Source organism: Triticum aestivum, chromosome 1B, assembly GCF_018294505.1.
Source record: "Triticum aestivum cultivar Chinese Spring chromosome 1B, IWGSC CS RefSeq v2.1, whole genome shotgun sequence".
Taxonomy (NCBI): domain Eukaryota; kingdom Viridiplantae; phylum Streptophyta; class Magnoliopsida; order Poales; family Poaceae; genus Triticum; species Triticum aestivum.
This window is the reverse complement of record NC_057795.1, coordinates 608729613-608801701: the sequence shown is the minus strand read 5'-3', so window position 1 is coordinate 608801701 and position 72089 is coordinate 608729613.

Sequence of the window (72089 nt, the reverse complement as noted above, 5' to 3'; positions counted from 1 at the left end):
TAGAGGGATGGCTATGCCAGTGATGGGAGTACAGTGGGGCGGTGAGGCCTACTCGACAGCATAGCCGGCTGTTGGAGGAGGGAGCAGGCAGTCCTGCCTGCGCTTGTTTGAGTGGCTGGAGCAGGAAGAGCAGAGATTGAAGAAGCACGACGGCCGTTGGATGGACATCCAACAACACTGCTCTCATGTGTTGACTAAGTTGACACGACATTGCATGTGTGTCAACCTTTTTTTAGGAAAGCATATGCGTCAACCTCTAGTAGGCACACAAGTCAGCCTCAAATCTGTGGAAAACACAAACAACCCATATGCCACAACCCATTTGCTAATTCTTAAGAATTTTTCTGGAGCCATCTTCTTTTTGTTAGCATTACACTCCATATTGAGGCCATGGTTACAAATTATATGAAATTTTGCATATTTCGGTGCGATTAACTGTTTTTAATCCCGAAGTATCGATTCACATTCAAACTATTTTGAAAAAATAATTTATATTAATATAAAATCCAAATAATTTTCCACGCATAAAAATCAATGGAATCTAAAATCTTGTAATGAAAAAATTGAAACGAATTCCCAGTTTGATGTGTTTAAAAAATGTACAGCCCATTTCTGGGCAAACCGAATGAAACTCTCATCATCTTGAAAGATTTGCAGCCTAACAGGGCTGATAAAGCAAGTAGGCCTCGTCTGGGTATTTCTTTTTAAAAAATAGAACTGGGCTAGCCATTTTCAGCAAGAAAAAAACACAACTGGGCTCATGATGTGGTAAACGTAAATAAAACCCTGGCTAGACAGGCCACAGCCCCTGCACAGCCCCGTTGTTACCCTGATCCATCGCTAAAACTAGTATAAATAACAGCAGCTTGTTCCTAAAAAAACTGCGTGACCTGTTGGGTCCCTGTTGTCAGCCGCTCGTAGTATAATTCTCTCATTTATTGACTATGTTGACAATGGCGTGAGCTCCAGATGTCCAACCATTAGGAGGAACCATTTTTAGGCTTGTAATAATAAGGCACTTGCTTGCGTACTACCATGATGCTGGTGGGTCCCTACTGTCATCCTCTCCAAATACAGTCATCTCCCTGTTCCTCTCGGTTGTTGACGACATTGACAATGCAAGAGGGTGGCACACCACGCACGACAAGCGAACCAAGGTGGAAGGATGACGACGCCGCCTCGGATGGAACGAACAGAAGGTGTGGAAGATGCGTCGGTCCTGTCGCAGGCGGAGGGGAGTACGAGGGTTGACTGGTTCGGGTGTGGGTGCATGTTGGAGCTGACATTGCCGAAGAATAACATGACATGTGGGGGAATAGAGGGAGGGACTGGCCAATGTTGGAGGGTATGGTAGGGCGGCAGAGGCGTAGCCAGCCATGGGAGTCGGGAGCAGGCGGAGCCGACGGGGTGTGTCGGTTGAAACGACACATATGTGATCACAGGAATCCCTACTACGGTTGTGGGGCGCGGGGTCGTGAGAAGTGCAAGACCAGCAATCAGCACAAGCACACGGGTCGTTTACCCAGATACGGGCCGCGAGGAAGCGTAATACCCTAGTCTTGCTTTAGTGTATATTTGAGTGTTCTTGGAGTTCTTGAGCTAGCTACGATGAGTGTAGCTTGTCCAAGGGTCTGAATCCTTCTCCTGGATGCCTCGGGCCACCTTTTATAGTCAAGGGGATCGCCACAGTGGCACACCGGAGGTGGCATCGGGGTACTATGGCTAAGCTTATCGCTAGCCATTACGGGACAAGACGCATTTAATGCACCGCTTAGGTGTCCCCCTTACTTTACTTCCGCCTTACCCTGCTTCGACACGCGCCCGGGCTAGCGAGGCGGTTAGTGCCATGTAGGCTGTCAGGCTGCTGAGGTGGTGCGGTGGTAGGGCCTTCATGAAGACTTGCATGCCACCACGTAGGCATGTGCTGAGTCGGCTTGGAAGCCTCACGTCGACACGCAGGTGCCTGCCTAGCTGGTGAGCTGGCAGCTGCATGGGAGCGGCGGTGGAAACTTGGCGTGCGTGGGCCTGGCTGTGGCCCCGCATATGTCCTTGTCAAGGGCCTTGTCGGGGCCCCGGCAAGGGACTTGCCGTGGTGTCGTGGTCGTCCCCGGCAAGGATCTTGCCGGAGGTCTTGCGGATTTCATCGGCAGGGATTCTGTCGAGGCTTTGTTGTCTTCTAAATCACATCTGGCTCTGTGTGATTCTTGTCTTCACAAAGATCTGCATGCCATCACGGGGGCGCCTCCCGAGCCTTGGTCCCAACGTGGTGTTGGAAAACTTGGGGCTCAAGGGTGGTGCACCCTGCTGGCGTCGGATAGGTTGCCCCGGCAAGGTCCTTGCCATGGCTGCGGAGGCCGCCTCGGCAAGGGTTCTGTCGGGGGCGCCTACCCTGTCCTCTGGCTCTTTGTCCTCGTGTCTTGGCGTTGCTTTGACTATGTTGCAGCCCTGGCTTCTCCCTCTGCCCTGCTAAGTGTGACCGTGGGCGCGGCTCCGACTGTCCGTGCACAAGTAAGGGGTACAAAGGAGTGCCCCTACTTTAGTACACGAACAGGAGCCCCCGGGCCTGGGCCACACATAAGTGCAACGCGTTGTTGGGCTAGGCCCAAAACGGTGCGTGGGCAAGCGGGGCGGTTTTTACCGCAACAACTTTTCGGTCCGCTGCGCTTCCCCACAACCCGCGTTGGACGCATGACATGGGGGTCGTGCGTGACGTGGGGGGCACGTGTGGGGCGGTGGCTGCAGGCATGCGTCACATTTGCAATAAATGGTAAAGAGGCGCCCCGCGTCTTCCCCATAAAAAGTAATAATCGCGGGAGCACAACTCATTTACCCTCTGCGCTTTCCCCAATCTTGGCATCGCCGTCCCCATCTTCTTCTTCCTCAAGCTCCTGCTTGCCGTTGCTGCTTCCCCCAACTGTCCTCGACCCCTTGACCTCTCCCCAGCCGCCATGGCGCCTAAATCTGGCAAGGGCAAGGGCGTAACCAAGGACATGAAGGAGAAGGAGACACCGGAGAGCGAGGCGATGGCGTGGCGGGCACAGTTTGCCTATTTCATCCCATCGTCGGTCGATGTCTTCGAGCTCAAGGACTACTTCAAGCCTTTGTGGGGGGTGGAGACGACGACGCATCCTACCATGCGCGCCCTCCCCACGGATTGCAATAAGGGTGGCCCCAAATGGTACCCATTCTTCGTCGACTTCTTCTTCGGCGGGCTTTGCCCCCTTTTTCCGATTTCTTCAACGATGTCATGCGCACTTTTGGCTTCCACCTGTTGAACCTCACGCCGAACGCTGTGGCGTGCTATGCCCACCTCTGCGAGGGCTTCACTGGGGTGGTTTCCAGCACGGCGCTTTTTCGCCACTTCTTCTCTCCCGCGTCCAACCTGGGGGTGCCCTTTCTGGGAGTGTTGCCTGGATCCAGAGGACCCAGGAGAGAGGCCATACCCAGAGGGCGCCGTGAAGGAGAGGTGGGATGAGTGGCGGGGCTAGTGGTGCTGGATCATGGAGAAGGACCCACCAGAGTTCTACTGGGGTGTTCGTCAGGAGCCGCTGCGCCGTGGCGTGGACTGGAGCAACCTTGACCCCGACAACAAGAAGTTTTCGATTGCCACCACCAGGATTCGCTACCTCACCAAGGCCGGGCTCACCCTTGAGATGATTGCGGCGGATTTCATCCGCCACCGAATTGCCCTGCTGCACAACAAGGGGAGGCCGGCCTGGGATTTCAGGAATGCGGCCAACATCAAGAGGCTCTGCGCCGGCCTGAAGCACAACCTCACAGTGATGGGGCCCTCCTGGTATTGCCGGAGGCTCTTTCACCTCGACGTGTTCGCCGACGGAAAGGTGGAGAGGACCGGCAAGGCTTCAAAGTATGACAAGCCAATCAAGGGGCCCTTGTTTGGGCTACCGCCGGGAGTGGTCCCACTGAGCAATAACACCCGGCGGGCCGACATCCTCGCCATGATGCCGGTCTTCAATGCGCACGGTCTTGACCCAACCAGGGTCGAGCCCCCGGCACACAAGGTGGAGGAATTCTTCGAGAACCCAGTCTAAGAATTTGCTCATGATGAGCCGATGCTCATCCAGGACACCACCCAGGAGGAGCTGAACTACATCGCTGCCAGGGCGGTGGAGGCGGAGCTCGCCAGGGCGGCCCGCGATGCTGCAGCCTGGAGAACGAGGCCGCCGTGGCCGTAGAAGAGAAGGAACTCGCCCAGTTGTTGAAGGCCGCCAGGGACGCGGGTGGCGGCAGCAATGAGGCCGCCCTTGTCGAGGACGTGGTTGAGGAATCGTTCGAGGAGGAGGTCGAGGCCGGCGACCCCTCGGCCATGAAGAAAGGACGCACCCTGCGTCGGGCCAGCTCTAGCGAGCCGGTCCGACGTGGCAGGGGCGAGCCATGGCAAGTGGTACTGGTGGAAATCGCGCGTGTGATGAGGGCCGCGGTGGCGAAGAAGAAGGCCGCGGTGGCGAAGAAGAAGGCGACTACCTCTTCTTCATTCAAGCGCTACCGGACTCCATCGCCTTCCCCTCCTCCCGCAGACGCCGGCATGGAGGTCGCCTTTGATTTTTCGTCCCTCAGCCCGAGGAGGAAGAGAAAGGCAGCCAAAGAGGAGGCGGAGGACGAGTAAGCATTTTTCCCTCGTCATTTCTGTCCTTTTCAATCGTGCCGTCTTTGTTGATTTGTTTTGATCCTTGGAGGATGTGGAGACGTTGGCCCAGCGGGTGGCGAAGAGGGCAAAGGCCTCGGCGGGCAGCCAGCCCCCAGCGGGCACTTCAAATGCACCACTGGTGGTGGTGAGTAGCCCGGACAACAGCCTGCGGCACAGCCCTCGGCTCAGCCCCCAGCATAAGTTCCTCACCCATTCCTCGTCAACGTGTGCCGGGGTTCGATTTCCTTGGCACTAACCTTGCCGGGGTTTGCAGGAGATGGGAGGCAGCAGGAGGAGCCACCAAGGGCCACCCTCACCACACCGCCCCCATCGACCACACTGCCCCAAGGGGCCTCCCCTGCAAGGGTTCCAGACACCGAGCCCATGCGCACGGACGAGGAGGAGGTAGACTTGGATGCTGGCGGCTCCGTCTAGGCAACAAATGTTGGCGGGGAGTGAGGGAGTCCTGGATTAGGGGGTCATCGGATGGCCGGACTATATGCTTATGCCGGACTATTGGACTATGAAGATACAAGATTGAAGACTTCGTCCCGTGTCTGGGTGGAACTCTCCTTTGCGTGGAAGGCAAGCTTGGCAATTCGGATATGTAGATTCCTTTCTCTGTAACCAACTCTATGTAACCCTAGCCCCCTCTGGTGTCTATATACACCAGAGGGTTTACTCCGTAGGACAAGAACAATCATAACCATAGGCTAGCTTCTAGGGTTTAGCCTCTATGATCTCGTGGTAGATCAAATCTTGTAATACACATATCATCAAGATCAATCAAGCCGGAAGTAGGGCATTACCTCCATAGAGAGGGCACGAACTTGGGTAAACATCATGTCCCCCGCTTCTTGTTACCATTAGCCTTAGACACACAGTTCGGGACCCCGTAGCCGAGATCCGCCAGTTTTGACACTGACATTGGTTCTTTCATTGAGAGTTCCACTATGACATCACCATAAGGCTTGATGGCTCCTTCAATCATCTACAACGATGCGGTCCAGGGCAAGGTTTTCCTCCCCGGACAGATCTTCCTATTCGGCGGCTTCGCACTGCAGGCCAACTCGTCTGGCAATCTGGAGTAGATCGATAGCTACGCCCCTAGCCATCAGGTCAGGTTTGGAAGCCTAAACTACACTGCCGACATCCGCGGAGACTTGATCATCGACGGATTCGAGCCCATGACAGGTGCATGCAACACCCACGATGAGCATGACTTGGATCTTCCATCAGGCGGTGTTCTGGAGATCGCACCCGAAGCTGCCCTGGCTTTAGATCCGGAGCAAATCGTGCAGTCCCAGGACGGGAGGATGGACTGAGGGAGTCCTGGATTAGGGTTACCCGGACAGCCGGACTATATACATTGTCCGGACTATTGAAGCGTGAAGATACAAGATTCAAGACTCCGGCCCGTGTCCGGATGGGACTCTCCTTTGCGTGGAAGACAAACTTGGCAATCCGAATATTATATTTCTTTCCTTGTAACCGACTCCATGTAAACCCTAGCCCTCTCCGGTGTCTATATAAACCGAAGAGGATGGTCCTCAGAAGGCCGATCACATTTACAATCATACCATCATAGGCTAGCTCTTAGGGTTTTGCCTCTATGATCTCGTGGTAGATCTACTCTTGTACTACTCATATCTTCAATATTAATCAAACAGGAAGTAGGGTTTTACCTCCATCGAGAGGGCCCGAACCTGGGTAAGCATTGTGTCCCTTGCTTCCTGTTACCATCAGCCTAAGATGCACAGATCGGGACCCCCTACCCGAGATCCGCCGGTTTTGATACCGACATTGGTGCTTTCATTGAGAGTTCCTCTGTGTCATCGCTTTGAGGCTTGATGGTGTATTCAATCGCCAACAACACGGTCCAGGGGGAGACTTTTCTCCCCGGACAGATGTTCATGTACGGCGGCTTCACACTGTGAGCTAATTCGCTTGGTCATCTGGAGCAGATCGATAGCCACCCCCTGGCCACCATGTCAGGTTCGGAAACTTGATCTTCGACGGATTCGGGCCTGTGCCAGGAGCACCGAACAGTCACGACGAGCATGGCCTAGACCTTCTGTCAGACAATGCTCGGGATATCACTCCTGAAGTAGCCCCGGATCTAAATCCGGAGCAGGTTGTGCTGCCTAAGGACAGAGGGGTGGACCCCGCCCCGCAGGTCGCATACTCATCGGCGGTGGAGCCGAACACAGGTCTCACCTTTGTGGAGGCCTGTAACCCTGGGCCCCCGAACTCGTATCCGGTTGTTGGTCCCGGTCCGCATACCCTCGAGCCAGCCGAGCCAGGTTGGGCTCCGGTGAGCTTACCACTGCGGATATCTTCCAGCACTTGCCCTTCGGCGACATGCTGAGCTCATTAAAGTCTCTCTCTTTCTCAGGAGGCTCTGGGCCGAACTATGTCCGGTCTGAGTGGGAAGCAGGCGACGAAGGAATTTGTTGCCCACCCACCACCCACTTCATTCCCACGATCGATGATTTAACCTACGTTCTTGACTTCGACTCCGAAGACATCAACGGTATGGACGACGATCCTGGAGAAGTTTTAGAGTCCCAGAAGCACAGGGCCACTATCTCGTCACACGACATATACATGGTGGATACGCCCAAAAAAGACGACGGCGATAATCCGGAAGATAAAACACCTGGGCAAAAGCCAAAACGGCGGCGCAGACGCCGCTCAAAGTCCAGCAACAGTAAAAATAGCGACAAGAGCGCGAGAAGGATTGACATCCTAGTAAACCCTGAAGGCAATAACGACCACATGGACCCAGCGATGGAGCAGGACGAGCCAGGTCACGCCAAACCGAGTTCGGAGCAGATACCCAATTGCAATGATCCGGAGGGACGAGCTCATGAAACCGCCCCAGAACAGGAACACAGTCCGGACGATGATGCATTCATAATTCCAGACGAATGCGTGGAACGAGACAACCTCCACCGAAAGCTTATGGCCACAACAAGAAGTCTAAAGAAGCAGAAGCAACGGCTCAAAGCCGCATAGGAAACGCTCAGTCGCAGATGGAATAAAGTGCTAGACACTGAAGAAAGATACGGCGACGATCGCCATACAAAAAGCTATCCAAAATGCAAGCTACTGCCAGAATTCGACGACGAGGCCGTTCCGCCAAAGAATAATACAACCAGGAGACCAGACGTACTGCTTCATAACCACAACAGAACGGCTACTGACGTCGCACACGATCTGCGTGAGCATCTGGATAAGAAAGTCGGTGCAGCCAGGTCCATCTATGGATCTAAAGGACACACCCCAGTGAGGGACTATGGTCACTGAAACGCACATACAAGCCAAATACCAGTTCGGAATAAACTCCGGACACAACAATAGCTGACCGCATGCCACAGCGTGCCCAGATACAGAGGGGCTGCTCACCCCCTGTGCTTCACCGAAGAAGTACTAAACCATGAATTCCCACAAGGCTTTAAACCTGTGAACATAGAGGCATACGACGGAACGACAGACCCAGGGGTCTGGATCAAGGATTTTATCCTGCATATTCACATGGCTCGTGGGGATGACCTTCATGCCATCAAATACCTTCCCCCCAAACTGAAGGGACCATCTCAACACTGGTTGAAAAGCCTTCCCGAAAATTCAATCGGGAGTTGGGAGGAACTCGAGGACGCTTTCAGGGCCAACTTGCAAGGGACTTATGTTCGGCCTCCAGATGTAGACGATCTAAGTCACATAATCCAACATCCTGGAGAGTCCGCCCACAAGCTTTGGAACAGATTCCTCACTAAGAAGAATCAAATTGTCGATTGTTCGGACGCCAAAGCCTTAGCAGCATTCAAACACAGCATCCGCGATGAGTGGCTCGCCCGGCACCTCAGCCAAGAAAAGCCAAGGACAATGGCAGCCTTAACAGGCCTTATGACCCGCTTTTGCGCGGGTGAAGGTAGCTGGTTAGCCCGTAAAGGCACCAGCGACCCCAACACATCCGAAATAAGGGATGGCAATGGGAAGCCACAGTTTAACAAACACAAACGCCAAAACAAGGAAGAGAGCCCGGATAACACAACGGTCAATGCCGGATTCAGGGGCTCTCGACCTGATCAGCAAAAGAAGCCATTTAAAGCCAGTAAAGAGGGACCGTCTGGTCTGAACAAAGTCCTGGACAGACAATGCCAAATTCATGGCACCCCGGAGAAACCTACGAACCACACGCATAGAGAATGCTGGGTCTTCAAGCAGGCTGGCAAATTAAATGCCGAACACGAGGGGAGGGAAACACCAAGTGAAGACGAGGACAAACCTCGCCAGCCGAACACTGGGGGACAGAAAAAATTCCCGCCAGAGGGAAAAACAGTAAACATGATCCATGCGACTCACACATTCACAAGAAGGCACGAACGCGCGCTCAGAGACGCGCACGATGTAGAGCCCATCATACCCACATCTAACTTCTGGATATCTCATCCGATCACTTTCGGTCACATGGACGGCCGAACTAGTATTCGGCGTGGAGGATCAGAGGCCTTGGTGCTTGACCCATTAATCGATGGATACCGTCTCACCTGCGTCCTCATGGACGGCGGCCGTAGTCTCAATTTAATATACGAGGACACTGTCCGCAGAATGGGGATAAACCCATCCAGAATTAGCCAAAGCAACACCACCTTTCAAGGGGTGATACCAGGCGTGGAAGCCTGCAGCAGGGGCTCCGTCATGCTGGAAGTAACATTCGGCTCCCTAGGCAATTCCAGAAGCGAAGAACTACACTTCACCATCGCACCCTTCCAAAGCGGCTATCACGCATTGCTTGGAAGAACGGCCTTCGCCCGCTTCAACGCATTGCCACACTATGGCTACCTTACACTCAAGATGCCCGGTCCTCGTGGCGTCATCACCGCTATCGGAATCACAGAGCGCTCCTCATGCGCAGAGGAACATGCGACGGCCCTGTTGGCCGGACTGTAAGCAGCCTCCAATATCAAAAAACACGACTGGTCATTACGACCACAGTCACGGTTAGACGAGTCCGGTAGCCCGGATAAAACTGAACCAGGGCACCGTATATGTAATCCCATAGCGGATACCAGGGGCTGTAAATATTTAATGCAGCCCCACATCTGGCTCAACCTTACGGGCATGCCAACATCTTACACTTTTATTATCAATCGCATACTTACGTTGTACTCTCCTACGAGTTTTCTTTTTTCCACACACAACATTCGAACGAGACCCTTCCAGGATACGGCACAACGGAGACAAAGGCGCAGACATGTAGCAGGGCCCCATTCAACAGGTTTCTTTTTAGATTAAGCCCCGTGTAAACCTTTTCTACTGCCTCTTGTTGTTTAACCATCCCATGGGTTCCATACCCACAGAGGATACTGCCTTGATTGGCATTTCGCCATGATAGATTAAATCGCACGTACCTGGAAATTTAGGGCTTATAATAGGCTCTCGTCAGCCTGTTTTCTTTTACAAAGACCGAATACCCTCGGGAGTGTTCGGCGTCACGAGTTTGGCCTTATATGCACCAGCTCCGAATCATATCTTTGGTCAAATGTTGGGTTTGCCCGGCTCCTGGGTTTGCCGCCTTATGTACCGTTATTATCGGCTAAGGCGGCCAAAGATGAACTACTGCAATTGTGCCCTGGTTATTCCGGATGAGCACTTCAGTAGAGAAAGCCGAAAACTGACTGTCATGATACAACGAGAGACTATTCAACCACTCGAAGACTCACCGGAATCTCTAGAATTCCTCCGCATTAACGAACGGCCATTTCTCGGCCATGTACATGCGCGCCCGTATTCAGATACACGTGAATGTACCAGGGGCTACATAGTAGCCCCACCGTTAGACCCCCATGGCTAAGCGAAAGTGTTACAGCTATATAGTCTGGTTGCCTAGTTCGACATGCGATCACCTCCTTAATGGACCAAGACGTTGGATCAAGTGTGATTAAGCATATTTTTTGCGAACACCCCCGCATTGTATGCGTGGGGGCTGAAGCCAACAACTGCTAACTTTCGGATTACTCATATTTATATAAAAACGGCCGCAAAGGGGACACAATCATACTTCTGGGCAAAAGTATAAATACAGCCTCATAATCAAAATAAACATTATTTTTTACAAGGATTCGACTTATCACTCGAACAAGACATTCTTCGAGCACTGCGCCTCTATTAGGCGGGCACCTTCTGTGACTTGCGCCAAGTAGTGCTCGGCTGGATATTGGCCTCCTGCCGGATCCTGGGCCGCTGTAACGGTGGCCTCCATATCCGTCCAATAGGCTTTAACGCGGGCAAGAGCCATTCGTGCACCCTATATGCACGCCGACCTTCTCATGGCGTCAATCCGAGACACGGACCTAAGAAATTGATGCACCAAACCAAAATAACTGTCCGACTTAAGCCCCTTCGGCCAAAGATGGTCTATCACAGACCGCATTGCAAGATCGGACAGCCTGTGAAGCTCTGCCACAGCAGCCACCTTCTCATTTAGTGGCAGGGGCGAGTGGGAGCATTGAATTGCGACTAGAAAAGCTTCTCCACTTCCTTATCACCTTGAGCCTCGAAGAACTTAACAACGTTAGTTGTACTATTCGCCAAGTCCGCATATGCGTCTACAGGACTCTAGCGCCCACCCAGGAGAGCATACTTCGGATCCAAAAACTTCGTCCACAGTAAGTAGGAGCCCCCAACTACGATTTTGTCGGCCTGTTGGAGCTCCTCCCGCATACCCCGGATCTCGGTCTGCATCTCTTTGTCGGCAGTAAGTGCCTTGTCCAGCTCGGCCGAACTAGCCTTATTCTCCTTTTCAAGGAGTACATACCGGTCGGCGGCATTTTTCAACTCCCCAGCCATTTTGGCTATCTTTTCCTCGTTTCGGCGATGAGCAGCCTGTTCGGCTCTCAATTCTTCGGTCGCCTTTAGGGCAGCCGCATTGCTAGCCCGAGCTTGTTCCTTGGCCTGAGCAAGTTCTGCCCTCAGGGCCTCCACGACAGCAGCACCATCTGCGGTACAAACACATTGCATTAATATTATGCCCCTCTAGCATTTTCCTATACATCATAATAAGGGAAGCAGAGCACATACCCTGTGACTCTTCCAGCCGTTTGTTCACCAGCGTGATATCGACATCAATATATCCGATCTGCCTCCTTAGTTCGGCAACTTCAACAGAATGGTCGGCTGCCGGATCCGTAGATACCCGCGCACATGTACGGCGCAGCCATTACTATGTGATCCCCCGTTTGCCGCCTATGGTGGGCAACCAGAGTCTCAGGGGCTACTATCCATAGGGAGCACACCTAGCGCATGCTTCACAACCACAAAATTGTGCATTTTTCACTACATACCTCGAAGCCTTTGAGCAGGCTGGTAAATGCCTCATTCAAACCGCTTGTAGCGGATGAAATCTTCGTGAGCACTGTACTCATTAAAGAACGGTGCTCCTCCGAGAGCGTGGCTCGCTCTAGAAGGCCTGTTAGTACGTGCGGCCGGACATCGAACTGTGCCGGACCCTTCTCATCGCCCCCCTTGGGAGCCAAATGCTTCAGGCTCAGGGCGACAGACGTGTTAGCTTCCGTCTTCGGAAAATTCGGACTCCTCCATGACGACACCTCAGTGTCGCCTGCTTCAGGAGGAGGAGAGGTGGGTGGCATTTCATTCTCCATCATCTCCGGAGGAAGATCCCCCAAAGACGAACTCTGTTGAGAAGAGCTGCTTGCCGGACTACAAAAGACGAAGTCCCGGTTATGGATCTCGGAGAAACACCATACCTTCGAATTAATGAATAACTTACAGCTCGGTGGAGGGCTGGGCTATTGGTGGGCACGATGCGGTGAGGGTGCCCGTCGCGGCAGAGCCCCCTGGTGATACCTTCTTCCCTTGCTTGGGCATCTCCGCCTCCAAGTCTTCGAAGGCGGCCCTCTTCCTCCCGCGCGGGGAGGAGGCTTTAGCCTCCCTTTCCCGACTACCCTCCTCAGGGGAGGTAATGATTCCCCTGGTTTGGATGCGCAGTGTGTGAAGTTCGGCTTCACCGCCCTTTCCTTCGCCTTTCCCTGAGGGGATTTTGCTGAGCACCTGGCCAAGCATCTTGGCAACGGTTGGACCAGGCGCGCCTTCAGGAAGTGGCGCCGGACACCTGACTCTCCCCGCCTTGTTGAGCCATTCTTGGCCACGGAGGGATTTTCAGAATAATAGTCATGATAAATATAAACGAAGTGTCCAGCTTTAAGGATACTTACATGGGCATCTAGGCGATTGCAGCTTAGGCCCGCATCCTCAGTGGTGTCCGGACACTTTACTTGTGGTCCGAAAAATAATTTACACATCCCTTCAAGCTTCAGGCCGAAGAAGTGCTTAATATTACGCGGACCCTCCAGATTAAACTCCCACATCCGGAGAGGCCGATGTTTGCAAGGCAACATCCGTCAGATTAACATCACTTGAATTATGCTGACAAGATTTATGTCCCTCTCAATAAGCTCCCGGATGTGATTCTGCAGTTCTGGTACATCACCAGCGGGCCCCCAATTCCGTCCAACATCGGTCCAAGACACCAACTGTGATGGAGGGCCTGAGCGGAACTCAGGGGCGGCTACCCACTTTGTGCCTCTGGGAGCTGTAACATAAAACCACCTCCGTTGCTATACATCGGATACTTCAAGTAAAGAACCCTCTGGCCATGGGGCATCGGCGTTCCTGCTTATTATGGCACCTCCGCACTCCACATGTCGCCCCTCGATCATATTCAACTTCACATTGAAGGTCTTGAGCCATAAGCCAAAGTGTGGGGTGACGTGGAGAAAAGCCTCGCACACAATAATGAACGACGAGATATGGAGGATAGCGTCTAGAGCCAGATCATGAAAATCCAACCCATAGTGGAACATGAGCCCCCTCACAAAGGGGTCGAGGGTGAGGCCCAGGGCTCAGAGGAAGTGTGGGACAAACACAACGCTCTCATTGGGCTCCGGTGTAGGGATAACTTGCCCTAGAGAAGGAAGCCTATGCTGAATGTCGGCGGTCAGATATCCAACCTCCCTAAGCTTCATAATGTCCTCCTCTTGGATCGACGATTCCACCCACCGGCCTTTTGCGTTGGATCAGGACATATTGGAGGATCTGGGGTGTTGGAGCTTAGGTCTTGGGTGTTAGAACTCGAGGTGCGACAAGGAGCAAGGGAGGTGGAAAAGAGGCATAGGCCTCGACCCCTTTATAAAGGGGATGAATATCAAGAGTCCTCAGCGTGACCGCTTGAGACTTATCTAAAATACACGGAGTCATACCAATGGTCGTCGTGGGGTCACACATGCCCATACTGATGAAAGATCCCGTAATAAGATGAACACGATCTCTGCTTCGGCAGGACGTGCCAATAAAACCGCCTCGCAACACGAGTCGAGGTGGGGCAAGAAACGCCGGTTCGTGTTGGACTAGGCCACAATGCAAGGGCACGACGTATAAAGATTGTCAGTAGGACGGATTTATGCTATGTTCCCTACAATGGTGTGTGAAGATCATCTTACAGATCCGGACACGGTCTACGTGTTCGATAATAACCTTGGAGTATTCGGAAGGAGGAACCCGCCTTGCAATGCCGAAGACAAGACTGCGCGCCGGACTCATCGTCATTGAACCCTAGTTCAGGGGCTACTGAGGGAGTCCTGGATTAGGGGGTATCTGGACAGCCGGACTATATACATCATCCGGACTATTGAAGCGTGAAGATACAAGATTCAAGACTCCGGCTCGTGTCCAGATGGGACTCTCCTTTGCCTGGAAGACAAGCTTGGCAATCCGGATAATATATTTATTTCCTTGTAAACGACTCCATGTAAACCCTAGCCCTCCCCGGTGTCTATATAAACCAGAGAGGATGGTCCTTAGAAGGCCGATCACATTTACAATCATACCATCATAGGCTAGCTCTTAGGGTTTAGCCTCTACGATCTCGTGGTAGATCTACCCTTGTACTACTCATATCTTCAATATTAATCAAGTAGGAAGTAGGATTTTACCTCCATCGAGAGGGCCCGAACCTGGGTAAACATTGTGTCCCTTGCTTCCTGTTACCATCGGCCAAAGACGCACAGATCGGGACCCCCTACCCGATATCCGCTGGTTTTGACACCGACATGGACCCTGCCATAGAAGCCACACACTCTACGGCGATTGACCCGAGCACAGATTCCACCTCAGATGAGGTTTGTGTCATCGGATCCTCAGACTCATCCCCGACCATAGGCTCCGAACCGCACGTATCCGTACCCATCGGATCTGACTAGGCACCGATCCAGGAGTTCAGCTCCGTGGACGTATTTCAACACTCGCCCTTGGGCAATGTGCTAGTCTCATTAAAGTCTCTCTCTTTGTCATGAGACTCTCGGCTGAACTATGTCCGGCTTGAGTGGGAAGCGTACGATGAAGGAATTCATTGCCCACCAACCACCCACTTAATAGCCACTATCGACGACTTAACCGACATGCTTGACTTTGACTCCGTAGACATTGACAGTATGAACGACTATGCGGGAGAAGAACAGGAACCACCGCCCACAGGGCACTGGACAGCCACCTCGTCATATGACATATTTATGGTGGACACACCCAAAGAAAACAATGGCGAGGATCAAAAGGATGCAAAGGAGGACAATCCTCCTGAGAAGCAACCAAAGCGCCAACGTCAGCGGCGCCGCTCTAAACCACGCCATAGTAAAACAGCGATACCGACACAAGAGATAATAACACTACGGATGATGCCAAAGACGAAACCATCCCACCCAACCAAGTTTTGAGCAGGCTGGACGGGAGAACAGGCAAGCTAGCCCCGACGAACCGGCAACGAATGAAGACTCGGAGGATGACAATTACATGCCCCTCTCCGAAGACAAGGTGAGCCTCGACGACGAAGAATTTATCGTGCCTGAGGATCCCGTCGAGCAGGAGCACTTCAAGCGCCGGCTTATAGCCACTGCAAAGAGCCTGAAGTAAAAACAGCAGCACCTTCAAGCTGATCAAGATCTGCTCACTGATAGATGGACTGAGGTCCTGGCGGCCAAGGAATACGGACTCGAGCGCCCAGCCGAAAGTTACCCCGGGCGCAGGCTGTTACCTCAATTCGAGGACGAGGCACTAGAGTCTATACTACGAGCGCAGGATGCGGCTGACCGACCACCTCGTGGCCGAGACAAAGCGGCTTATGAGCCCGAACACCAACCTGCACCTAGTCGCCGAACAAACAAAAACACAAAGGCCCGGGCTACACTCATGACCTGCGAGACAAGTTGGAAAACAAAGCAGGACAGTCAAGATCGATCTACGGATCGCGGGGGCGTGCCCCAACGCGCGACGATGACTGTCACGCCGTGTACAAATCCACCCGGGCTGAATACTACAGACCAGGTTCATCCAAAAAGAGTCACGATGTAGCCCGGCATAGAGGCACCGCACACCCCCTATGCTTCACTGACGAAGAAATGGAGCATGAATTCCCAGAAGGGTTTAAACCCGTAAACATCAAATCATACGATGGGACAACAGACCCCGCAGTATGGATTGAAGATTTCCTTCTCCACATTCACATGGCTCGCAGCAATGATCTCCATGCAATCAAGTATCTCCCACTAAAACTCAAGGGGACAGCTCAACATTGGCTTAATAGCCTGCCAGAAAATTCCATTGTCAGTTGGGAGAACCTAGAAGATCCATTCCTCGACAACTTTCAGGGCACTTATGTGCGACCACCGGGCGCTGATGACTTAAGTCACATAACCCAACAGCCCGAAGAGTCAGCCAGGAAATTCTGGACTCAGTTCTTAACTAAAAAGAACCAAATCGTCGACTGTCCGGATGCCGAAGACCTAGCAGCCTTTAAGCATAACATCCATGATGAGTGCCTTGCCCGACACCTCGGCCAAGAGAAGCCAAAATCTATGGCAGCCCTCACGACACTCATGACCCGCTTCTGCGCAGGCGAGGATAGCTGGTTGGCTCGTAGCAACAGCACATCAAGAAATCCTAGCACTTTAGACGCCAGAGATAGCAATGACAAGCCCCGACGCAATAGACTCAAGCGTCGCAATAATGGCGATAATGCCAAAGACACGACCACCAATGCCGGATTCAGTTGCTCCAAGTCCGGTCAACGGAAAAAGCCATTTAAAAGAAACAATCCGGGCCCGTCTAGTCTGGACCGCATATACTAGATCACTCATGTCAAATCCATGGCACCCCCGATAAACCAGCCAACCACACTGAGGGAGTCCTGGTTTAGGGGGTATCTGGACAGCCGGACTATATACATCGTCCGGACTATTGAAGCGTGAAGATACAAGACTCAAGACTTCGGCCCATGTCCAGATGGGACTCTCCTTTGCGTGGAAGACAAGCTTGGCGATCCGGATATTATATTTCCTTCCTTGTAACCGACTCCATGTAAACCCTAGCCCTCTCAAGTGTCTATATAAACCGGAGAGGATGGTCCTTAGAAGACCGATCACAATTACAATCATACCATCATAGGCTAGCTCTTAGGGTTTAGCCTCTATGATCTCGTGGTAGATCTACTCTTGTACTACTCACATCTTCAATATTAATCAAGCAGGAAGTAGGGTTTTACCTCCATCGAGAGGGCCCGAACCTGGGTAAACATTGTGTCGTTTGCTTCCTGTTACCATCAGCCTATGACGCACAGATCGGGACCCCCTACCCGAGATCCGCTGGTTTTGACACCGACATTGGTGCTTTCATTGAGAGTTCCTCTGTGTTGTCGCTGCAAGGCTCGACGGCTTGTCTCGTTGTCAAGGACAACATCACCTCTGGGGAAGCGCTGGTTGTAGGCCAAACTCTCCGACTTGGCGGCTTCGTTATGGCCGCCCCAACGGTTGTCGCACCGACGATGGCCTCTCGGGTCATCACTCATAACCTTCGCATCAATTCGGAGCTTGCCGAATAGATGGATCCGATAGAGCTCTCCTCCCTTAATGAGCTCTTGGATCGCATCGCCGCTTTGGGAATCGCTATCGACAATGACCGGATTGGGCTTAAACCAGACCAAAGGGACATTAGATCCCTGCCGGCCACCCATGAGATAGCGGTAGTGGAGGAACCACATACGGGTTACCACTCTATTTTGCGGACGAATCGTGTCCGGATCACCGAGCTCCCTGAGCCGAACTCCCGCTTAAGGGAAAACATGGCCCAGATCCCGGATTTAGGATCGGGTATTCGGCCGGAAAAATTGGGCAGCATTCCGGTTCCCGAGCTGTCGAACTCGGTGGCTCCCCTGCCCCCAAGCGCTAGGCCGGATCGGAATCCGGACTCATCCACGGACACCCATCAGTGCTTAAGCCGTCTCTCCCATATCAGACAAGAGCCCCACGAGACAGTACATCGCTACTGGGCCAGATTCATCCTTGTGTTAAATATGGTCAAGGACTGTCGTGAGGAGGACGCAGTCTCACTTTTCTGCAAAAACTGTATGGACAAAGGAACCCTTAATGCTATAAGTCTACGTGACATAGTATGCCTTGCTGACTTAGCAACCATAGTACATAAGTACTATGCGATGGAAAGTGCCTGGAAAACCCAAACAGAATTTTGGGATAGTACGGCCCTCACCAGAACCTTTGTCTGAACTAAACGGCCGAACTCTTGTAAGTCGACCAATTCAATTCCCAAGAAACCAAAACCCGCCCCAGGGCGTGGAACCGTATTGGAAGAATGGCTCAATGGGCCATGTAAGCTTCACAGTATGCCGGATGCAACACAAACCCATAGCCTTAGGACATGTTGGATACTCCGGCAGGTAGCAATAAGTGGCGAGGATCTCCTCAAAGGCCTTAAAGCAGAACAACATCCCGCCAAGGAACACAATACTGTACTAACAATCTTCAAGACTTTTGCCTCAAACAATAGGCGCAAGCGGGCTCATCGGACCTCCGCGGAAATCTGCCATGTGGCAAAAATAAATCCGTGGAACGACACGGCTATAACTTTCAATGCCAGTGACGAACCCCAATTCCAGACCGTCCGGGCACCAGCCGCTCTGGTCCTTAGCCCGATAGTGGACGGCTTTCGGCTCACTAAAGTACTCATGGACGGCGGAAGCGGATTAAACTTGATCTACGAAGAAACACTCAAGAAGATGGAAATTGATAAGAGCTACATTGAACAGAGCGGCACAACCTTCAGGGGAATTATCCCTAGACAGGAAGCACGGTGCGCGGGAAAAATCACACTTGATGTGGTATTCGGCACTTCGGAGAATTACAGGTCCGAAGAAATCCAATTCCAACTGGCTCCTTTCAGCAGCGGATACCACTCCCTTCTAGGCGGGGACGTGTTTGCAAGCTTTCAAGCTATACCCCATTACGGGTACATGAAGCTTAAAATGCCTAGACCCAATGGAATCATCACTCTAGCCAGTGATCTGGACGTTGCACTCCGCGCCGAAAACAAAACCGCAGCACTAGCCTTGGAAGCATTATCCGAAGCCCTAGCAGTCGGAGAATTAACAACACTGCATGCCACCGTGGACAGGGACGACGTGATACTCGACAAGCGACCCAAGTCCACCTCATTTAAACCCGCAGATAGTCAAATTCCAAGTCCATCCGACGGACCCCACGAAGATAACTTCCATCGGGACACAGTTGAGCCCCGCAATGGACGCCACATTGCGAGACTTCTTGCGCGAGAATTGGGACATTTTCTCCTGGCACCCATCGGACATGCCGGGCATCCCGCGCGGATTGGCCGAACATAGCCTTAACATACTAAAGGGATAGAAACCTGTCAAACAGACCCTAAGGCGATTTTTCAGAGCCTAAACGACAAGCAATGGGGGAAGAACTTGCCAAGCTACTTCAGGCCGGATTCATCAGAGATATCAAGCATCCGGATTGGCTGGCAAATTTGGTAATGGTACCAAAGAAGGACAAGTCCTGGCGCCTATGCGTCGATTTCAAAGACCTCAAGAAGGCTTGCCCCAAGGATCCCTTTCCCCTCCCTCGTATCGATCAAATCATCGATGCCACAGCTGGACACGACTCGCTGTGTTTTCTCGACGCATACTCTGGATACCATCAAATAAAGATGGCAGAGTGTGACCAAGCTGCAACAGCTTTCATAACGCCATATGGCCCTTTTTGCTTCAACACTATGCCTTTCGGACATAAGAATGCCGGTGCAACCTATCAACGCATGATTCAAACATGCCTGGAAAAACAAATCGGCAAAACAGTGGAGGCATACATGGACGACGTGGTCATAAAAACCCTAATAGATGACTTGAGGCTTACATTTGATAACCTCCGTACATACGCCATCAAGTTGAAACCGGAAAAATGCGTTTTTGGCGTCCCCTCGGCGAAACTGCTGGGCTTGCTTGTTTCCAATAGAGGAATTGAAGCGAATCCGGCAAAAATCTGAGCTCTATCACAGTTGGCTATAACAACTTACCTCAAGCACATCCAGAAACTAGTTGGATGCATTGCTGCTTTGAGCCGCTTTATCTCCAGGTTAGGACAAAAGGCATTACCTCTTTACCGCCTTTTTCGGTGCACCGAACACTTCGTGTGGACAGATGCAGCCGCGGCCGGACTCGATGAAATAAAGACCTTATTGGCCAATGATCCAGTCCTAACAGCGCCAAATATCGGCGAACCTATGCTGCTGTACATAGCTGCAACACATCAAGTTGTAAGCGCAGTTCTCGTCGTCGAATGAGAGGTTGACGGATACAAATTCCCGCTACAGAAGCCAGTTTATTACGTATCCACGATCCTCACCCCATGCAAATACCGATACCCACACAACCAAAAAATAGCATATGCGGTCTTCATGGCATCCCGTAAGCTGCGACACTACTTTCAAGAGTGTTCGATTACGGTGGCCTCTGAAGTACCACTCAATGACATAATAAATAACCACGACGCTACGGGAAGGATTGCTAAATGGGCCATCGAGCTCCTTCTGTTCGACATAACATAAAAGCCTCGGCGGGCTATCAAGTCGCAAGTATTTGCTGACTTTGTCGCCGAATGGACGGAGGCCGAACTCCCTAAAGAGTATGGCGCGTACTATAACTGGATCATGCACTTTGACGGCTCTAAAATGCTGGCCGTATTGGGAGCAGGCGTAGTCCTGATGTCTCCCACCGGAGATACGGTCCAATACGTCCTCCAAATATTATACACAGACTCCAACAATGCAGCCGAATAAGAGGCTCTGTTGCACGGTCTTTGGATGGCAGTCTCTATGGGCATTCAACGCCTAGAGGTACGTGGGGATTCAAACCTCGCTATATCACAAATAAATGGAGACTTTGATGCCAAGGATTCAAAAATGGAGGCCTACTGTAATGCCGTCCTTAAAATGTCAGCTCGGTTCGAGGGGCTCGAATTCCACCATGTGGCTCGAGAAAACAATCAAGCGGCAGATGTCCTTGCCCGCATAGGCGCTAAACGCGACCCTGTCCCACCTAACATATTCCTGGAAAGGTTGTTCAAGCCATCCGTGGTATGGGAAGGGGAGTCCGGCAATACCAGCACGGATCATTGCCCCAAAATAACATCGTCAGCCCATGAAATAATGGCGGTCATTGCCCCATGGACTGAGCCTTTCTTGGCCTACCTAAATAGGCAGGAGCTCCCCGAAGACCAAAATGAAGCACACTGCATCTTCAAGTGGGAAGGTCCTTACATTGTCGAGGAGGTCTATTGTTCCGGTGCCATAAAAATCAACAAGTTCGAAGGCACAAGTCTGAGGGTGGTGAATGGTCAAAGAATCAAACATTATATCTCAGGTATTCCTATTAATGTTGAAAAATATATTATGGAAACCGTAACCCCGAAGGAATACATAAGGGATACTTTCCAGTACATTTCAGACTCTGAAAAGGAATAGGTATGTGGTACGGTAAGTAAACCGACTCCAAAACAATTCTAATGGCAATTTTCCTCCGTTTTGGAATATTAAAAAATTTATGAAAGAAAGAAGTAATCCAGGAAGGACACGAGTCATCCACGAGGCTGGAGGGCGCCCCCCCTGTCTCGTGGCACCTCGTGTGCCTCCCGGACTCCGTTTTCTTGCACGTTACATATTTTGGTCGGCAAAAATTCATTATATAATCTCCCAAAGGTTTTGACCACCGTATCACGCAAAAATCTTCTGTCTTTGTTTCGAGCTATTTTTCTGACAGATCTAGAGCATCATGACGTCACCCTCCTCCAACAATGAAGACAAGGATGCTTGGCTATCGAAGATAGCGCTGAAAAGAGAAGAACCGGAGGAGATCAATAGGGATGAAGGGATCAAGAAGGTCATGGAGGATCAAGCTCCGGTGGCAAAAGAAGAAGACATCCCTCAACCTCTTCCTAATCTCTTTACCCCGACTGAGATTGAAGCTTTCAAGATGATTGAGTTCGCTCGCATATAGAACAAGTATCTCACACAGGAAAATATTCTGTTGAAGGATCATATCGCTGGACTCAAGGGCATTATCCGCAAGTTGGAGGAGCTTTTACGCTCGATGTGCGATTATCCACCGTCATCATCACCTCCGAAGACATAATCCCATGGGTATGGGCACTCCCCTTGGCAACTGCCAAGCTTGGGGGAGATTCCCCGGTATCGTATCACCATCACACTCCTATCTTTACCATTTTACTTAGTTCGATCCTTTTAGTAATATCTTGATCTAGTAGATTGAAGTCTTGGTGTGAATTAGTTTTGAGTTTTGCTTTGTGATCACGATGTAATCGAGTCTGTGAGTTATCTATAATAAAGAGTAGTGTTGAGTCAAAGGGCTTTGCTATCTTGCTATGATCATAAGAAAAAATAGAAAGAATAAAAAGAATAAAACAGTTCATATCGATCCTGTGGATAGTAATGACTTCACACATAGAAAGTATGAGGTCTAAAAGTTGTTGAGAATTGATAAACTTAGTTTTGGTCATCATTGCAATTAATAGGAAGTAATAAGGAAAGAGAGGTTTTCACATATAAATATACTCTCTTCGACATCTTTTATGATTGTGAGCACTCATTAAAGTATGACATGCTAAAGAGTTGATGTTGGACAGGGAAGACAGCGTAATGGTTTATGTTTTCTCGCATCTTAGTTAAAGTATATTGTCATGGATCATTCAAACATGTTGAGCTTGCCTTTCCCCCTCATGCTAGCCAGAATTACTAGCACCAAGTAGAGATACTACTTGTGCTTCCAAATATCCTTAAACCCAGTTTTGCCATGAGAGTCAACCATATCTACCTATGGATTGAGTAAGATCCTTCAAGTAAGTTGTCATCGGTGCAGGCAATAAAAATTGCTCTCTAAATATGCATGACTTATTGGTACGGAGAAAATAAACTTTATACGAGCTTTTTATGGAAGCAATAAAAGCGACGGACTGCATAATAAAGGTCCATATACAAGTGGCAATATAAAGTGACATTCTTTCGTATTAAGATTTTGTGTATCCAACCCTAAAGCGCATGACAACATCTGCTTCCCTCTGCGAAGGGCCTATCTTTTACTTTATGTCTTTTACTTTATGCAAGAGTCAAGGTGATCTCCACCTTTCCCTTTTTTCATTTTATCCTTTGGCAAGCACCTCGTGTTAGAAAGATCCTGATATATATATCCAACTGGATGTTCGTTAGCATGAATTATTATTGTTGACATCACCTAAAGGTGAATACATTGGGAGGCAACATTATAAGCCCTTATCTTTCTCAGTGTCCGACTAAAACTCCATAACCATAAGTATTGCATGAGTGTTAGCAATTGTAGAAGACTACATGATAGTTGAGTATGTGGACTTGCTGAAAAGCTCTATTCTTGACTCTTTCTGATGTTATGATAAATTGCAATTGCTTCAATGATTAATATTATACTTTGTTAGTTTCCAATGAAGTTTATGTTCCATAGTTGACATTCTGAATTGATTGTTACTTGAGCATAAGAAATCATATGACAAAATCTATATATGTTTCTGTTATAAGGATGATCATGATGCCCTCATGTCCGTACTTTATTTTTATCGACACCTCTATCTCTAAACATGTGTACATATTTTTCGATATCGGCTTCCACTTGAGAACAAGCGAGGTCTAAGCTTGGGGGAGTTAATACGTCCATTTTGCATCATGCTTTTATATCAATATTTATTGCATTATGTCCTGTTATTTCACGTTATGTCACAATACTTATGGCTATTCTCCCTTATTTTACAAGGTTACCATGAAGAGGGGGAATGCCGGCAGCGGTGACTCTAGCTGGAAAAGGAGCAAATATTGGAAACCTATTCTGCACAGCTCCAAAAGTCCTGCAACTCCACGAAAGTCATTTTTGGATTTAATAAGAATTATTGGGAAAAGAAAGTACCTGAGGGGGCCCACACCCTGGCCAGGAGGGTGGGGCGCCCCCCTACAGGGCACGCCCCCTGTCTCCTGGGTCCCTTGGTGGCCCGCCGGTGCCCATCTTCTGCTATATGAGGTGTTTTATCCTGGAAAAAACAGAGGCAAGCTCACGAGACGAAACTCCGCCGCCACGAGGTGGAACCTTTGCGGAACCAATCTAGGGCTCCGGCAGAGCTGTTCTGCCGGGGAAACTTCCCTCTGGGAGGGGGAAATCATCACCATCATCATCACCAACGATCCTCTCATCGGGAGGGGGTCAATCTCCTTCAACATCTTCATCACCACCATCTCCTCTCCAAACCCTAGTTCATCTCTTGTATCCAATCTTGTATCAAAACCACAAATTGTTACCTGTGGGTTGCTAGTAGTGGTGATTACTCCTTGTAGTTGATGCTAATTGGTTTACTTGGTGGAAGATCATATGTTCAGATCCTTTATGCATATTATTACCCCTCTGATTATGAACATGAATATGCTTTGAGAGTAGTTACGTTTGTTCCTAAGGACATGGGTGAAGTCCTGCTATTAGTAGTCATGTGAATTTGGTATTCGTTCGATATTTTGATGAGATGTATGTTGTCTCTCCTCTAGTGGTGTTATGTGAATGTCGACTACATGACACTTCACCATTATTTGGGCCTAGAGGAAGGCTTTGGGAAGTAATAAGTAGATGATGGGTTGCCAGAATGACACAAGCTTAAACCCTAGTTTATGCGTTGCTTCGTAAGGGGCTGATTTGGATCCATATGTCTCATGCTGTGGTTAGGTTTACCATAATACTTCTTTCGTAGTTGCGGATGCTTGCAATAGGGGTTAATCATAAGTGTGATGCTTGTCCAAGTAAGGGCAGTACCCAAGCACCGGTCCACCCACATATAAAATTATCAAAGTACCGAATGCGAATCATATGACCATGATGAAACTAGCTTGACGGTAATTCCCATGTGTCCTCGGGAGCGCTTTTCTCATTATAAGAAGTTGTCCAGGCTTGTCCTTTGCTACAAAAAGGATTGGGCCACCTTGCTGCACCTTATTTACTTTCATTGCTTGTTACTCATTACAAATTATCTTATCACAAAACTATCTATTACCTACAATTTCAGTGCTTGCAGAGAATACCTTACTGAAAACCGCTTGTCATTTCCTTCCACTCCTCATTGGGTTCGACACTCTTACTTATCAAAAGGACTATGGTAGATCCCCTATACTTGTGGGTCATCAGTCGCTCAAGGTCATCGGATATTTGGTCCCCAAATATTGAGACCAGAACAGCTTCTCCGTTGAGCTCCCATCTTCGGCTCGGTAGAACTCTGCGGCATCTGATATGCTTTGCGGCAGATCCGCAAAAGCTCCTGGAGAACTCCAAATTCGGGTAAGTAAAAAGAACGTCTCCTTCACATGCTTGCTTTGCATAACAAATGCCTTACCCGCCGCAATCTTCTTGGCCGCCTCGATCTCCTGGAGGGCTTTGGGCTTCAGCTTTGCCGTCTTGTGCGCTCTGGAGGGCCTTGGCAAGCTCAGACTCTTGAGACTTAGAGTCACGCTCCAAGGACTCCTACTTCTGGACGAAATCCTGTAGCTCTTGCTGGACCTCGCTGACTCGGGCCTCTTGCTTCTCACGTGCGGCGTGTTCCTTGTCCACTTTATCTTCGGCTTCGGCCAGTGCCTTCTTAAGGGACACCACTTCGGACATGGCCCCTATAACAATTCATGATGCTTTTATCAGCAGAAACAATTCATCATGTATAAGTATACAGGCAGGGTATTACATACCTTGATTTTCCTCCAGCCGCCTCTTCGCGAGGACGAGCTCTCCCTCGGTCCGCTCCAGGTCCTGCTTTAGTCCAGAGACCTCAGCAATACGAATGGCAGTAGCCAGCAGCGACGCCTGCTTATTTACATAGACATCTTATGATTAGACTCCTGATTATTTGATCCTCTATTCGGCTTTTCTTTTCGAACACCAAACAGAGCATCAGGGGCTACTGTCTACACTGTGATATTTCCTCACAATTTTATTACTTACCTCAAAGCCTGTTAGAAGGCTAGTGTAGGCTTCGGTCGATCCGCTTTTGGAGGACCGAACTTTCTCAATCACCGTACTCATAAGAGTACGGTGTTCTTCATCAATGGAAGCACCGCGAAGCTTTTCCAACAAATTGTCTGATGCCTCTGGATGGACAGAGGTCATCGGTACAGGCGGCTCGCCCCCTTTAGGGAGAGGCTGCCTGCCTGAATCCGGAACCCCTCGGGTTTCTGGAGCCGTATCTGGCTGGGGGCTAAACTGGCTGCGGCCCCCATTATTAGAGTCTGTGGGGGTCTTTCTCCCCATGTGTCCGACGACCGGGGTTTCACCTGAAGGCGTCTCCGGAACTGTCTCCCCTTGGCCTCTCCGGGGGAGGAGGCTGTCGAAAGACATTCGCTGGTCATCGCCAACGGGTCCAGCGACCCCTCGGAAGAGGAGGATATCTCGATGTTGGACTTGGCTGGACTGCAAGCGCAAATCTAGCATGATAGGAAGCGGTAAAGCAAATGTACCAGAAATACTATTCTGTTTGGATACTTACAACTTGGCCAGGGGCTTGACCCTGGGTTCCCACTCCTCGCCGCTGTAGGTGGCTGCGGTGGAATGGTCCGGAAGGAAGGTTTTCCCCTTCTTGGACACCTTGGACTTCCCCTGAGGGGTGGCCTTCCTCTTCTATCTCCGCCAGTAGAGGGGGGGTGGGTTTCCTCTTCCTCCTCCTCTTCTTTTGAGGAGGTGTGTGACTTAGTGTCTTCAGACATCGTGTCCGATGCGACCTTGCATCGGAGACCATCTCTGGTCCCCGCGGTCGTCTGCTTGGCCTTCTTCTCCGGCACCTCATAGGGCGCCGGAAACAGCATCTTCGTTAGAAGAGGCGATTCTGGATCTTCAGGAAGCGGAGCCGGACAGTTAATCTGCTCCGCTACCATTACCCAGGCCTGAAATATTGGCGTGGAGGCTTAGGTTCCTCCCGCAGATGTGCTAGTAAAAGACATAGCTTGCGAATATGAAAAATTACAGGATTGGCTTGGCGTCTTGCGCTGAGCCCGCGATCTTCGGTTGTGGGCGGTGGTACCTCGCTGGCCTTGAACAACACCTTCCAGACGTCTACGTGCGTCGTGTCTAAGAGCTCTCGTAGCGTCTGGTGTACGGCCGGGTCGAACTCCCACAGATTGCAAGTTCGTCTCTGGCACGGAAGAGTCCGGCGAAAGAGCATAACCTCGACCACATTAACCAGCTTGATTTTCTTGCTCATCATATTTTTGACGCATATCTGAAGTCCGGTTAGTTCTTCCGCTGAGCCCCAGGCTGCGCCCTTCTCTTTCCAGGAGGTGAGCCACACGGGGACGCCGGATCGGAATTCGGGGATCGCCGACTAGTTGGCGTTGCGCGGCTCGGTGATGTAGAACCACCCCGATTGCCACCCCTTCACGGTCTCCACAAAAGAGCCTTCGGGCCACGTGACATTGGGCATCTTGCCCACCATGGCGCCTCCGCACTCCGCTTGTTGGCCGCTCACCACCTTTGGCTTCACATTGAAGGTCTTCAGCCATAGGCCAAAGTGAGGTGTGATGCGGAGAAAGGCCTCGCACATGAAGATAAACGCCAAGATGTTGATAATGGAGTTGGGGGCCAAATCATGGAAGTCCAGCCCATAGTAGAACATTAGTCCGCAGACGAACGGGTGGAGGGGGAATCCCAGCCCGCGAACAAAATGGGGTAGGAACAATGCCCTTTCTTGCGGCTTTGGGGTAGGGATGATCTGCCCTTCGGCCGGAAGCCGATGCGTGATGTCCTTGGACAAGTATCCGGCCTCCCGAAGTTTCTTGATGTCCTCCTTGACGGAGGAGGCCATCCACTTGCCTCCCGCTCCGGACATGTTCGGAATGTTTTGCGGAGAAGGCGAGAGCTTGGGCGTTGGGGCTCGATAATGGATATGCAGAGGAAGAAGAAGGCGTGGGTAGAAAGAGGGGGTAACCCTTATCTCTTTATAAAGGAGGCAGAAGTCCTGCGCCTCCCCACTTTCCCTAAAAACTCGCTTATTTCCCAAGTGTCGTGCTAATGGCGCGGTTGGGTTACCCACACCCGTATTGATGAGAATCCCGTGATAAGGGGAAACGATTTCTGCTTCGACAAGACGTGCCAATAAAAGCAGCCTTGCATGATGTGCAGGAGCACGTTGAGAAAACGGTTCGAATAATAACCGGGCCGCGGCGTGATGTCACGCTATGGGGAAGCTGTCAGCAAATTAGACTCATGGAATATTATACTCTCTCCGGTGGTATGTGGAATTTGTTTTGCAGAGCCGGACACGATTCTTGTGTTCAAAATCTAGTTTGGAGTATTCGGAGAAGGAACCCGCCTTGCAATGCCGAAGACAATCTGCGCCCCGGACTCATCGTCATTGAAGCCTGGTTCAGGGGTTACTGAGGGAGTCCTGGATTAGGGGGTCCTCGGATGGCTGGACTATATGCTTATGTCGGACTATTGGACTATGAAGATACAAGATTGAAGACTTCGGCCCATGTCTGGGTGGAACTCTCCTTTGCGTGTAAGGCAAGCTTGGCAATTCAGATATGTAGATTCCTTTCTCTGTAACCGACTCTGTGTAACCCTAGCCCCCTCTGGTGTCTATATAAACCGGAGGGTTGCGTCCGTAGGACAAGAACAATAATAACCATAGGATAGCTTCTAGGGTTTAGCCTCTACGATCTCATGGTAGATCAACTCTTGTAATACTCATATCATCAAGATCAATCAAGCAGGAAGTAGGGTATTACCTCCATAGAGAGGGCCCGAACCTGGGTAAACATCATGTCCCCCCGCCTCCTGTTACCATTAGCCTTAGACACACAGTTTGGGACCCCCTACTCGAGATTCGCCGGTTTTGACACCGATGGGGAGGGGGCCACTTCTTCTCAGCCCAGCACGGGTGAGTTCTCTACTTTTCCCCTCTTCCTTTTCTTCTCTTTTTTTCCTTGAACCTTGATCTTGGCATTGCCTCATTCTCCCTCCTAGTATATAGATCCTCCCTTGGCGGGCTAGGAGGGAATTGACATCGAGATCACGGAGGTCGCCAAGGACGCCGGGCCGAGGCCGTCAAGTTCGCCGCCGAGGAGGCCGTCAAGACCACAGCCGAGGACGCCGCCAAGGGGTTCGTCGGAGAGACCGGCGAGGCTGCCGAGGAGGCCGGCAAGGGCGCTGCCAAGGTGGCTGTCAAGAGCGCTGCCGAGGAGGCCGTCAAGGGCGCTGGCAAGGAAGCCGGCAAGGCCGCTGTCGAGGAGGCCGGCAAGGCCGCTACTAAGGAGGAGGTGGTTGGCGATCGACCCTCCTCATCTGCTGCCTCTGCCTCAGGCAGATATCTGAAGGTGGGCAACAACTTGTTCGTCCACCACCCAGGGACAGCGAGCACCAGGGCGCCGACCAAGGGAGAGGTGTTTGATGACGAAGTACTTTCCGCCGCCGGGCTCGAGGTTGTCGATGAACTGAGCATCGGCGGCGATGGTACTTAGGAGGAGCGGCTCCTTCGGGACATGGGCGCCAGCTTCTAGAAGCTTCAGACGCTCCATCGTGCCTGCCTGGACAAGGCAAAGTCTAGGGAAGCGGTGGCGGGCAAGGCGGAGGCAGACCTCGGGGAGCGCATCGCCGAGGCGCAGGCTTGGTTCCGCCAGGCCTGCGAGGAGCTGAAGGCCGCCCAAGGCCAGCGGTTGAAGCATGAGCTGCAGCTTCTCTTGAAGCAGGCCATTACGAGACAAGACACATTTAACACACCACTTAGGTGTCCCCCTTACTTTACTGGCGCCCTACCCTGCTTCGACACGCGCCCGGGCCAGCGAGGCGGTCAGTGCCACGTAGGCTGGCAAGCTGCTGAGGTGGCGCTGTGGTAGGGCCTTCACAAAGACTTGCATGCCACCACATAGGCATGTGCTGAGTTGGCTTGGAAGCCTCATGTCGACACGCAGGTGCCTGCCTAGCTGGTGGGCTGGCAGCTGCATGGGAGCGGCAGTGGAAACTTGGCGGGCGTGGCCCTGGCTGTGGCCCTGCGGATGTCCTTGGCAATGGCCTTGCCGGGGCCCCGGCAAGGGTCTAGCCGTGGTGTCTTTGTCGTCCCGGGCAAGGACCTTGCGAGAGGTCTTCCAGATTTCCTCGGCAGGGATTCTGCCGAGGCTTCGTTGTATTCCAAATCTCATCTGGCTCTGTTTGATTCTTGTCTTCACAAAGATCTGCATGCCATCATAGGGGCGCCTCCCGAGCCTTGGTCCCAACATGGTGTTGGAAAACCTGGGGCTCAAGGGTGGCGCACCCTGCTGGCGTCGGACAGGTTGCCCTGGCAAGGTCCTTGCCATGGCTGCGGAGGCCGCCCCGGAAAGGGTTCTGCTGGGGACGCCTGCCCTGTCCTCTGGCTCTTTGTCTTCATGTCTTGGCATTGGTTTGACTATCTTGCGGCCTTGACTCCTCCCTCTGCCCTGCTAAGTGTGGTCGTGGGCGCGGCTCCGACTGTCCATGCACAAATAAGGGGTACAAAGGAGTGCCCCTACTTTAGTACACCGACAGGGTGGTTTGGTTTGGGCGGCCGGAGGAAGAAGAAGACAAGAGATAGAAGATACACGACAGATGTTGGATGTCAATCCAACAGCTGGTAGGTAGAATCGTTTGTTGACTAGCTAGTAAGTCGACACCACCTTGGATAGGCTATTTCCTCGTGGGTCCCAAATGTCAGAATCCAAATCTGTCACGGTCATGCACCCTTTCCTATGAAAATATATAGCCCATTTGATGTGCTAGTTCGAAATAGGTTTGTGGGTGCTGGTGGGGGCTAATCACTTGGCTTCTGTAATGCACAGTGAGCTCAAGCAGCCGACGAGAGTGATGTTATTTCCCTTGGTTGGGATTTATTACAATATTTCACTCTAAATTAAACGAATGGCAAGCCATTTGCCTTGTTCCAAAGAAAATATGATAGTCACAGCCGAGTTGAAAAGGGCAAGAATATCTAACTCCAGCTTACAAACTATACAAAAGCATGCGGGTTAATTGTTCATCAGGTTTACACAAAACCCAGGTTAAAAAGGGCAACAACATGTAACTCCAGCACTGTTTTCGGCAGTCACAGTCAAATGGATCGGTCTAGTCCATAGAATGAACATCCTGGGTCGTAAAATTTACTGGATTATGACCACAATATGATGTAAATAGAAGCCCGGCATGTTCAGAAGCTCTTTTGCCACCTGAAACTCCTTTTTTTGCTCTTCGACATACCATCCGTCAAAACCATGCTGCTAATAAACTTAAGCCTGATGGACAATAGTAACCTCACATTCAGCAGGAAGAATGTGACAAATCTAGTGTTTGCACGGTTGGCTACATATCGTTCTAGCGTTATTGTCTTCAATCGAATCTCATGAGAAGTGAGAAAATCCCGGTGCTTACGAATCCACCGATTGGTTATAACTTTCTTACCCCGTCCTGTTGACTAAATAGACATGAAGATTGAAAACAATTAAGGTCTAAAAAAAGAGTGTCGAAAGGGCAACAGCTGAACGGTTAATTCTAGTACACTATATGCGGGCTTCCAATGTGCGTGAAATTATCACCTTTATATACAACTTCTCCAGACATGGAAAGCATTGCAACAAGCCAATAATCTTGTTCAGATCAAAACTATTCATTTGGATATATAAGATCTTGACGGAAACAAGCACCATTGATAGGCCATCCATGGAGAAACTCTTCATTGAGCATAGAACATAATATTAGTACAAAATGTGTACTCCAAGATGATATATAACTTATGCACAGATATTTAAAATGCAGCTTATGGTTACAAGTGTAGATGATAATATAAAGTACCTGAAGAACTATGGAGCCAAACACCATATTGAAATGAGCATAGAGATCATGTATTACACCCAAGGTCTCCAGTTTAGGCGCAGAGAGGACGGTTATTTGCAACGGTGAATAACATCAAGGATCAACCTTTGAAGTGAAGGGGCATCTTGGATGATGAGCTGCCTTCCGTCAAAAGAAATTCCAATTCTTACAAGGTTAGGTGACTTTATTTGGAGACAACCGATTCTAACTGTGAAAACAAGCACCAAGGACTCCAGGGTAGGGCAACTGGAGTGGAAGATGTTGTGCAATGAGGCCTCCGATACACGAACTCGCAGAAGTGAAAGTTTATTGAGAAATGGAAGTCGAAGGTTTACTTCCAGATTGTCTGGTAGGTAGCACAACGCAAAGGTGGCAGTGTGGAGAGAGGAGGAAAACCGTGAGATGGACGTCGGTGATGAGGGAACAAGTACATGGCGTTTGATATGTGGTAGGTGATTTCCAGCGGAATAGTAAAACTCAAGCAGCTATAGTTCTATGAATTCAGGGGATTTTAGCCTAGTGTCCATCGTGCAGGGCATGGTATGCTTGCTCAGGTTGCATGACGGGATGCAGAGGCTTTGAACGGAGCCCTAGTGGGAGGAGATGATGGCTCTGGGGATTTCAAAATCATTGAAGAGAGATAGATGATGAAAGTCGAGATTAAGGGGCACGACACGCCATAGAGGGCGCCACCGAATTGAGAGGACTTGGGTGCGGCAGTAATCCTTGGTGAGGAGAAGCGAGATGATATGCCCAAGAACAGTGTCCGGGAGATCGCTGATGCGGTCCACCCGAGATTCTATGAGTTCCTGGGATCTGGTGGGGGCAGGGTCGCCGCTTCTCCCTGCGCTGCCGGGTGCGGGATCTACAACAAGCGTCACCGCTGGCAGGAGCCTCATCTTCTTGGTGCTGGGGTCAGCCGACTCCATTTTCCTCGAGGGCGTGGCGTCGCGCTCACGGATTTGAGCAGAGTAATGAATGACGAGCCTAGTTGTAGTGCGAGTGAAGAAGAAGGGGAGCTGGGATTTTTCTGTAGTACTGAGGAAGAAGGGGAGCTGGGCTTTTCTGTAGGAGTGAGGTGAGGAATTTGGGGGTACGAGTGGAGCGAGTTGACGTGAGGTGGGTGGGAGTGAGGAGGAAGAAGAGCACCGAGGTTTTTTTGGGGGGCGGTGTGCTGTGTGTGGGTAGCGCCTCTCATTAAGTAAATATATCGGCTTTTGAATTGATTTTACTATTTACTAGGGTGGATGGGCTATTTTGTCTTGGGCCCAGAGAAACAATTACTACTAGTACAGTGGAGACACTCTACAGCTACCCAGAAAAACAATTATTACTAGTATAGTGGATACACTACCTCTTTTGACTCTTCCTAGGTCATCGAAACGTCTCCCTCTACGGAATGTCGTTATACTTTTATTCACCGACATGCGTGCCATGCAGCACGCGGGCCCAAATGCCATCCAGCAAATTAGAAGGCGGTATGTAGGACGAGAGTCACCCTGGTCGTAGTGCGCCAGTAATGAGCCGTCGTATCACAAAACCCCACCTCCCCGTAGTCTAAGTTTGACGGACGAAGCAACCATCATTTCACTCTTCGCTGAATCCCCTTGTCCCTCACCATCTTCAAGAAAAGCAACACTCGCATCTGCCACTGTTCTTCTCTCCCAACAAAGGGAAGGTAAGAGGATCCGTGATGTTGGTATATTTTCGTTCAGAGAAAAAAAAGAATTTTTGTAAAGCAGTAACCGATCCTCACTCTTTTTTTTGTTTCATTGTCATTGCGATTGTGTTTTCCTTTCAATGGTCTCCTAGTATTCGTTATTTCCATGATGGACCAAGGAGAACCAGACAAATATCTGTTGATATTGGAGCAGACGTGGGAGGCTGATCCCCACGAGACAGAGAGCTCCAAGAAGATGGAGGCAGCCATCAAGCCGACCCCAGATACGCTCACGACCACTACTGAGATGGTCAACACCCCGTTTGAGGTTACAACCCCCGTGGCACTGCAGAGCAGTATCCCCCCTTCGAGGATGTGCCCCCCCCCCCCCGCGCTGAGCTGCCCAAGGTGATTTTGTTTTTTGCCGATCTTGATTGTGGTTTTTCCTCTAAGTATGTGGTGATGAATAATGCAAAATTTTATTAGCTTCGATGCCATGCTATACATAGTGGTTTAAATAACTTGTGTTTCTTATACTGGAAAGTAATTCAGAATTTGTCTCTATTTCAGTTAGAGCCCTAATGTAGACAAGGATTGTGTGGTTGTGCATGTCACTCGCTATGAGGCGGATGACCTGAATATACGCACGGGGAAAACAGAGTTCTTAGGCTGTTGGATCCTGGAAGCCATTTGCGCTTATACCAACGTCGAGTTGTATTCCAGCCTCACTGTTGTCAGGCGTGTTGTCCAGGGTGTACTGAAGCACAAGAAGTTCAAAGCTACTCCTTTGTTTGTGAGGCATACTGTTCTTGTCAAGCTTACACAGGAAGATGACATGGCATACCTCCACAAACAAGTTTATGAGTGGCAAGGCCACAAGGTTGTCTTCATGAAGGTTCACAGGATTGAGCTGCTGCCGGACGTCCTCGATGATGTTCATGGCAAGGTCCGTCTTGTGTCCAGCCCAAATTAGATCGAGGCATGAAATAGTTGCCCCAACTAGAGTTTAATAGTAGTTTGGATTGTGTCTAATTATCCGAGCCTTGCCTCTTATCGAGCCCTCTGGTTTTTTGGTCAGGCTTGGCTATCCCCGGCCCAAGGTATGGCCAGGTATACTCACAAGTAAGCAGCTTACTTGACTATGCTGTTTAGAAAATGCATGCCTCGTCGTAGACTTTTGCATGTGTAGTTTGGGCTGGCTAGCTTTGCTCTTGATCGATTTACAAGACGACATCGCAGAAAAATCTCTCTCTACTAGTATTGCACAAGCATCGTTTCGTAGTTGGATATGGACTGTTAGTTAGTTGGCCAAAACAGATGATTAAGTTGCACATCCTAATGATAGGAGTATTTGAGACAGGGGTGTGCCTACATCCGTGCCGATAGAGGTCGTCGAGGTGCGACTACTAAATTCATTTTGGCTGGAGTTAGTAGGCCGTCAGGGAGAACCCTGATCTTGGAGCCCACGTCCATGCATTTTTCTTCTATCCCGACGAAATGGCATCGATGTAGAGTGGCCTCTCCGGCCTTTCGATTTTGGTCAACTGACACTGCTAACGTTGTGTATGTTATGTAAATTATAATCTCAGATTATGTGAGGAGCATAACAAAGAGTGGCACAATCTTGATTTCGGAGTTGCACATAGATTGCGATAGTTGCACACTCTCATCCTCATAGTCGCACACGCATGATCATGGAGTTGCACATTCTTGTTGGCATAGTCGTACACGCTCGTTGGCATAGTCGTACACGCACTATCATGGAGTTGCAGACTATCGTTGGCCCAGCCGCACACGCAGAACCATGAAGTTGCACAATCTGGTCTGCTTAGTCGCATATGAATTGTCATAGCTTGTAATGTAGTCTAGTTGTATACATATTGATGTTTAGTTGGCTTGTAATGTAGTCTAGTTGCACACACATTGATGTTTAGTTGGCAGACAGACTAGTTGCACACATATATGCTCAGTTGGCTTGTAATTTACTCTAGTTGCGCACATATTGATATTTAGTTGGCAGGACACTAGTTGCACACACATATGTGCAATTGATATAACAATGTAGTCTAGTTGCACACACATCGATATTTAGTTGGCAGGACTAGTTACACACATATATGCCCAGTTGGCGCGGCAATGTAGTCTAGTTGCACGCACATTGATGTTTAGTTGGCAGGACTATTGGCACACACATATGCTCAGTTGATGCGGCAATCTAGTCTAGTTGCACACACATTAATGTTTAGTTGGCATGAGTATTTGGCACACACATATGCTCAGTTGGCGTGGTAATGTAGTCTAATTACAAACAGATTGATGTTTAGTTGGCAGGACTATTGTCACACACATATGCTCAGTTGGCGCGGTAATATAGTCTAGTTGCACACATGTTGATGTTTAATTGGTCGGAAGACTAGTTCGTCGAAACATCCCCATGCGAGATCTACTTTTGAAGAGCACGTCGCGAGGGTTTCAATAGTGAAAACGGATCTGAATTTCGACGTGCGGTATAGAAGATATTTATTTTATAATTTTCAGAACCAAAAATTAATGCACAAGAGACGAACATGAGGAACATTAATGCAGTGGCATGCATGCATTCATCAGGTGGGAAGAGACCACATAAAACTAGACGTGCTGTCTTTTTAGTATTCGGTAAGGACTACGTATTGACTTTCCTGGGACCAGGGGATTGGCCGGCCGCTAGCAAACACTAGCGAGTGCCTGGCCGCCTGCTAGACATGTCCATTAGTTAGTCCTCCCGATCCTCAATTTTGCACAACATCCCGATGGAAGTCTGCATGGTCGTTCATGCCCCTGCATCTCCGTCCGGCGCCTCTGCTGAACCACAAAATTCCCCCGGCCACCGTGACTCCTCCCCAAAATGCTCGGTAGAGATGCACTTGATGGAGCAAGCAGATTCCATGGTTGAGTTTTCTCACCATACTACGGATGAAGAGGTACTACCTCCGTCCCGGTGTATAAGTCATTCGCGTAGTTCTAGGTCGATAATTTAACTATCTAAATATGTATTATATGTGACAAAAAATATATATTTAAAAACTACATCCGTGTGGAAATCTAGTGGTATACTTTTCATGACATATAACACATATTTAATTTCTTAAATCGATGACCTAAAACTACGCGAATGACTTATACACCCGGACGGAGGGAGTACTTGACTTAATCATTAATTCTTCTCTAGATTCAATATAGTTCAATATATCCTGAGGTAAAAGAAGAGTTGATTGTTGATTTTGCTCTTGATTCGAAGAACAATAACATGCAAGGAGACAACATGGTTGAGTTTGTTCCAGATACAATTAATCAGGAGGCAGAACAGCGTCCTGATGAAGAACGGAGCAGCGATGTCTCAATAACCAATGTCGATGAAGACTCTATTGAATACCTGTGTAGGCAAGTTGTCAAAGACTCCGAGGAAGAAGACAAGCAAGATGAAGTATACCAAAAGGTCAGGAAGGAATTTAATGAAACACATGCTAGTGATGCTGCTTTTAGGAGGGAAGCAAGAGCCAGGAATGCATATAGGCATAAGAGTAATCTGAACAAAATACGTAGAGACTTTTTGCGAATTTATATTCCTGACTACTACAAGATCGTGGAAAAATAAATATTGTTTGCTAGAGAACAATATTATTGTTAGTTTTTCAGTTTGGCTCATCGGCGGCAGAATTCAAGATTAGTGCCTTTTATTTGTAACATTTGTTCTTGTCATTCATATGTCAGGCTATGAACAAGCAACTGAGTTTAAATATTTTCCTATCCATAAATGGATCTTCTTATCCCCTGACATTGTATTATACAGTACGGACATATGAATGGGCTTAGAAATAGGCACTGTATTTTCGCAATGTGATGGACATGTGCTGCACCGATGAATGTGATCTATAGCAGTACCTTCAGAGCATCAGGCACTTTGGACGCCAAAGCATCACCATGTTATCTTAAACCTGATTGTAGTCAAACAATTCCTATTGCAATATGAAGTGATTGTGGCAGATCGGCTGCAACTTACTACAAGTTAAGTGCATGTGTGCCCTGCGTGTACATGTTGGCGAAGCTAATTTCAGTCTTTTGCGTCACGACCATCTCAAGAAAATTAATCAACATCGAAGTTCTGGGACATGCACTTGTTCATCCCGTAACCTGGTATGGAAGAAATGGATTTAACACCTATTTTCACAATCAATTGATAAAGGGGACCACTTGGCTAACATGATGTATCTAGTGTAGTACTGTAGTGACCTTGAGATTATCAAGATTCAGACCTAAGTTTACGCACCATGTTTCACTTCTCAAATGACTACACACTATTTGTATGTAACAGAAGATTATATCTAGTAATTACCAGTTGGTTCGGTAAAATAGGGACATCATCTATATGGAAAATGACCTCCTTAAAGACATTGTGCCTGCAATCTCAATAATCATTGCATGTTCGAAGAAACCCTGACTTGAAGTTGTTCCACAACTTCATCTGCCCAACTCAACGACCACCTCTTGACTGGAAGTTAATCCTTCCCCATCATGCCTTTTCTCTTTACATTTTACACATTAGTGTTGGTTAGTCGCTTGCTCTCCCCTTCACTGCTATGAAACTAAACCAAAATGAAGAAAATTCAGTGTGAGTGTATATAATTGAGTGTAAGTTCAGATTTCGTGTAAGTTCAGCATACTAGCTCGGTTGCTTGCAGTGCTGAGAAACTTATAAAAATAGGAGTTGTACCATTCATTGCTTGGCATAGTCGATGTAAGAGAAAAGAAAAGAGAAAAAGGAATCCATTGTGTCAGAATTGTGTGCTTCTCTATCTAAAACTAAACCAGTCAGTTTTTCCCCTGTTTCGTGTGTGTCAAAGTACACTGAAACCACCACGCCTGCGTTCTTTATTTTCAACCTATGAAAAGAATTTGTGCTTGATTCAATTGGTTTCAGAAAGTATAGCTACAACTGCAAGTACAGGGAGGTAGAGTCCACCGTGCCTTTCGAAAGTTGAAATCCTCAGGATTTTTTTAAGATCTAATCATCAGGTTTTGCAGCACAAACATAGGAAATAATTATTTTTGGTTTTCGAGTAAAGAGAGCGGGACGGCTGAATTTTTTTGGGGCAAACTGCTGGCAATTTCGACTAGATAACCCTCTGTAATAGGGAATAACTATTTAATCTATTAGGATCTCATCTCCCTGCGCCTCTTTCTCCTCGGCTCCCCTCCCCTGCCCTGCTCAATTCGACACTCCATAGTCCATAGATCGCATGTCCTCCCTTGTGTTCTACGCCTCTCCACGCTGCAGGTCGCACCTCGCCAGTCGCCTCGACTCCGCCGCGTACGCGATGCAACCTGCACGTCGTCGGTAGCCTTGACCCGGTATGCCCACGCTACCGCCACCATATCGCCGGTCGTCTGGACCCCGTAACGCCCGGGCTGCCGCCTCCACATCGCTAGTTTGCCTCGACCCCGGTGCACCCGCACTGCCGCCTGCACATCACCGGTCACCAACGCAATTCCGCTGCAGCTTGGTTCGTATTCCTCCTTGCTCTGTTTTTTCGTATTCCTGCTTGCTCTGTTTTTTCGTATTCCTCCTTGCTCTGTTTTTTCTCTTGTGGAACCTTGATGCACTGTTGCTGATCCTGATTACAAAATATGTAGATAGAATTCGTTTGCTTATTACGATTTTGTCGGAGTAATGGGCCACGGGTAGGCTAACCCGAGCCCCAGAACCTTTCAAAACATCGGGGCAGACTGCGCCCCTCAAGACACCACGATGAAGAGCCGCCTCCTGGGAGTCAGCACCAACTGTCCCTCACGGCCGAGTCCCAGCGACGACTTCGAGTTAAGCCGACTCTTGGCTGACGGCTTCGAGTTAAGCCGACTCTTGGCTGACGGCTTCGAGTTAAGCCGACTCTCGTGTGGTGACTTCAAGATAAGACGACTATGGGAGTCGGCCCGTGACTCCAACCATCTCCTGCCTTCGCCACGATGGACGGGGCGGGGTACGGTCACGGCGTGGCCGTCCCTACCCTGCCAACGAGGGGCTGGCATGGCTACAGTGTGCCGTACGCTGGAGATCTGCATCGTGGCACAACACTATTGCCATGCCTGCCCTGACCTCAGCCTCAATGGGCGGCGCACTATGCCCACAACGGCCTACCTGTACGGCCCGGGGACGGCGGGACCCGCCTGCCAGCGAGAGAACAGAAGACGGCGAGAGCGCCTCGAAGATGGACCCGTGGGAGTCGGCCGGCCCCTCCCACGGGCCCCGCACGCCATTAACCAGACAAGACGGGAAATGGCGACAGTGATCGTCCGCCAGACGGCGGCACTGTTGCCACGACCCCATGACCAAGCCAGCGTCATCAGAAACACTGCTACAGTACCAGGCCAGTCGGCGGGCCCTAGCAGTAGGCGAAGAAGACGGCGGCCTGAGAGACAGACGGCTGGGACCCGCGCCCAGCCGGATTACCGTTGTATCCCTGGGGGGCAGGCCTATATAAGCCCCCCGGGGCACCCATGCAAGGGGGATAGCTTCTCTAGTGTTAGACCCGATCATATAGGAAGGAAGGAGCTAGCCTTGCCCTCTCCTACCTTCAGAAAACAGCTCTAGGAGCAACCTTGTATTCACTTTGCCATAGTGATCATGCGGAGACCCCGCAGAGCAGCAGTAGGGGTGTTATCTCCTCGGAGAGCCCTGAAGCTGGGTAAGATCCGCCGGCGTGCATGTCTTCGCCTCATCCCGCTTCTGGGCACCGGCGACGTTCTACTCGCTCCCACCATGATAAGCCATCCTTTGGCATATGTCGTACCCAAACCCCGACATTTGGCGCCCACCGTGGGGCGAGGTGCACCGTCGTCCGGAGACCTGCTCTGGACGGGAACCCTATTCCTCCCTGGCGAGCACAGCCAGCCCCGCACGCCAGACGGAGTCTGTGCCGACGCGCTGCATGGCGCTGAGATCGCCTACGCAACCAGCTGCCTCGCTGAACTTGTCGGCGAGGTTCGCCTCTCCGACGAGCCTGCATCCGACGCAGGCACGGGTGGCCCCGAGAGCTTCCTCGCGGGCCTCCTCGACCAACTCCACGTCACCAGCGAGCCTGCCGTAGATCTGGAGTCCATAGGCTCCACCGACCCGATGCTGGTCGACTCCGACACCGCGTCGCTCGACGTGTTCCTCACCAATGTGGTGGTCTACGACGAGCCACTCCCTCACACTGAGAGCAGCGGAAGCACCGTCACAGAGGTTCTTGTCCTCGATCATGGCGAGTGCTCCGGCGAAGGCGCTCACGACCCGCTCGACGCGGCTCTGCGAGACCTGTCCGCGCCGATTCCGGGAGACTCTTACACCGAAACGCTGGAGGCGCGCCGCCTTCAGCTCGTCGAGGGCGCGAAGAAGCTGGCAAGCATGAGACGCTTGTTAGAAGCCTACCTACGTGAGATGGATCGCGCCGTTGGCGGCTCGCCGGCTCCAATTGGGCCTAGTCGCCTAGGCGCGGTCCGGCAATGCGGCGTGGCAATCGCCAATCTGATTGGGGCCGATCGCCCTGTGTACGCCACGCCTGCGAAGAACATCCGCGCCGCCCAAGCGGCGGCGGATGAGCTCGACAACTTTGAAGGCGAAGAGTGCTGCCTGATGAGGAGCGAGTTCAGAAGCTCCTCGACGCGGCTGCCGCACAGAACGAAGCCGGCTGCCGCACAGAGGCGCCGCGGTGACAAAACGAAGACCTCCACCCCGCCGGGATCAAGGCGTGACGTCTCGGACGCCGACTGGCGGAGTCCGCGGAAAGAAAGACAAGGAGCCGGCTGTTAGCCACAGTAGGACTCGCACCACCATCGAGCGCGACCAAGACGGCCGTCCCAAAGCAGTGGAACGGCGGGATGACTATCCGCCTCCCCCTCCTCGCAGGGAAAGGCGAGTCTTCCCGCCACCCGTAGAGCATCCGACCCTCGGCGACCGCCTTGGCCGCCGAGAGGGAGTCGGAGAGAATGACGCCCACCACCGGATCGACCGACTCCATAGATCCCTGGCGCTGGAAGAAGAAGACGAGTAGGGTCCTCCCTGTTTCGGACCCCGCATCCGAGATGAGCCCTTTCCCAAAGGGTTCACGCTCCCCCGAGACACGCCCAAGTACACCGGCACCGTGAAGCCGGAGGACTGGCTGATTGATTATTCCATGGCCGTCAATATAGCAAACGGAAACAAGCATGTTGCCGTAAGGTATGTTCCACTCATGCTCCAGGGCACGGCCCGGACATGGTTGAAAAGCCTGAAGCCCCGCAGCATCAAAAGCTGGGTCGACTTCACCGAGGCCTTCGTCCGTAACTTCACGAGCACGTACAAGTGACCTCCCAAGCCTCGCCAACTCTCCTTGTGCGTGCAAGGCCCCGACGAGTCCACTCGCGACTACCTCACGTGCTGGGCCGAGCTTCGGAACTCTTGCGAGGGCGTGCACGAGGTGCAGGCTATCATGTACTTTACTGCCGGGTGCAGAGAAGGCACCCTCCTCAAGCACAAGCTCCTCTGCGATGAGTCGGAGACCCTCAACGAGCTGCTGGTCACAACAGACAAGTATGCCACGGCCGACTCCTCCATGAAGGCGGAAATTCAAGTTAGTGCGACTGGCAAAGTAGCCCCTCAGGCTCCCAGAACTCCGGCTGGGGACACCAGTCGGCGGCAGCAGCATAGCAACCACAAGCACAAAGCCCCACAGCCGGCTTCCAACAGCCGGCAAGTGGCGACAGTCGAAGACCAACAGCCGGAGGGGCAGCCTCCGACAAAACGACAGAAAGGCGGCATGTCCAACTGGTTGCCGGCCTTCTCCTACGAGCAGACTCTAGATGGCCCCTGCAAGTTCCACAGCGGCGTGAAGCCATCAAATCACACCACCCGGAAATGCCACTGGCTCACCAGAATCGCCAAGGGAGACGGCCTACTCCCTCCCCCGCCTGCTGGGCCGCCGCCTCCACCATCGCCCTAGCTGCCGGCTGTCAGGCCAGTCGGCACGATACAAGACGAGTTCCCAGATGCGCACGGAGCCTATGTGGTGTTCACCAGTGTAGCTGATGATCGACGCAGCAGGCGGCTGCAGCAGCAAGAGGTGAACGTAGTCGCGTCAAGCACTCCAGAGTTCATGCACTGGTCCAAAAAGCCTATCAGTTGGAGCAGAGCTGATCACCTAGAGGTGATGCCGAATCCGGGCTCCTACGCCCTAGTTTTAGGCGCCACGCTCGCCACAGATAGGCGGGCCACTCGTTTCTCGCGAGTGCTGATAGACGGAGGCAGCAGTATCAACATCCTGTACAAGGATACCATGGAGAAGTTAGGAATCAAGCAAAGACAGCTTTAGAGCAGCCAGATTGTGTTGCACGGCATTGTTCCTGGCCTTTCCTGCTCGCCAATCGGCAAAATCCTGATAGACGTCCTCTTTGGGGACAAAGATCATTTCCGCCGAGAGCCAGTTTGGTTTGAAGTGGTGGATCTCGAAAGCCCGTACCATGCGTTGCTTTGCCGACCTGCTTTGGCCAAGTTCATGGTGATCCCCCACTACGCCTACCTCAAGATGAAGATGCCGAGTTCCAAGGGGATTCTAACCGTAGCCGGCGACTACAGAAAGTCGTCCGCTTGCGCGGCCGAAAGCAGTCGGCTGGCCAAGTCCTTGGTGATCGCAGCCGACAATTGATCAGGTGATAGACTCCACAGCCGGATGCGAGCTGTTGAGTTTCTTAGATGCATATTATGGATATCACCAGATCAAGCTGAACCCGGCTGACAGACTGAAGACTGCTTTCATCATGCCGTTTGGTTCCTTCTGCTACCTGACCATGACGTTCGGCTTGAGGAATGCCGGCGCTACCTTTCAGCGTTGCATGCAGAAGTGCCTCCTCAAGCAACTCGGCAGAAATGCCCACGTCTACGTGGATGATGTGGTGGTGAAGACGGAAAAGCGTGGAACACTGTTGGAAGACCTCAAGGAAACCTTTGAGAATCTGCCCCGATTCCAGATCAAGCTCAACCCCGAGAAGTACGTCTTCGGAGTACCAGCCGGCTAACTCCTCGGCTTCCTGGTCTTTGAAAGCGGCATAGAGTGCAACCCTGTGAAGATCAAGGCCATCGAGAGGATGGAAGGACCCAGACGACTGCTAGATGTGCAAAAGTTCACCGGCTGTTTGGCGTCCATCAGCCAATTCATCAGTCGGCTGGGCGAGAAGGCTCTCCCCTTATATCAGCTCATGAAGAAGACGACCTTCTTTGAGTGGACTCCCAAGGCGGACGAAGCCTTTCTCCAACTGAAGAAAATGTTGACTACGCCCCCTTTGTTGGCGGCCCCGACTCCCAAAGAGCCCTTGCTCCTATACATTGCCACCACTAGTCGGGTAGTCAGCACAGTTATTGTAGTTGAGCGCAGGGAGGAAGGCAAGGCGCTACCTGTCCAGAGACCGGTATATTACCTGAGCGAGGTACTGTCAGCCTCCAAGCAGAACTACCCCCACTACCAGAAGATGTGCTACGGCGTGCACTTTGCCGCCAAGAAATTGAAGCCTTACTTCCAGGAGCACCAAATCACTGTGGTCTGCACAGCCCCACTTGCCGAGATCATCGGAAGCCGAGATGCTTCTGGCCGAGTGGCCAAATGGGCCATCGATCTGCCTCCCTACACCATCTACTACCATCCCCGCACCGCCATCAAGTCGCAAGCACTGGCCGACTTCCTCGTCGACTGGGCCGAGACCCAGTACCTGCCGCCAGCGCCAGACTCCACCCATTGGCAGATGCATTTCGACGGCTCCAAGATGCGCACCGGCTTGGGAGCCGGCGTCGTCCTCATTTCCCCCAAAGGCGACAAGCTCAAATATGTGCTGCAGATCCATTTTGCCGCCTCCAACAACATCGCTGAGTACGAGGCGCTCATTCATGGGCTCCGACTTGCCAAAGAACACGGCATTCGCCGGATCCTGTGTTATGGCGACTCTGACTTGGTGGTCCAATAGTCATCTGGCGATTGGGACACCAAGGATGCAAACATGGCGAGCTACCGCTTCCTTGTGCAGCAACTCAGTGTATACTTCGAGGGATGCGAGCTCCTCCACGTGCCACGGAATGACAACGACCAACCAGACGCCTTGGCACGAATCGGCTCCACCCGCCAAGCAATACCATCCGGCGTTGCCCTTCGGCGCCTCCTCAAGCCGTCTGTCAAACCTTCACCAGAATCAGACTCCATCTTTGTGCCGGCTCCACCCGAAGAAGTCGGATCCGACTCTAAGAGCGCTCCAGTCAAAGCCGGCCCGGGGACTTCAGAACCCGGCCCGGGGACTGTGGCGACCAATCCGATGACTCCAGAACTCAGCCCGGGGACTGCTCCAGTCGGCCCGGGGACTTCATCAATCCAGCAAGCGGCTGCGGACTCCAACCTGCCGCCTCCCAGCCCAGCCGCCCTCGTCCAAGTCGCAGTACTAGTAGTCGAAGAAATAGCAGCACCCTCATGGGCACAGCCCATCCTCAAGTTCCTGGTGAGCAAAGAACTGCCAAGTGATGAAACCTTGGCTCGGCAAGTACAACGCCGAGTGGCAGCCTACACCATAGTCAACAGAGAATTGGTCAGGCGCAGTGTCACTGGCGTCTACCAGTGCTGCGTCGAGCCAGAGCAAGGCCAAGCGATTCTCAAAGATATCCATCAGGGCGAGTGCGGCCACCATGCGGCTTCAAGAGCACTCGTCGCCAAAGCATTTCGACACGGTTTCTTCTAGCCGACTGCCCTAGAAGAGGCCAAAGAATTGGTTCAAAAGTGCAAGGGGTGCTAGAAGTTCCGCTCCAAGCCACATCAGCCGGCTTCGGCACTCAAGACTATCCCCATCGCCTGGCCCTTTGCGGTTTGGGGCCTGGATATGGTGGGACCATTCAAAACGGCCCGAGGCGGCCTAACTCACTTACTCGTCGCGGTGGACAAGTTCACCAAGTGGATAGAAGCAAAGCCCATCAAGAAGTTGAATGGTCCGACTGCGGTGACTTTCATCGCTGACATCACAACTCGGTATGGCATACCGCATAGCATCATCACCGACAATGGCACAAACTTCGCCAAAGGTGCCTTGGCCCGTTTTTGCGCGACTCAGGGCATCCGACTGGACTTAGCGTCAGTTGCCCATCCGCAGTAACACGGCCTCATCCTGTCTGGCATCAAGCCTCGACTGGTCGAACCACTGGAGTGTTCGGCCGGCTGTTGGCTTGACGAGCTGCCAGCCGTCCTCTGGAGTCCGCGCACGACTACAAGCAAATCAACTGGCTTCACGCCCTTCTTCCTCGTCTACGGTGTTGAAGCCGTCATCCCAACGGACATAGAGTTCGACTCTCTGCGAGTCACCTTGTACACCAAAGAAGAAGCAGAAGAAGCACGTCAAGACGGTGTCGATCTGCTGGAAGAGGGCCGGCTGTTGGCACTCAGCCAGTCCAGCATCTACCAACAGAGCCTGCCGATACTACAACAGGAAGGTCAGGCCAAGATCTTTCCAAGAGGGCGACCTTGTGCTCCGGCTGATCCAGCGAGCAGCCGGCCAGCACAAGCTGTCGGCCCCTTGGGAAGGCCCCTTCATTATCAGCAAGGTGCTGGGAAACGACTCCTACTACCTGATCGACGCTCAGAAGCCCCGAGCACGCAAGAGGGACGACTCCGGCAAAGAGACGGAGCGCCCATGGAATGCAAATCTTCTCCGAAGATTTTACAGTTGATGCAGTATGTATCACGCTACCCTTTGTATTAAAGTACCAAGACTCCGGGCCCCCCGAGACGAGCTCGGGGATAGCCCTTTTTTGTTATCTGTATGATAAGAATTATGCCTTCGAGTATGTTACTCTTTGTTATGCCGCTTGGCGCCGGGCTCGACTAGTCGGCCCGGGGACTCGCCACCTCGCGCAATGAAATGCTTCCCACAGTCAGGCAAGTAGTGTGTGGCGCCTAAGCCGTCTCCTGTCAGAAGCCGCAGCTCACAGAGAGACTGTTCGGTAGGCAGGAGTAAGGAAGAACGGGCGCCCACATGAAAAATGGATAAGGACCCAAAGCACAAACATAGCCGAAGACGGCTTCCAGCCTCTCTCAATCAAAATCCGACTCATGAGTAGTCGGCTTGCCGCTTTATTCTAGCCTCTCTTAAGTGAAGCCGACTCATAAGTAGTCGGCTTACCGCTTTCTATCCAACTTGTTAAAAAGACTCTAAAATGGCCAAGTACTTGCCTTCCCAAAGTAGCCAAGCGTTTGATCCACTGGCAATCCGCAGAGCGGTTGTCCGATTGGCAAGGCGGCGACTAAGGGAAGGCAGCAAAGGAAAAAGCCAAAAGAGCAATGAGCAAGGAAAGATAGAACTCGGATAAATATTTACATAACATAGGCCCTTGGCCGAATCTTCAAGTAGAAGTTCAAAATACATCCCGCGGGTGGAATTGTTCGAATTAACAAAGTTCTTCAAAGAACACTAAGGCGGATAAAATGAAGGCAAAGACGGCAGCCTAGGAGGCGGCATCCGGGTTCGGAGGGTCGGAGGAGACGGCGGTGTCAGGCACCGGGGCGGCCGGCTGGGCAGTCTCGGCTTGATCGTCTCCGGCGGCAGCCGCCTTCTCCAGACGTGGCTCGTTGCTGGTGGCACGGTCGAGCTGAGGCTGGTCGCCCGTTCCATCTTCTGGCGCCTCCGTCTCACCTTCGTCCTCCGCCTCGCCTTCCTCCTCGGCGCTGGAAGCAATCACCTCCGTCGAGTCCTCGTCGTAATCTGGGTTCATCCCGAACCACTCCGGTGGCGCCTCCCTGCCGTCTTCAGCCCGATCAGGGATGAAGATGCTGGTGTCGGCATAGTCGGCGATCGCCGCGGCACGAGCGACGAGGGCGTCTTCCACGGCTACCAGCTCCGCCTGGGCCTCTGATCGGAACGCGACAGACGGTCCAGGTCCAGCCCTGGATACCACGCCTTGACGAATTCCAAGGCCCGGCGCACTCCAGCCCGGGCCGAGGAACCATTCCAAGCCTCAAGACGACCAGCTGCGACCTCTAGCCAGTCGGCAGTCCGACTAGCAGTGCGCAGAACCAGCATGTCTGGCCACAGGGCGGCAATGGCCTGGGCGCCGACACACTGAAGCCGGCACATCATCCGATGGGTCGGCCACAGACGAGCCTTGATGCTCAGAAGCTGCTCGTCAAGGGTCCGGGGGGCATTGGCGGCAATCTCCGCACCATCTGCCCTCCGCGCCTCGCGATCTGCTTCGATGGCCTGAGTGGCCGCCTGTGAGTGGCCAGGGAAGAAGTCTACCAAGACAAAAAAGAAGCAAGTCAGAATCAGGAGTCGCCTGACCCACAGTCGGCGGCTCAGAGAAAATAAAGAAACTCACCGTCGACGATGTCCTCAATCTCATGGAAGCCGGAAGTCAACTGCGCCTCCTTGTCGGTCCAAGAGGAGTGCTCGCTCTCGAACTCGGCCAGGAGCGCAACCTCTTTCTTCTCTGCCTCCTCCTGTGCCTTCTTGAGCAGCTCCTTTTGCTCCGCCAGCTGCGCGACCAGCAGATCACGCTCCGCGGCAAGCTTGCTGCACTCCTCCCACTTGGCGCGCAAGGCGGTGTTGGCCTCGCCCAGCTGCTGCTGAAGAGTGGCGTTGGCCTCGCCCAGCTATTGCTGAAGAGTGGCGTTGGCCTCTAAAGAATAAAAAAGAAAGACGTTAAGTCGTCCACAAGAAAGTCGCTGAGAAGATCCGGCCCGACTGCTCAGCAGTCGGCCCGAATCTCGGGGACTATAGCCCGCGGGTGCGCCAGCGCGCCCCCGCGAAGAAGAAGGAAGACTCACCCCAACTCTCTGACAAGTCGGCAGTCCGCTTGCGCAGCTCCTCAACATTGCGGTTGAAGGCAGTGACGCGGAGGTTGTGGTACTCCTGCAATAAGAATTTTTAGACGAAGATAAGTATCGGAACTCGCCAGAAGGAGTTCCGAGCCGCCTGCTCAGCAGCCAGCACGAAACTCGGGGACTACACCTAGTGGGTGCGCTGGCGTGCCCCCACAGAGAAGAACAAAGAAAAGCAAAGTCAAAAATGAAGCATACCTGAACGGCTACTCGCGACACCAGATGCGCCTTGGTGCAGCTCTGGATGGCGTCGCCCTCGGCTCGCAGCTACGCTTGAACGTCCAGAAGCGCCCGGTTCAGCGGGCCCATGTCGTGTCCTCGCACCCACCCAACAGGCGCGGTGCTCATCGCCTCAGCGTCTGGGATGGCCGAGCTGGCGGTGCCGGTCTCCAGCGGCCATGGCGCTGAAGTCGCCTTCTCAAGACGGCGACGCGCTGGCGAGGCGACTTGAAGGAGCAGCTTTGCCACAGACTCGTCCTCAGTCGGCGGCACCGGTGGGCCTGCCAGCTGTTTATCTTGTGCACCCCCGAACGGCGGCGGATGCGGTGGTGGCGGCATGATCGTGTCCGACATGGAGGCCTCACCGCTCTCCCTCTCCATGATGGGGTTCTCACCGCCGGCTTCCCTAATCTGCCCCGTGAACTTCGGGGGCGGCTGCACGGAGTTCAGCGGGATGACGAGCAATGCCGACTGGAGGAGCACCGCCTCCTCAGCTTGCCGCCTTGCCACCACGGCGGCTTCGGCCTCATCCAGCTTCCTCTGGGCGGAGGCAGCCGCCTTCTCGGCCTCCGCCTTCTCCAGACAGGCGGCTTCATCCTCGTCGCCCTTCTCCCGCGTGTTCTGCTCCGTCGCCTCCCGAAGGTCGGCGGCGGGATCAATCCGCCGAGTACTGACAGAAGTCTCCGCCGACCCCATGACAGAGGCGGCGGCGACCCTCTCGAAGGTGAGGGGAGCCCTGAGGCGAAGAAAGCATGTAAAAGATTCGGACAAAATCCACCAAGAGCAAACAAGTCAAGAGCGGAGGCAGTTACGCGGAGACCAGTGGCGGCTTCTTCACTTCCTTGCGGACGCGGTTGGCCTTCGCGATCGCCTCCTCCCTCTGGGTCGCTGCGGTCGCCTCCTTGAGCTTCTTCGGCCGGCAGCCAAGAAAGATCGACCCGGCTTGGCGCCTCTTCGCGCCGCCTTGACCACCCAAGCCGGCGGCGGAATTCGCGCTCGGCTGGCCGGCCCTCGATGGGTGGCGTGGGGCGGCTTCCCCCTCGGCATCGTCATCAGGCCAGTCGGCAAAAGTGGCCGACGGCCTGAAGTCTCCTCCTCCTCCTCCTTCGGCGTCGGCCTCCATCGTCGCGGCCCCCAAGTCCGGGTCGTTGATGTCGCTCTCCGCTCGATCAGGGACGAACTGGCGGGTCGGGCCCGCGGTGCCGGCTGAAGGCTGGATGAGGGGATTCTGACTCAAGAGAAAACAAAAAGATTAGAAGTCGGATTCAGCTGCAAAGAAGACAAAAGAAGAAGAAAGACGACTTAGGACAGGCGGGGGGTTGGCGTGTGAGTTCGGCTCCTTGCCGAACTGCCAAGTCGCCGCAAGGTTATAGTTTGAGATATAGTTCACCATGTCCGCCACCTCCGCGTGGGGCATGTCCTTGGAGCAGAGCCGACTCGGATCCCGGTGGCTGCTCATCTGACAGATCATATGAGGTCGGCCTTGGAGCGGGAGGACTCGGCGCGCCATGAAGGGGCCAGCAAGTCGGACCCGATCAAGCCCTCCGAATGCGTTAGAACTCGGAGTCGCGCGACGGCGGCGGCACCAGCGGGAGACAGCGTCTTGACCCGGTGGGACCAGTTGGGGAGCCTCCCAGCCGGTGCACCGGCTTCGAAAGGCGGAAGATTGACCCAGTCGCCATCTGCAGTGACGTTCTTCACATAGAAGTAAGAACGTTTTCACATCTTCACCGACTTGATCAGCGGGATGGCGGGGAACGGATTGTCGGCCACCGACCTACGCATCGCGATGAAGGCGCCGCACTGGGTCGGCACGTGGGCGACGTGTCTGCCGAGCTTAGACTGAAAGAACTCTCCCCACAGTTCGATTGTGGGGAGAACACCGAGGAAGCCTTCGCACAAGGTGGCGAAGGCAGCCAGCAGCACCACCGTGTTCGGGGTGAGGTGGTGCGGCTGGAGCCCGTGGAACTCCAAGAAGGAGCGGAAGAAGCCGCTCGCCGGCAGCCCCGGGCCGCGCATGAGGTGCGAGCGGAATACGACCCGCTCGCCCTCCTCCGACGCCGGCGATATTTCCCCCTCCGGCGCGGCACGGGCTCGCACTAGGTCCATGCCGGGGAGGCGACGCGTCTTGCAGAGGAACTCGATGATGTCGTCGTCCACCTCGGAGCCGTCCCACATGCCGCAGTGCACGGCAGCAGGTGCGGCGGCGGAGGAAGAGCTCATCGTCGCAAGCGTGGCTTAGCTCAGTGCGGCGGCGGTGAGAGGAAGAAGAAGCAAGAAGGAAGCAAGGGGAGAAGGGGAGATGGGCGCGTGTGCTTCGCCGCTCCCTTCCTCCCGCCTACTTATAGGCTCATGGGCTGAGAAGCCGATGGGGCGGGCGTGGGATTAACTGTGCCCTGGCCCCCACGCCCCCACGATTTACCACATGTAGTAACTGCGTGCAGTTATGGCGTGGGGAACCCCAACCATCCGCACGGCCGCAACAAATCCGCTCGCGTGCTGAGGCATGGTAGTGGCGGGCCCCGCCTGAGGTCCTGTCCCGTCACGCGCGTGGGTGGGCAGACTGACCCCGCCACGTGGCGCCACGCGACGGACCCGCAACGGGCGACTGCCCGGAAGCTTATCAGGCACGCCGCCTGGACCCCGCCGCGACGTTCAAACCCTCTAAGAGGCAAGACGGCCTTCTACGAGTCCGACTCTAGCTAGTCGGCCCGGAGGGAGACGGCGAACGAGGCCAAGATTCTGCCCCTAGAGAGATGAAACTGTTGAGGCTCCCCAGCGCGTCTCCCGCGGCGCCTCACCAGCTTCGGGGACTACTGTCGGAGTAATGGGCCACGGGTAGGCTAACCCGAGCCCCAGAACCTTTCGAAACATTGGGGCAGACTGCGCCCCTCAAGACCCCACGATGAAGAGCCGCCTCCTGGGAGTCGGCACCAACTGTCCCTCACGGCCGAGTCCTAGGGATGACTTCGAGTTAAGCCGACTCTTGGCTGACGGCTTCGAGTTAAACCGACTCTTGGCTGACGGCTTCGAGTTAAGCCGACTCTCGTCTGGCGACTTCAAGATAAGACGACTATGGGAGTCGGCCCGCGACTCCAACCATCTCCTGCCTTCGCCACGATGGACGGGGCGGGGTACGGTCATGGCGTGGCCGTCCCTACCCTGCCAACGAGGGGCTGGCATGGCTACAGTGTGCCGTACCGCTGGAGATCTCCATCGTGGCGTAGCACTGTTGCCATGCCTGCCCTGACCTCAGCCTGAGTGGGCGGCGCACTGTGCCCACGACGGCCTACCTGTACGTCCCGGGGACGGCAGGACCCGCCCGTCAGTGGGAGAACAGAAGACGGCGAGAGCGCCCCGAAGATGGACCCGTGGGAGTCGGCCACCTGGAGTCGGCCGGCCCCTCCCACGGGCCCCGCACGCCATTAACCAGACAAGACGGGGAATGGCGACAGTGATCGTCTGCCAGATGGCGGCACTGTTGCCACGACCCCCTGACCAAGCCAGCGTCACCAGAAACACTGCTATAGTACCAGGCCAGTTGGCGGGGCCCGCCAGTCGGCGGGCCCCAGCAGTCGGCGGAGAAGACGGCGGCCTGAGAGACAGACGGCTGGGACCCGCGCCCAACCGGATTACCGTTGTATCCCTGGGGGGGCAGGCCTATATAAGCCCCCTGGGGCACCCATGCAAGGGGGGTAGCTTCTCTAGTATTAGACCCCGATCATATAGGAAGGAAGGAGCTAGCCTTGCCCTCTCCTACCTCCAGAAGACAGCTCTAGGAGCAACCTTGTATTCACTTTGCCATAGTGATCATGCGGAGACCCCGCAGAGCAGCAGTAGGGGTGTTATCTCCTCGAAGAGCCCTGAAGCTGGGTAAGATCCGCCGGCGTGCATGTCTTCGCCTCATCCCGCTTCCTGGCACCGGCGACGTTCTACTCGCTCCCACCATCATAAGCCATCCTTTGGCATATGTCGTACCCAACCCCCGACAGATTTAGAATTTTTTATGCCATGTTCAGTACAATCCATTCATCTATAGATCATAAACAATATGATTTATTTTATAGTCTGATATGTCTTACATCGAATAACATAAATACAGGATAACTACGTACTAAAACAGTAATATATATTAGGAGATGGCTCCGAGTAAGATATGGATGAGACTAGTGGATGAGCGATTAGATGATGAATATTTAGAAGGGGTAAAGAATTTCCTTGACTATGCATTCAGCCACTCTGGCAGAGAGAATGAAATTCGATGTCCATGCATCAAATGCTGCAACACATACTCTCGTCCTCGGCATTGGTTTCTTCTCACCTGAAAGTGTATGGAATTCTGAGAAATTATACCTTTTGGTCATGGTGAAGTTGTGAGGGAACCTCAAACAATTTCTGAAGGTCAAGTCGATGAAGAAGTGCAAGCAGAGAGTGCAGATGGATATGACCCAATGCAAGATTTGTTGCATGATCTGTTTCCTCAAAATAATAGTCCAACTGAGCAAACAACGACACCACCATCTAATTAAGAGGAACCAAATAATGAAGCAGCAAAGTTTTATAAATTGCTTGACAACTACAACCAGCCACTTTATGAAGGTTTTAGTACCACTAAATTATCTGCACTAGTTAACTTGCTTCACATTAAGAATTTGGGAAAGTGGAGCAACAAGTCCTTCACCATGTTGTTGGAATATCTGCGGAAGGCTTTCCTACCACAGAACTCTACTTTGCCACATTCTTATTATGAAGCTAAAAAAACTATTCAGGAACTAGGACTGAGTTATAGGAAAATTGATGCTTGCGCGAATCATTGCATGCTCTACTGGAAAGAAGATACAAATGCGGAGTCGTGCAAGGTGTGTGGAGCATTTAGATGGAAAGAAGACAAGCACACAGGCACCACTGTGCACTCGGCAAAAGGGAAGAGGATTCCACAAAAAACAATGCGGTATTTTCCATTAAAGACAAGGCTGCAAAGGATGTTCATGTGCCACAAAACTGCTGAATCCTTTAGGTTGCATGCGGAGGGCAGGGTAGATGATGGTGTCATTAGATGCCTGCTGACTCGAAAGCTTGGAAATATTTTGATGCAAAAAACATCCCATTTGCAAAAGAAATTCGCAATCTTAGGTTTTGTCTCTCTTCTGATGGTTTCCAACCATATAAAACCATGCGAACATCTTATAGCATCTGGCCCGTATTCCTTGTTCCCCTAAATTTGCCCCCATGGATGTGCATGAAACAAGAAAATGTGATGTTGTCCATGTTGATTCCAGGGCCTGATGGTCCTGGTGATGCAATTGATATTTATCTGCAACCACTTGTAGAGGAACTTATTGAACTATGGAACGACGATGTTCACACTTATGACGCATCAATGAAAACAAGTTTCACACTGCGTGCAACACTTTTGTGGATGGTCCATGACTTCCCTGGTTATGCCAACCTCTCTGGATATAGCACAAAAGGAAAATTGGCTTGTCCGGTATGCCACAGTGGGACTTGTTCATTAAGGCTTAAAAAGGTGGGAAGTTGTGTTACACGGGTCATTGACGCTTTCTTCATAAAAACCATAGGTGGAGGAAAGATAAAAAATCTTTTGATGGTACCATAGAAACCAGAGAACCACCAACACCCGTAACAGGACAAAATGTGATGGACCAAGTGACTGATCTAGAGGGGATTATCTTGTCTAATGATGCAAGAAGACAAAGGTGTCCCACGATGAGAGAGGAGATAATTGGAACAAAAGAAGTATATTTTTTAACTTGCCATATTTCAAAACTCTCTTGTTGTGCCATAACCTTGATGTCATGCATATAGAAAAGAATATATGTGATAGCATCATGGCAACAATTATGGATGTCAAAGGAAAAACGAAGGATAACATAAATTCTCGGCGTGATTTGCAACTAATGAAAATAAGGCCAGGTATGCATCCGGCAAGGAAGGTGACAAGCCTACTTTTCCATCTGTGCCTTTCACTTTGCTTCCACCCAATAAGATTTTGTTCCTTCGGTTTTTTAAGGACCTCGAAGTTCCAGATGGATTTTGTTCAAACCTTGGCCGCTGCACTAATATGAAAGAGAAAAAGATTCCAGGACTGAAGAGCCACGTCTGCGATGTTATGCTAAATCATTTACTTCCTCTTGCACTGTGTGGACTTGTTCCCCAGAATATTTATGACCCTCTGGTTGAGCTTTCACATTTCTTTTGCAAATTAAACTCCAAATTACTTTCAGTAGAAGAACTTAATGAAATGCAGGCCCAAATACCTGTGACACTATGAAAGCTTGAGAAGGAATTCCCACCGTCCTTTTTTGATGTCATGATGCATCTGCCTGTTCATTTGGCTAATGAGGCTCTTGTTGGTGGACCTACAATATATCGGTGGATGTATCTCTTTGAGAGACAAATAAAGTCTCTGAAATCGCTAGTGCGGAATTTGGCATGACCTGAAGCTTCCATTGCAGAGGGATACATTGCAGAAGAGTTCATTACATTGTGCTCTAGGTATTTGGATGATGTCGAGACAAAGCATAATCGACCAGGCAGAATCAATGATGCACCAGGGGATGACAACTATTATTTGTCAATATTCAATCCGGATGGAAGGCCATCCGGTGGTCGTAAACCCAGAGATCTTAATCTTCTTGAAGCAGAGTAAGCTCATATTTATGTTTTGAGAAATTGTGATGAAGTTCAACCATATATCAGGTATTGATTATTCGGTTCACTTATTAAGTACTTAGTCAACTAATTTTTGCATTCCCATATAAATTAAGCTTTGTATTATTGTAGTGAGTACTCCAGTAGTCAAGATGGATGTTCAATGCAACCATTTACCACCATGTGGAACCAGAAGTTCAATCAGTGGTTCAAAGAGAAGGTAAAGAATACAGAATAAAGTCTGTATGTATATACATATGCACGTACATTTCAGTATTTCTGTGTGAAGATTTTAACATAGCTATTTTTCACTGCATAGGTAGCCAGCTTGCACGAACATGATAAGAGTGAGCTCACAGAAGACCTTTTGGCACTATCACGTGGTCCATTGGAAAATGTAACATGTTTTACTGGCTATGACATGAATGTACTCAGATATCGTGTTCAAAGTTGAGATGGACACCTCTGCACATAGAATAGTGGGGTGGTTGTACTTTTAGAACAAGGGCATAATGGTAATACAATAGAATATTATGGCATATTGGCAGAGATAGTCGAACTGCAATACTTAGGTGGAAGGCGTGTGACATTACTCTGTTGCAACTGGATTGACGTACTTGACAAAGAGCATGGGATGAAGAAAGACAACAAGCATGGAATCATTAGTCTTAACCTGCAGCATTTGCTTCTGATAGATGAGCCTTTCATTCTGGCTAGCCAAGTCTCTCAAGTATTTTTTGTCAAGGACAATCTTATAAAAGGATGGCACGCAGTCGTGAAAAATCCAGCACGTCATGCTTATAGTGTACCACATGGACGGTCTGATGATAAAGCCTCTGAAGCTGAACCTGACAATGGCGATGAAGACGACTTGCTTCAAAATTTGACAACATCATGTAGAAAGAGAACAACATGATGGCACTAGTTTATGCAACTCTTAATCTGTAGTAATTGATTTGCTTCATATTTTTGCTTTTACCTTATTATTAAACAGTGACACAAGTAGTTTTGTACTTACTTTATTTGATTTAGCATTCAATAATTCATTTTCAGTATGTCAACATTCACTTATTTAATTCAATTTTACTTGTATAGCCTTTGTGCACACTTCAAACTAACGCTATATGCGTAGGGTATCACAATGAGTCAGCACAAGTATGGAAACTTAACAGCATTAGCTCGGGAAAGATGCTCCTCACAGTTGAATAAGTCTGGATTGGTACACCAGGGTATTGCTAGGCGGACCTTGCCAGAGAAATCAAGTCAAATAGAGATTTCAACAGAAAAAGGGTTACTCATAAGCCTCATTTGCAAGATGAGGAATTGTGGAAAAAGTATGAGTTAGCTGCAAAAGGTACTACAGAAACATAAAAATATTATTCAGGCTAACTACTGAAAGATGATATAATGTGGTTGTTTGTTTTCATAGATGGAAATGATGCGGCAACAGATACACCAATCTTGTTTACTACAAATTTTGATGCTGATGATGCTGGAAGTGAGTTTCTAAGTACCATATATTGTACCAAGAATTGTTTCTATGCTTTATTGTCTTCAAGTAACTCATAATATATTGCAGCTATGAGTGATGAAGTTGATACCAACAATGATGGGGACATGGGAAATGATATGCATGATTTTCATGGTATGAAAAACTTCAATTTTTTTCATTTTTCCTTCATCCACCATGCTGACCGATTGGTTGTATATTTTTAGATGGTGCAAATGGTGCAGATGAATTAATGGGTAATGAAAATCTGGAAAGTGAAGAATCCCAGGATATCCATGGCTTTGCAGATACCTCAATGATTAGTAAGCACAACAATGCAACTGAATTAGTTGATGAAAATCTGGAAAGTGAAGAAGTGCAGAGTAACCATGGCCTTGCAGCTACGTCCAAGACTAGTAAGCTCAACAATGCAACTTGATTAGTTGATACTTCATTCAGACCGCTACAATATAAATTATAGCTTGAATGTTTTTCTTGTTTTGTACTTGATTAACATATTTCTTTCAAATAGTGCAGGACCTCAAACACGTGAAAAGCGCAGGGTCTGTGGGAAAAATAAATGCAAGGAAGTACCTGATCTCACGGAGTCCCAATTTTTTTTACAATAACCATGCGCTTTCCAAAAGTTTTGCACGACACTTGGGTAGAATCGTCCGTAATACTAGAATTACCCCGATGAGGGTAAAGGAATGGTCCAATATTACTGATGCAGCTCGGAAACATATATTTGATGCAATTAAGGTACGTTTGGTTAAAAGTTCTAGCATTATAATCTAAATTTCTGAACGGATGTATTTATGAGACTCTGTTTTATGTGTTAGGGAAATATGCAACATATCTTACTAGGAGGCCAAAGCCACCATATATATAATGTACATGAGGATGCCAAAAGGCAAGAATACAAAAGGCCAAAGGCCATCATCAATATAACTCTAACACCCCCCCCCCTCAAACTCATGGTGGCTCGACAACACTGAGTTTGGAGAGGTGAAATATATGTTGTGCTCTAATTTTTGCATTTGTGAAGAAGTCCGCTAGCTATAACTCGGAAGGCACATACTGAAGAGCAATAACATGATCCTGCACATCAGTGCACACATAATAAGCATCAACACCAATATGCTTGGTAAGCTCATGCTTCACAGGGTCCCGCGCAATACTGATAGCACCTGTACTGTCAGACAAGAGGGTGGTAGGTGTAGTAACAGAAATACCAAAATCCTCCAGTAGCCATCGTAATCAAGTCACATCTGCCGTCAGAAGAGCCATAGCTCTCAACCCGGCCTCTGCACTCGAATGAGAAACTGCAGTCTGTTTCTTCGTCTTCCAGGCAATGAGAGAACCACCAAGAAAAACACAATAAGTAGAAAGCAAATGACGATCCGAAGGATCACTGGCCCATGTAGCATCTGAATAGGCGTGGAGCTGTAAAGAGCTGGAATGAGGAAAAAAGAGATGAGGAGAGATCGTGCCACGAAGATATCGTAGAACACGAAGAAGGTGACTATTGTGAACTGAAGTGGGAGCGGAAACAAACTGGCTCAGAATATGGACATGATAGGAGATATCCGGACGAGTGACAGCAAGATAGACAAGACTCCCAACAAGATGACGATAACGCATCGAATCAGACAAGAGCTCACCATCAGAAGCACGAAGGTTAACATTGAGCTCCATAGGAGTCTCAGCAGTGTGCTCTTCACTAAGAGCCACACGAGCAAGAAGATCCTGGATATACTTTTCTTGGGAAATAGAAAAGCCATCAGAGGAGGAGGAACCTGAATCCCAGGAAAGTAACGAAGGGGACCAAGATCAGACATAAGAAACTGCACACTGAGACGGGCCTTGACAAAGGCAATGTACTCAGAATCATCGGCAGTGATGATCATGTCATCAACATATAGAAGAAGAGTGCGACCACGAGCAGAAAGGTGGACAAACAACGCTGGATCATGAGCACTGGCGAAAAACCAGCTGCAGTAACCACATAGGCAAAACGCTCAAACCAAGCGCGGGGGGCTTGCTTAAGGCCATATAGAGAGCGACGAAGACGGCAAACCATGCCATCAGGAACGGAATACCTAGGTGGTGTCTGCATATAAACTTGCTCACGCAACTCACCATTAAGAAAGGCATTCTTAACATCAAGCTGAGACACAGACCAGTGGCGAACAGAGGCCACGGCGAGAAATGTGCAGACAGTGGTTGTATGGGCCACAGGAGCAAAAGTCCCATCGTAATCATGACCATGCTCCTGCTGAAAGCCACGAGCCACAAGACGAGCTTTATAATGCTCAAGAGAACCATCAGAGCGAGTCTTAATCTTATAGACCCACTTACAATTGATGGGACGAACACTGGGGGGGAGAGAAACCAGGTCCCATGTGCTGTTGCACTCAAGGGCAGCAATCTCCTCTGCCATAGCGAACTGCCATTCATGATGGACAATAGCATCTCGATAAGAAGTCGGCTCAAGAACGGCCGAAAGACCATAACGAGAAGGAGAATATCAGTCGGGGGGCGGACAAGGCCGAGAACGAAGATCATAAGTCGGATGAGAGGAGGAAGACCACACCAGAAGTAGTGGGCACATCGATAGACTCATTCACAACACATGAACGACGAGTATAATGGAAAGGAAAGGACGGAAGAGGTGGAATCACTGGAGGTGGAGACCGGGAATGTATTGGTGATGAAGGTGGAGAAGGGGAAGCTATCGGCGATGAAGGTGGAGAAGGGGAAGCTATCGGCGATGAAGGTGGAGAATCCTGCGATGAGTGAGTAGAAGAAACCGTAGGAGAGGACAGCGTCGGATCTGCAACAGAGGGATGAGGAGTAGGAATATTGGGCACAGAGGGAGGTGTATCTAGTAAAGTAAGAAAAGAGATGTCCTCCGTAGAAAAAGATGAGGAGGATGGACGCGGGTAGAAGGGACGAGATTCATCAAAGGTCACATCCCGGGAAATACGCATCCGACGGTTGACAGGATCCCAACACCGATAGCCCTTATGCTCATCACTATATCCAAGAAAGACACACTCAATAGATTGAGTGGTCAGTTTGGTGCGTTCACGGGGGGCAAGCAAAACATAGCAGACACAACCAAACAAATGGAGCGCCGAATAATCAGGAGAACAACCAGAAAGACGCTCGAGAGGAATGCCACTTTGTAGAGCAGCAGATGGCTGAATGTTGATGAGATAGGTGGAAGTTGTAACAACCTCAGCCCAGAAGTGAGGAGGAAGAGAGGCGGCGATCATCATCGCACGCGCCTTCTCAAGAAGGTGACGATGCTTGCGCTCAGCCACGCCATTCTGAGCATGAGCACCAGGACAAGAGAAGTGACCAAGAGTACCCTGCTCAGCAAGAAATCCTCGCAGTGCATGGGAGATATACTCACCAGCTGAATCTGCGCGAAAAACATGAATAGGAGTGGAAAACTGGGTATGAACCATGGCAGCAAATTTTTTGTATAAAGATAAGACCTCACTACGAGAAGACATGAAATAGATCCAAGTGTACCAAGAAAAGTCATCTATAAAGTTAATATAGTAGCGATGACCCCCTTTCGAAGCGAAGGGAGCCAGACCCCAAACATCAGAGTGAACAAGGTCAAAGAGGCGCTCGGACACCAACTCGCTATGAGGATAGGGTAGCTGAATCTGCTTAGCAAGCCAACAACCCATACAATCCAATGAACCAAAGACAAGAGATGAGAACCACATAAATGGCCAAGACGATGATGCCACTGCTGAAAAGAGCTGGTAGCTACAGCAACAGGGGCTACGAGACTGGCAACGGTGGCAGCAGAAGGAATACATAGCCAGTCAAGCTCCCAAAGACCATCAGAGCATTGAGGGCCAGCACCAAGTAGAGCGCCCGTGCGACGATCCTGGAAGGATCACAAATCAAAGTCAAGGATGACCCTACAACTAGAGTCAACAATCTGACCACCAGACATGAGCTACATGGTAAGTCGAGGAACATGAGCGACGAAGGGAACATGAAATGAAGAAGTGCTAAGAGTGCCTCGACTAGCTACAGGGAGGGGAGTGCCATCAGCCGTAAGAACACGAATAGGAGACTCAACAAGTCGAACGAAGGTCAAAGTGGAAGAATCATATGTCATATGAAAAGATGCTCCAGTATCAAGAATCAATAGGGATGTACCTGAATGAGTAGAAGGTGGTTTCTCAGTGCCGGAAGAGTCAGTCACGGAACCTGCAGAACTTGTTGGTGAACAATCCCAAGAAGCAAGTAGAGATTGCAGCTGCGCAATCTCACGCGAAGACGGGGACACAGCGGAAGAGGTCGAGGTAGAAACATCGTCGCACGTGGAATCTGCGAGAGTAGTCGACATAGAGCGGTCACTGCCGCGCGCGGAAGCTCCAAGAGGAGTCGATGTAGAGTGGTCACCGCTGCGCACGGAAGCCGCGACAGAAGTCGGCGTAGAGCGGTCACCGCCGCGTGCGGAAGCCGCAAGAGGAGTCGATGTAGAGAGGTCACCGCCGCGCACAGAAGCCGTGACAGGAGTCGACGTAGAGCGGTCACCACCGTGCGCGGACGCCGTAAGAGGGGTCGATGTAGAGCGGTCACGGCCGTGCACGGAAGCCGCGACATGAGTCGACGTAGAGCGGTCACCACCGTGCGCGGACGCTGCAAGAGGGGTCGATGTAGAGCGGTCACCGCCGTGCATGGAAGCCCCGACTGGAGTCGAAGTAGAGTGGTCACCGCCGCGCGTAGACCTTGCAAGAGGGGTCGATGTAGAGCAGTCAACACAATCAGCTGAAGACGCCATAGGTGACAACATCGCAGATGGACGAGCACCAAGTACCGACCGATGACGCATGCGCGAGACGGAAGTACCGACCGATGACGCATGTGCGAGACAGGGTCAATGTAGGAAACACCGTCGAAAATCACCCGATAGCGAGGGAGAAAGACCAGCCCAGATGAAAGCATATTTTTTCTCTTTCTTTTTTTTCTTGAAAGGCAATAGCCGAGCTAACCAGCCACCAACTAGTAGCACGACGACCCACCAGTAGCCAAATCAAGCAGTTTTTTTAAGCAATCAGCCGAATCAAGTGGAAAAATTCACACACAGCGGCCAGGTCAAGGACCCGAGCCCAACCGAATCAGGTAACACAGAGTGACAGAGGGCCCCGATGCAGCGGTAGCAGTTAGTGCTCGGGGAACAAGACCTCCCGATGCAGACGGCCGCAGCCAACGCTCGGGGAACGAAGACCTCCCGATGCAGGCGGCCACAACCAACGCTCGCGGAACGAATCCAGCCGGAGGTGGCGGGATCAGGCAAGGTGCAGCCGGATCCGGCGAGGGATGGCGAAGTCCAGCAAGGGGCGGCTGGATCCAGCGAAGACCGGCGATGGCTGCCGGATCTGGCTAGAGGCGGCGAAAAACAAGCGGCGTTGACCGGGGCAGCTGCAACCAACCGATCGATCTGCAGGAGATAGCTCATGAGCGGGAAGAGCTCCTGCGGCTGGGAATATAAGGCGGGCAGGTGGGAGAGAAGCAGCAACACGGGCCGGGGAAGAAGACAATAGCGGCGGCGTTGCGAGAGATTTGATCGGGGAGAGCACCAGTTGCTAGTGCGGAAAAAAACCTAGGATCTAATACCATGTTAGGGAAATATACAACGTATCTTACTAGGAGGCCAAAGCCACCATATATATAATGTACATGAGAATGCCAAAAGGCAAGAATACAAAAGGCCAAAGGCCATCATCAATATAACTCTAACATTATGAACAACTATTTAGGACAAATTCAAAAATATTGACAACAACATTGCAATAGATGTGTACAAAGATGAGATATTAGACCATGTTAAGAAACTTTGGATCAACTGGCGTGGTGACTTGCATCGGCATTTTGTGAAACCCAACAAGACTATGCAGGAGGCTATGAAAAAGGTACCTAAAGATATTCCAAAGGATGACTGGGAATGGCTTGTCAAGGAGCATTTTTTCAGCAAGGAGTTTCTGGTAAGTTCTCATATTGCCTCTTAATTTTCAACCATTTGTGGAGTTGACAATATCGTCCTCTTTAACTACAGAAAAAGAGCAAGAGAAACACCCAAAACAGAGCTAACCTCAAAATGCTTCACCGATCTGGCAGTAAACCCTGTAGACAAATAATTTGGGACATGGTACACGTTTTAACTTCTCTTGTTTTTCATTTCCAATAATATAATATTAGTGCGAGTTGTCTTACCATTTTGTTTGAACTAATAATAGTCACTTGCCTATGTTGAAACAGGGAGGAAAGGAAAACAAGCCACCGAGTATGGATAAACTATTTTCAGAGACACACAAGAAGGGTACAGACTTCCCTGATTCTACAACCTCAGCCAAACATGTAAGACTTAATTTAACGTTCATAACTTTCATAATGAACAGCAACGTGTACAATTCCTACTTAGAGATAGAAGTTTATGCAAATAACTTACTATTGGCACTTCAGGCACAAATTAAGACCATAGTTCAGTTGAATCCTGGTCTTTCAAATAATGAAGTCATGCGGAAATGTAACACATCTAAGCAGCGTGATCGTGTAGTTGGCTTTGCTGATGGAATTAGAGCAAGGGATTTGCGAGGACCAGCATTAAGTAAGGCTGAATTAGTTTCTCAACTTCAAGCTTCTGAGCAAGCAAAACAAGTACTCGAAGAAAAGGTCAATGGCATGGCGCAAGAAGTATCAGAAATTAAGTGTCTTCTATCTGGTAGATCTCTAACTGATAGTTCTCATGAACGCCAACATGATCAAGTAAGTTGTTCTCACACATTGGTTTTATTTGTCATTATACCTTGATGCCATTTATTTACATGGACTGACTTTCATAAACTAATCAACATTTTGTAGGACTGATGGTCCACCAGATATATATATATATAAGCATAAGGAGGCATTGTAATCGCAGGTGAAGGATGATATCCATTCAAACAACGATGGTGTCCCTCTATTGAAGACAAATAAATATTATCTTTTCTAGTAGTCTTGTTTTCCATATAGATACGATCAAGTAAATTGGTGATATAAGGAGTCTTTTTGACTCAAATTTGTTACAAGATATTTTAATTTCAGAATTGTATGTCAGAATATTGGTACTTCTATTAATAAAAGAGGCTATGTTCCTTTCAATTAAGATTCTTTTGTTTCTATATTAATGTGGATGTTAATATTGAAATGTTGGATGCTGCGTAAAGTGATTGTTGAAGGAATGTTATAATATAAGTGGTTCTGAAGGATATGGAAGTGTGAAGAGAGTGGTCGGTAATGATACTTTGTCCAGCATGGTAACATTATTAGCGATGACAAAAGTGGTCGTTATTGCCTTGGGATCCACACACCATCCCACCATTATTAGCGACGACAAAAGTGGTCGTTATTGCCTTGGGATCGACAACGACAGACCATCCCGTCGTTATAAGAATAACGACCACGAAAGGTACGTGGTCGTTATACTTTTAACGATGGAGCCTACTACGACCAGCAGATTGTGGTCGTTATTAACCTTTAACGACCACAATCCAACCTTTAACGGCCACATATACCGTCGTTAAAAACCATTTTCCTAGTAGTGGGCCTCCCGACAGGCTTAAATTTCCTGAAGTTCACTCTGGTTTTTTCTTGTTGCCACCATCCATGGTTAGGTTCTCTCATTCCATAATAAACAATTATAATTGTGGTCTCAGCTGGAATGCTGAACTAAACCATGCAGTGTACTGACCAGCTGAAATTCTTGTGCATTCCACTAAATTTAAGGACCGCTATTTGCAGAAATAAGCAGACCACAATGCCTCTTGTCCGCGCACCTGTCCAAAAAACCGCCGTGAAACCGTGCTAGCTAGTCCTCGGTCCATGGATGAACTGGTAGAAAGTGCATTCCGGACTAGGATGCAGTTGTTTTCGCTCGTCCCTGCACTACAATCAGGAAGTAAAATGTGAGAATCAGCTTCTTTTAGATTATGTTGGTCATTCTACCTAGTTACTACCAATGTAGGAATACCTGGAACACTGGTGGTTAGAGGACGACAGCTAGGAATAGCCATCTCATTTTGTGCAACTATACTAAAACTGAGGTGTGTACTTTTGATTGCGCAGACAAGAAATGATATGGAGACAGACATCCCTGTTTGCGCAAATACGAAATACGGTTATTTAAATAGTGACAAATATTTGCAGTGGCGTATGATTAATAGCAGCATCTATTTTATAATAATTGGCACTAGATTGACAGTATGAAAGTGCCCTTAAGTAAGTAGCATCACATCACATCAACACTGCCACTAGATTAACATGCAGAACAATAGCATTAGTATTACTGTCATGAGAGTAGCACATGGTCAGTAAATGTGCAATCAAATTTGGGCAGTTCCACTGGGATGAGGCAATGTTAGCGGTGTGAGATTTAAGTGTAACTGCAAAAACACAATTCATGGGAAATAAAGAAAGACGGAAGCACTTCATAAAATGGTGGTGGCATTGCTTCAATTTATCGACAGCACTAGACCATTACTTATAGTGACATTAGGTGACATTACTTAATGCTTCATGTGATTTTACATTAACGGTAGCGATATGGGCGTAGGGACAGCAGGGGCATAAAGTGGTGAGGCAGATGTGGTTTCCGAGAGCGGCAAACACTCTGGCAGCATGTCTGCATTTGTCCCATTTTTATCTCCTCGGTGACATTTTCCTATGTGAGCACAGGAAATCTAGACCTGCTCATTCTCATTTGTGTTGTCCCCAAACACCCGTCATTTTCTTTCCTTTTTCAACCAAGAGACAGGTCCACTTGCCCCCACCCTTCGCCATCCACCATGCTTCCTTCGCCTTTTCAACCAAGAGACCGGTTGGGTAGCCAGTATCTACTACTTTCCCCTGTTTCCTCTTAGAACCAAGTCCTAGATTCATGCTACAGCTTTCCCACTTTCTTCCCTATTTGAACCAACTCTTAGAGTTGACTGTATGAACTAGCTTTACCTCCAATAATAGTAAAAGTCTAGGTGGCTTTGGAACAGCGGACGGAAGTAGAAAAAGATCCACACGAAGCCAAGTGGGGTGCTTGGGCAGTAGAGCAAGGCAGGTTTCGAAGGAATATATACCTGAGGGTCATCGGCATGTGGCAAAGACGGCGTCGGGAGGCTGCATCTTGGCCACAATACCATAGGAAGGAGGAAGGGGTTGGAGGCCCTCTTGAGCCGATGCTCTCTTGGAGAGAACGACACGACCGCCGATCGGGATGCGCGGGAAGCCGTTGGTCTCCTCCCTCGCTGCCGATGACAGCATGAACGATGCACCTACACCCCTGCCCCGGTCGAGGTTGTCTGGCCAGATCTGTGACCTGCCATGAGCAGAGAGAGAGTGTGGCCACCTATGTCTTGCTTAGATCTGTAGAGTGAAAGAGAGGATCCCAAGTAAAGCAAGCTCTAACGCTCCTGCTTATATATATAGTGGAGTGATTTGTTATACCAGCTTCAAAAAATGCGCTCCTACGTGTACCTGTGAGTGGGTGTGAGAGAACTAGTGCGTGTGTGCACCGCTTCTCTTCGTGAGAGTACAATATACTATGCCCAAAGAACGTTCGCCACAAGAGTAATAGTATAAGTGTGTGACGTGTGAGCTAAAATAAAATGTGCGCGACGTCTTTTGTTTTTTAGAAGTTCTGAGGGTAGGATGTGAAGAGCACATATGTATGTGGCGTCTACCTGCAGATAGACGGTGGGTGCGAGAGGACTCCAGAGAGTCGTGAATCGTGAGGGTGCGTGTTTGTGTGTGAGAGAGAGGGGGAAGGTATCAATGCAATGCATAATGTCTGTAAATCATTATCCGACAAACATTCTCCACAAGCCTTTTCCTTACGAACACCATAAGAACTGTTAGATCGGCATCCGATAGTGTCAGTTTTTCCATGTCATTTAACAGAACAACCACTCCTCCTACACACAAATCTTCCACGTGAGTGTTAGAAATTGCCGTATGCTCCCTCCGTTCGAAAGTGCAGTGCATATAGCTTTATTGAAAATTCGGAGCTCGCAAACTTTTACCGAGTTTTCATGTACCAAATTGCACATATAGAATACCCAGTATATATCATTTCATTCATCTTCGAGAGGTAACTATAAAGATGGCGGAGGAGTCTACAAAGAAAGACCATCGTATCACCTGTAGCAATTTCAACCATCCTTTGGTGTGGAGGAATATCATAGGAACTCTATATGATATGATTTTTATAGGATTTTTCCTTTAGAGCCAATGGTTCATAGGAATAGATTCATATACTCCACATTTCAAAGGAAATAAACATGATATCATTTTTATAGCTTTAGAGTCACTTGGTTCATATGAATGGATTCCTATACTCCCATAATTTCAAATGAAAATAAACATTAGCATATATTCAATATAAAAGCTCCTATGATGTGAACCAAATAACATCTCTTTTCTAATCCCTCCTCATAGGAATTGAGATACATGTCATCTCTAGATTTAGTAGAAAAGTTCCTATGATGTGAACCAAATGACATATCTTTTTCAATCCCTACTCATAGGAATTGAGATACTTCATGTCATATATTTCCCTACAACTTCCATGTATACATCTTCTATTTCTAAATAGCTAGTACAACCCACTAGTGACTTTTTTCCAAGACATGCAACTATGGCACAAGAACTATATAGTGTGCGAATAACTTTGAAAGATGGTCGCTGGATGAAGCTAATCCCACAGTGCAGAGATGGCAAATCCGAGCACTACTGGTCGTTGGATATCATCAACATTCCACCAGATTCTGCCACATTTACAATTTAGAAGACTCCATGGTTGAACTTAAGCATAATGCACAAACCTCAAAACACAAGCACTTCTCTTATGTTCTAGAATCTTCCGTATCATAATTGCCCAATTTTTTTCTAAATGAATTTCCATTATTTGTATTTACTTTATGCTTTACAATGCACAACCCCATGAATCTTAACATTTTTATAAAACTAATTGATTTTGAATGAGATGAACTATAAGAACTAAACGAACATCTACATCATGCATATATGACTCAAAGCTTTACATGCTATAGTATGTATTTATTCATAATTTGGTTTCCAAATCTCATGTGTACAATGCATGTGTAACTTACTAGTTTTGAGTAGAGTAGCCATTTTCACGTGGCCGCGGGTATATCAAAATGCAGGGCCCATGCATCATTTCCTTTCGGTCGAACCTACGTCCACAATTTTGTGTACGTATATCTCCACTGGTCCCCGAACCCAAAATGCTGCCTCATTCCCATAAAACCAAGCGGCCCACACATATTTAAGGCGTCGACTCGAACTCAATCCCTCTCCCATTTACTATGGCGCGGCCCCGCACGCCGTAGTACTCCTACAAACCCTACCGCCGCATGCATCATTGGTTTTCTTCAAGAGGATGAGGGAGAAGCCGATTTGTAGTGAAGGCGCTTTCAAAAAAAGGATTTGTAGTGGAGACCCCTACCGTAGGATGCCCTAGGTAGCTACCGCATGCATCATTGGTTTTCTCTTTTCTTTATGCTCTTGTGCCCTAGAGTGAAATGATGGTTGCTTCGTCCGTCCAGCTTAATGCAGGAAAGGTGGGGCTTTGTGATTTGACCCATCATCGCTCATTTTCTACTACTGCGGCGCTACGATCGGGGTGCCTCCAATTCCAACCGCTGCTCCAAACTGTAATTTGGTGCATCGCACGTGGAACAAGACGGTGGATGAGCCACATGTCAGCCAAAGGGGTCCTATTAAGTGTGTCACCATTTCGTGTGCGGACTGACCCTGCATGAGTTGCTACGCCAACATGACAGGAGCAGCTTACCACTTGGTTTTGCTCCTTGGTGAATCCTGAATATATTCATCTAAAAATATACATACTGTACTACCCTCTCCATCTCGGTTTTCTTTAGGCATCTCAGTTTATAGGGTGTGCACGTAGTTCTAGGTCATCCATTTGACTAACTAAATATGAGTTACTATGTCACAAAAAGTATATCATTGGATTCTTAAGCGGATGTAGTTTCTAAACATATACTGTTCATCACATATATAGCTAGCTAAATTCTCAACCTAGAACAACATGCATGCCATGTAAACCGATACGGAGGAACTAGTAAAAATGAGGTGATTTTACCGAGCGATCGGCGGGGCAGCATGGCCTGTCATGCGGTCCCACGTGTCATGATGTACCAAGCCGATATGTGTGTCCCTCATGAGGAAGAAGCAATACTACATGGTTTGAGATGATAACGAACCGAAGTGTGAAATAATGGTTGCTTCGTCTATTTGGGAAGGTGCGGCATTGTGATTTGACGTATCATTGCTCATTACTACTACTGGGCGGTACGACTGGGGTGCGTCCCCCCTGCTGTTATGCACTGTTATTTGGTGCTTGACACGTCGACCCAGTTGCTATATGTCCCACATGTCGGCGAGAGGAAGTACAGAATTCATGAAAGCGACCGTCGATGAAGGAGTACAAGACACGGCTTGGTTTTTGCTGGTTGGCGCGATCTATCGATACAAACCCGGACTAAAAAAGGCGAGGGCGGGTCTTTTCCCGCGCGGCAGGCAGGGGAGTTTGGCATAGTCTGTTCGAGGCAAGGAGGCAGGAAGGGAAACAAGCAAATAAAGGTTGAGCGACTTAGTTTTGGGAAAATCTGATTTTACGGAGTACGTACCCACTAGGGTTTATAGGGCTCATCTAAAAAATTCGTTAATTCTACTATTAGTTAGTACCATCACATGTTGGATTTCGAGGTGCATTAAAATCACCCGATGCAAGAAGTGTCAAGAGAAAACTCACCCATGCATGTAGAAGTTCATGGAAATTTAGTGGTCATGCATGCATTCGTTGTAATTAATGCCTCAGTAAACATAACTTCTTGATAAAAATGAGCGTACTAATTACTTGTGCAAACTACGAAATTAATTCCATCACTCACTGTCTACCTTGGTTGGAGAGATTTTGAAATTGAGCCATAAACTGGAAAGGAGGGAGTAGTAACTTTTGTCTCAATTACTATTTGTGGCCTTATATAGATGCAAAATGTATTTTTTATAGTGGCCTTGTATAAGTAAATGGAGGGAGTACTAAAGGACATATATATTCCAAACAATATGATAATCTCTCTAACCAAGGTAGGGACGAGGAGTAAATGGAGGGAGTAGTAAAATTTTCTCCTCGTCCTGCGAGCTACCACGCACGTGGGCGAGGGCGCAGGTGTCGGTGTCAAAACTGGCGGATCTCGGGTAGGGGGTCCCGAACTCCGCGACTAAGACTAATGGTAACAGGAGGCAGGGGACACGATGTTTACCCAGGTTCGGGTCCTCTATATGGAGGTAATACCCTACTTCCTACTTGATTGATCTTGATGATATGAGTATTACAAGAGTTGATCTACCACGAGATCGTAGAGGCTAAGCCCTAGAAGCTAGCCTATGATTATGATTGTTGTTCTTGTCCTACAGAGTAAACCCTCTGGTTTATATAGACACTGGAGGGGGCTAGGGTTACACAGAGTCGGTTACAGAGAAGGGAATCTACATATCCGAATTGCCAAGCTTGCCTTCCACGCAAAGGAGAGTCCCGCCCGAACATGGGACAAAGTCTTCTTTCTTGTATCTTCATAGTCCAACAGTCCGACATAGGTATATAGTCCGGCTGTCCGAGGACCCCCTAATCCAGGACTCCCTCAGCGAGCGTAAGGCGTACAATACTAATAAGCAACTTTCACCTCATCCAGCGAGCCACCACGCCCGTGGGTGGGGAATATGGAGTACTAAGCTAGCTTATCCTCGTTCTGCAAGTTGACGGGACACATCAAAAGTACTCGAGTGTATACAACCTTTTCTCTAAGGTAGGCCCCATATGGTTTGCCTCTTTTTTAACATAACGCACCAAGTCGCAATTTGTTTGTTCACCCGTGGTAGACGATCCTCCCTCCATCAAGTGGACAACCAATACACATGTCAAATTACCATGTAGGCTGCCTTTTCATACAGAAATGAGCTCCACCGTGTACCCGCGCAGGTGTGGTTGGGAAAGAGACGGGAGTATGTTCGCCGTCCGTGCACCTCTTCTCTTCGTGCACGTCCCCCACCTACGTGGGTGTGTGTGAGAGAGATACAAATCTAGACACAATGCGTCGTCCATCCCCATGCCTCTGCCCAGTCCGACCACCAGTCAGCACCACACCCCACTCCTCCTCATCTTATATCTCATCTTTCTCCCTCCATTTTTATATACAAGGACACTATCAAAATTACAATTTGCAGATACAAGGCCACTACCACTAATCGATGCAATATTAATCGTGTTTGCCTCGTAGTACTAGCAAAGGAGGACATTAATTATTCCTTGCATGCATGCGGGAGTGTCAGCATTGGCTTGATGTGCACGAAAGAGAAGATTACACATTAATTTACACGGCAAACAAGGAAACAAGGTGGCTTACAACATTGACTTAGAAGACAATAATTTTTTCCTTGGTACCTGTAATATGGGTTTGTGGCCTTGTATACAAAAATGGAGTCTGATAAAATTCTTGAGATATCATTAGTTTTTACAAATGGGATTACTCCTGCATGGGTAAATCACAACATGTGTTTTGTAAAAAACAATGCATCTCGATGTTCCGTGCAATGCACGGGCATCATGCTAGTCCATGAAAACAACACATGGAAAAATTTCACGGCGAACGAGGGATTTGAATCTGTTGGGAGGGGCTGTTTGGATCTTGCTCGGGGTAGCCAAAATATTGGCGACCCTTTTGTCCACCGGTGCCTTTGCCACCAATGAAAGAGGAATGGCTCGGGTTCTCATGCATCCTCCAGTGCGCACGTTGGAGACGAGCTCGCACGAGCTGTGTTTTTTGTCCCACCACGCCGCTCGAGCCGCCCGCAGACCGACTGGCGACCCGCAAATTACGCCATCCAACCGTAGCCGCACACATTATGACAGCAACTCAACCAACAGGATGAAATTCATGCAAACACGGCAATATTTCATATAAACAATGACGGAAATCATATAAAATACTGGATTTTCATACAAACATGACGGATTTCACTACATTCCAATGAACTACGCGGTGCTAGTTCTGGACAGCACAAGTATATAATACATGGCCCAAATG